The 68,304-nt window shown below is 43.0% G+C and overlaps 1 protein-coding gene across 1 annotated transcript; it reads right to left on the bottom strand.

The window, feature by feature from the left end:
- Positions 1 to 11,139: 11,139 nt before the first annotated feature.
- LOC138762361 (fibrillin-2-like) lies at positions 11,140 to 52,031 on the bottom strand. The gene is made up of 13 exons (XM_069936130.1): positions 52,008 to 52,031; positions 51,354 to 51,480; positions 48,629 to 50,747; positions 45,409 to 45,461; positions 44,977 to 45,099; positions 40,578 to 40,652; positions 39,845 to 39,946; positions 34,110 to 34,265; positions 33,670 to 33,853; positions 30,753 to 30,985; positions 19,917 to 20,226; positions 15,000 to 15,016; positions 11,140 to 14,904 (listed from the first exon to the last, which is right to left on the bottom strand). Exons 1-13 carry the CDS (start codon positions 52,029 to 52,031, stop codon positions 12,281 to 12,283), a joined length of 6,147 nt encoding a protein of 2,048 aa, XP_069792231.1. The 3' UTR covers positions 11,140 to 12,280.
- Positions 52,032 to 68,304: the final 16,273 nt, after the last annotated feature.

The following is a 68,304-nucleotide window of genomic DNA, read 5'->3' as shown; positions in this document are numbered from 1 at the left end:
TGATAGGTCTAGTAAGGATGCAGAGGTAATATATATGGATTTTCTCAGAGCTGGGGAGTTGTAGTTCTGTGGAGAGACTGACCGGAATTGGTTGTTTACTTTTGAACAGAGGAGACTGTGTATAAAATCGTAAGTGGCCTAAACAAAGTAAACAAGGAGGACGTATTTGGAAAACAAGAACAATAACAAGGATGTCATTTCAAGATTAATTAAGAAAATAATTAGAAGAGAATTGAGGGATTTTGTTTGGTCTGGAACTCAACCTGAATAATAGAAAAAAAGAGGAAGAAACACTCATCCCATTTGAAATGTTTCAACAAAGCTATAAGCAGAAAGCCAGGAAGTGACCAAAATATTTCCCTTGTATCCATGTGGATACAACAAGCTGAATCACTTCTTACTGTGTCTTAAATTTCAGTAATTCTTCATGCTTTTATCTAAAATCTAAAATAATTGATTAATGCCATCAAAATTAGTAACTAAATTTGATATATATTTTTACCTCTGTATTATTTACCAATGTATTATTGTGCTATATGGACCAAAAACATTTAAATGCAAAACAAAATGATTTACAATTCAATTTAGTGCTGGCTCCTGATTCTCCAAAAAGGAGAAATACAGAAAATGTCTTACCCATTGATAATTCTAATATAACCACATAAAAGAAAATGTTGTTTTATTTGTGTTGTTTTGAGACCCACAAAAAATATTAGGATGGAAGAAGAGAGAATGAATATTAAAAGGAAGTTTGACCATTTTAAAATTGAGAACAAGAGAAATCAAGGACCATAGTATTCAATAAGGTCCAGAGGAAAAGAAGTAGCCACAGAAAAAGATGTGAAGGGAAGAATGCTTATCAGACACTCAACTTTTCTAGATTTTATGTGGACCCAGAACTTACAGTTAACTTTGATGGATTTACTTTGGACACAAATTCTGTATTGCCATCTGCAATTTTAAAATATTTAATCATTGTTAAAACTATTTTCAATCAATGAAATCTGTGCACTTAGGTTTATTTCAGTTCCAGTAAATTTCAGAATGTTAGTGTCCTCAGCTAGCAAGCAATGCATGATAGCTTTTCAATGAGTGCAAATACTCTGTTTAAAATATTTTTAGCTTGGTTAACTTGAATTTGGGGCAGCACGGTTAGTGTAGCAGTTAGCGCAACACTGTTACAGCATCAGCGACCGGGATTAGAATCCAGGGCTGTCTGTAAGGAGTTTGCACATTCTCCCCGTGTCTGCATGGGTTTCTACTAGGTTATTCTGGTTTCCTCCCACCGTTCACAACGTACCAGGGTTGTAGGTCAATTGGGTGTATTTGGGCGGCACAGGCTCATGGATTGAAAGGGCCTGTTACCATGGTGTATGACTAAAAAAAAACTAATTTCATACTTGACCTACCTGACTGGTGTTTATTTTTTGGAAAGAAACAGGTAAGATATGCTCCCACGTCATTTTTAATATCCATCTGGGGACAAAGTTAGTGCTGATATTCTTTGCAAAATACTTGTTTACTTCTTCACTGGTTCTGTTGAAAATAATTTGAGAATAGAGATCGTTCATACTCTCATCATATACCTGAAATAGGAACAACAGACATGATTTCTGTTTCTCTCATTCAAAAGTTTTTAAATGTGTTATTTTCATATATAGAATATACTGTATTCACCCAATACCATTTAAAAATATAGGCATTGCCAGAGGGTATTTGAATAAATTAAATCATGGTGTTTTAAAGCACTGCAGATTGTATCATCCTATCAGAATCATGAAAACATGTTCATTTAAATTCATGACCAGTCTAGTTTTAAATTCATGACCAGTCTAGTTATGAAGTAAACAGGGACTTAAGTCATTCAGAATGTAATTGTTGTTTGGTCAGGGAGACTTTCGACACTACACTTGATCGTTGCCAGAAGGCCGAGAAGCAATGAAACTTTCTTAATGGAATGAAAACCTTCATGTTACTATGAGTTTAATTGCCATTGAAGCAGGAAAATGTATCCCTTTTGGGATTTATTTGTAAACAACACAGGACTTAAAATTGTTTTGCACCTATAATTTGGTGCCACATACAAGGTATGCACTGTGATATTATTATGTGCTTCCATATTTCAGTCATTTTCATTTGTGTGGGACTGTCACTGTAAGAGAACAGATTTAACAAAACCCCGCAGACTTTGGAGTGACTGTGAAACTGACTGCAGGTTGAAGACAGCATACTCCTAAATTGGATACATCTTGGAGAGAGAGGAAAACCCCAGGTGCAGAGACCATGTGATCTACAGATTCAAGTCTGAGTACACAGCTTTGCTCGGGGGCCATTTTAAGGAGACAGCACAGGAGTAAGGAGCTCGTGGAAGAAATACTGTGCTGGATTGGCCTCATGTGTGATTATAGACAATTTGTCTGATTTCCTCCTGTCTGTTATGGAGGAATACGAATACCACTCTATGACCAAAAGAGTGAAGGTCACTTTTGTTCGGCTGACCAATGGAAAGGTTCTGAAAGCAGAAGAAATGCTGCACTTGGATAGTGATGAGAGTCACTTGAGTTTGGCTGACCCATGAAAAGGGTTCTGGAAACTTTGTGAGGATCACTTGCTTTGTGTCCCCTACACCAAAGAAGAGGGGAGGTTTGGTTGGCACTCGTCTAAAAAGGCCATTTCACTGGAAGCACCTCAACAAGGGTTTTGTGAGTGATAAAACATTCTATCATCTTCAGTCTCATTAACCACTTCATGAACTGCTGATTTCATCTAAAGCCTGCAAGTCGCATCCATCTAAGTCCTGCATGTTGCATCAATTTCGAACCTATGTGTCATCACTGAATTTCTGAAACAGAACTTTGAATGGCCTTTTGGGAATTGTGCCATGAGCTGTGGTGGCTTAGGGGTATTCCACATATACCAGCATACTCGCACATAATTGGGGGTTAAGTTAGACAAGTGTAGATAAGCTTATTTCAATTTAGGTGAGTGTAAATAAACTAGACAAGGTATTATATCATTTTTAATTTGTAAAAATATTATTTTAAATATAACCCCGTCTGGGCTAATTTCTATTGCTGCTCTCTGGTATTTATGAATCGAGTTCAAAATATCAAAAATAATGCTAATATTCTTTGCAAGATACTTGTTGACAGATAATATATCTTCAATGGCTATATAACCTTTCTGCAGAGGAAAATAATCTTTAAATCATTTTGCCCTTTATTGACTTAAAATTTATTCAACAGATGTAATCTGGATCCATACCAGTTAGCCCAGAAGTTTAGGTCATTGTTTTCTGAAGTCATGAGACTGTTTTCTTCATTTACCTCATACATATATTGATTCCAACTTGATTTGATTTCAGTTGTCTGTTTCTTAAATATCAAAATAATTTCATGTCTCTGAAGAATTTCTGAGCCTAATATTTTGACATAGAGTTATGTTACCAATGGTTGGGATGTCTAGAATGAAATAAGGAATTAACCACTCAGGGCAGAGCTGAGTAGGCATTTCTTGATCCAAATGATTATGAATATTTGAAATTCTTGAGCTCAGTTTTGTTACTCAGAATTTTCAAGGCAATATTTTAGCTATTTAGAGAATCAAAGAATATGGGGTTAGTGCACGCAGATGAAGCTAAGGTATAAGGTATTGGATGCCAGGTCAGGCTTCGGGGTCTACTTAAATTTGTGTTTACATTTATTAATGTGTTTTTATTAATTATTTTAATTAGCTTCAATATCATCAAATTCACACCATCGTAGACATTTAAAAGTAGAAAAAATGCCTTTGGGTTATCAGGGCAATGCTTTGGTAGGGATCTCAAGATTATAACCTTAAGGGCTAGTTGGTACCTGTATGACCTAGATAACTTTGGAACCAAGGCCTTGAGGCCACTTAGATCGATGTGGCTGTAAAATGGTAGTATTGCTATGGGATAGAAACTGGTGGTGGAGGTGGATGATGTATGGATGATGGGTGGGGAAAATAATCTAATCCATTATATCGGGCATCGCCCTAACAATGACTTTTCTATAAGCAACATTACAAGTGCTGCATTTATACGGGTTTACTTCAAACCATAAACTTCTCATTGGTTTTCTGTAATGCATTCCATTATCTTGGGTTTATCTGAGTTACAAATGGCCTACAGCACTGATGCACATTTAAATTTCTCCCCAGCAAAATTAGTGAGATGATAAGAAGATAGATGAATATGGAAAGCAAGAAAAGCATCCACTGCATACATATGATTTTGTCATCAAGTTTCACCAGCTTGTACTTGGCACAATGTATAACCAAACTATTGCAATTCACTCCCTTGACATAAATTAGAAATGGTCATTTGATTGAGTTTTGAAATTCAATTGTGCAATGAAGTTGTGCTACAGCAAACAAAAAGTGTACCCAATCAAAAAAATATGCATGATTTAAAAGGCAAACCTGATATAATAACTTCCCATCCCTTAAGGTGAGGTCTGCATCATCCCAGAACACAGCCAACATAGGCACTGTTTCGTTGCCTTCAAATCCATTCTTAAATGGGTTTGGATATAAATACTTCTCATTTGACTGAAATTTCTGAAATTGAATCAGGCCATTATCTGAAAACTAGAAGAAAGAAAAATTACATGAAGGATTACAATATAAATATTTAGTCATATTGCTTTCCAGATTAAAGGCAATGGATGTAGCTCAACAGTAGTTTTTTACATATTGGAAATATTTAAATCAGGCTTCAGAATTTGCATAATTATCAAAACCATGAAAACCTTTACACTCTTTACATCTTTGAACTTCTGGAACATATACACTTGAGCTGCTGTAATGGCAGCACGAACAGATCTGTGGAGAGTGGGAAATGGAATCATAGTGCTCCTGCGGGGTCCAACTGTCAGTCCGACTGCCATCAGCTCTGCACAGGCTTTAAATGGCCTGAAAATGGAGCCAACGATGGTTTTATTTAAAAATACTGTAACTGCGGGGTCTGCAAACAAGATGGTGACACCTATGATTGACAGCAGCCACAAGGGGTTGCCGACTCCGGCAAAGTAGAGAACTGTCACAGGGCACCAGAAAATGGAGAGACTACCTCGCCCATCTCTCCTCCCCACCCTATTTGAGAAGGAGAAGCAGAGAAGATCCACGGGACAGTGACCATGGCGGCGGACCAGTGAGGGGCTCTGAGTCTGAAGAACGCAGACAGGTGGGGGGCTGTTGGCAACTTGAGGCGAGGAATCCATACCAGGCTGTGGACTGCTGGAGATTGCCTCATGGCCATCTGAAGGGATACCAGGTATCAGAACTGGGATGCGAGAGGGCACTGAAAGGTTCCTGATCGTGTCGGAAGTTTGGATCTGGAGCTCGGGCTGCTGATAGTTTGGATTGGACTTTGTGTGGCTGCGGGGGCTGTGGGAGCCCTGGAGGTGAATCCATAGACACAGTGTCTCTGAGGGGACTCTCTTTTCCTTCTCTTTCTCTGATTGTAAGAGATGCTTTAGGCAATTTCTGCTGATGGTGAAATCTGTCTGCCTTATGGCAGATGAAAATAAATTTCATGTAATATTGTACAGTCTTTATTACATGACATAAATTGAATCTTGATCATTAATGTATTTTCTGTAACTAAGTATAAATGATTAAAATTTAAATGTGTAGTGCAAGCTTCAATGAAGAAACACACAGCCACCATGCTGGATGTCCTCAACGACTGTTTTATTCAAATTCTGCACGCGCCCCTTTAAGGGCAGTGTGAGCTCGGACACCGCGTGCGTGGTGATGTCATAACGGCTACCCAAGGCACGCACTGGGCTGCAAGCATGAGGCAGGGAGAACCACTGACAGCGCCATTTCTCATGGCTGCCCCACCACGTGGTGGTACAAGCGGAGATGGTTCACCATGAGAGTGTGCGCTGTCACACAACCCCTCCCCAGAACTGGCTTATGCGTCCCGCTGCTTGGGCGGGTGGCCCCAGCGTTCGGGCATGGCCGTTTGTACTGGCCAGAATAGGTTCAAGTGTGCTGCCTTTAGGCGGTCCACGGTGAACAGTTCATTTCTCCCCCCATGTCCAAAGAAAAAGTCTTTCAGGACCGCTGGAGGACCTTGTACGGGCCCTTGTATGGGCACTGCAAAGGTGCAGTGTGCGGTCTGCGCTAAACAAAAACGAATTCCACCGAGTCCATCTCTTTGGGAAGATGGGTCGGTCGTGCACCATGATGTGTGGGCAGTGGGGGGGGGGGGGGGGGGACAGCGAGGAGAGCTTGCTATAGAAATACACTAACAGGTTCATGTGCTTGGACGTAGAGCTGGGTTCTGGGCCAAAGAACTCGCCAGGTAACAAAAGTTGTGCGCCGTATACCAGCTCTGCAGATGACGCCTGTAGGTTCTCCTTGGGTGCTGTTCTGATGCCAAGGAGGACCCAAAGTAGTTAGTCTGCCCAAATGGGGCCTGTGAGGTGAGCCATGAGGGCTGACTTCAGGTGGCAATGGAATCTCTCCACCAAACCATTTGCTTGTGGGTGGTAGGCTGTGGTGTCGTGGAGTTTAACCTCCAGAGGGCTTGCCAGTTGAGACCAGAGGGCGGAGGTGAACTGGGCGCCTCTGTCGTTGGTGATGTGTGCCGGAACTCCGAACCTTGCGATCCAGTGGCTGACTAAATTCCTGGCGCACGTCTCAGCAGATGTCTCCTTGATTGGAATGGCTGCTGGCTATCTCATGGACGGTCGACCACTGTGAGAGGGTAGCGTGCCTCCCTGGAGACCGGCAGAAGGCCCACGATATTGACATGGATATGTTGGAATCTCCTAACTGACATGTCGAACAGCTGGATCGGGGCCTGCGTATGCCGGTGGACCTTAGAGACCTGGCACTTGGTGCAGCTCCTCGCCATCTCGGCCACCTCCTTCTTGAGCTCATGCCATACAAACCAGTGCATCACCATATGCAACGATGTCTTCACCGAGGGGGGGGGGGCCAGGTCGTAGACTAAGCTGAAAGTGTGTGACCTCCACTGCGGCAAGACTACTGGGCGCAGTGAACCGGTGGAAACGTCGCAGAGCAGAGTGTCCAGGCTGTTCAGCAACTGAATGTGCTGGAGGTCGAGCCCCGAAATGGCAGTCCAGAGGGCCTGTGTCTCCACGTCCTCCCTCTGCGCTTGCACCAGTTGTGTGTAGTTTAGGCCAGGGGCGAGGGAGTTGATTGGGAGAGCGCGTCCGCCATGACGCTGTCTCTACCTGCTCTGTGCCAGATGTCGGTGGTGAACTCTGATACATAGGAGAGATGGCATTGCTGGTGGGCTGACCACGGATCCTTGGCCATCACGAGAGCCTGTGTGAGTGGCTTGTCATCCGTGAACACCGTGAATGGTCTGACCTCCAGGAAATACTGGAAGTGCCGAATGGCCAGATACAGTGCCAGGAGCTCCCAGTCGAAAGCGCTGTACTTGAGCTCTAGTGGGGGAAGGTGGCTGCTAAAGAAGGTCATTAACCCACTGTTCGAGTACGCCCCCTACAGCCGTGGCTGAAACATCTACTGAGAGCGCAGTGTGTGCCTCCGGGTGCAGGTGGACCAATAAGGTGGCGCTAGGTAGGGCATCTTCGTTGCTGCGAAAGCCCTCTCTAACTCCTCTGACCAGACCGGAACCTTATTTTTGACGGCGATCAAAGCAAAAAGTGGTCGCATGATGCGGGTGGCATCGGGGATGAAACGATGATAAAAATTTACCATCCCTATGAATTCCTGCAAGTCCTTGAGGGTGGTGGGTTTGGGTAACTGCTGAATGGCCGTGACTTTCAGCAGGCGTAGCTCCTGCTGCCGAGATGGTGAGTCCCAGGAACTGCAGCGTCTGTCTGCCGAATTGGCACTTGGCCACGTTGACTGTGAGGTTGAATTCTGCCAGGCAGGCAAACAGGGTGCGAAGATGGGCCTTGTGCTCCTCGAAGTTACAGCTGGTGATCAGAATATCATCGAAGTAAATAAGCACAAAGTCCAAATCCCTACCCACTGCATCCATGAGGCGCTGAAAAGTCTGGGCTGTGTTCTTGAGCCCGAAGGGCATGTGCAAGAATTCAAAGAGGCCAAAGGGGGTTATGATCGCCGTCTTACCGATGTCCTCAGGATGGACTGGGATCTGGTGATAGCCCCACACCAGGTTGACTTTCAAGAAGACCCGGGCGCCGTGGAGGTTGCCCATGAGGTCCTGAATGTGGGGAATCAAGTACTTGTCCGGCATGGTCATGTCATTCAGGCATTGGTAATCCCCGCATGTTCTCCAGCCCCCGGAGAATTTGAGGACCAAGTGCAGAGGTAATGCCCAGGGGCTGTCCGAGCGGCGGACAATACCCAACTCCTGCAGGCGAGAAAACTCCTCCTTGGCTAGTAGCAACTTTTCGAGCAGAAGTCGTCGGGCCTTGGTGTGGAGCTGGGGGCCATGCATGAAGATGTGGTGGTATACCCCGTGCTGGGGAAAGGCGGCAGTGAACTGTGGCTGCAGGATGGAGGGGAACTCATCGAGTATACTGGAATACTCATTTCTGGGAGCGGCGATGGGGGCGATTTCGGGCTTGCAGGTGTCCATGGCATCTAAGCTAACCGAGTGGAACATGCAGGCGTTGACCACCCTTTTGCCCTTCATGTCGACTAGTAGGCCGTTCGCTCTGAGGAAGTTGGGCCCCAACACCGCAGTACCCGCTGAGGCCAGCATGAACCTCCAGCGGAATTTATCTTTCCCGATCTGGATCTGCGCCCTGTGGGTGCCAAAGGTTTTGATGGTAGACCCATTAGCCGCCCACAGGGTGGGACCATGAGCTCAGGTGTGTGTCTCGAGGCCGGTTGGGGGCAGGATGCTCAGCTCTGCTCCGGTGTCCACCAGGAAACCCCGGCCGGTGGACTTATCAGTTATGTGCAGGAGGCTGTTCGCTTGGCCAGCCAACGCAGCGATCAATGGCAGCTGGCCGGGTCGTTTCCCTGGAAGTTACACGGTTGCCTGAACTTACGAGCTTGTTCCCCCCAGTGTTGATGGTAAAATCACCAGGTGGGATGGTGCTCCTTCGGTTTCGGGTTGTGCTTAGGGTGGGGGGCTGTGGCTGGCTAGTCCCTGGGTGAGTTACTTGGCTAAGGGTGACCTCGTTCTCCCTCTTGGTGCACCAGAGGGTGTCCGCTCGGGCTGCGACTCGCCGTGGGCCCGTGAAGTCCTCATCCGCCAGTAGGAGCTGAATGTCTTCTGCTCCAGGAAGGTCTGGAAGAACAAGAAGCAGGGCTTGTAATCTTCCACCAGTGCCAGCATCTCATCCATGAGGGCCGATGGCGTTCAATCTCCCAACCCATCCAGAATCAGGAGTCTGGAGGCATGCTGTTGAGGGGAGAGACAGAATGTGCCCAGGACAAGGTTCTTGAGGGCAGGGTATTTACCCTTGGCTGGTGGGTTGTGGATGAGATCGTTCACCCTGGCTGCCATTTCCTCATCCAGCACGCTCACGACGTGGTAAAACATCATGGCATCTGTGGAAATGTTCCTGAGACAAAACTGCACCTCCGCCTACTGAACCACATACGCGGACGATGGGTCCAGAAGGGGGGCAGTTTGATAGCAATGGCGTTGATCTTGGCTGGATCCATGTTGTGAGGCCAGAAAGACGTCTGGGCTCTTCAGGGTCACCAATGTAGCGGAAGGTTATGACCACGTTGGATGTCGTTAATGACTGTTTTATTCAAATCTCGCGTGCACCCCTTTAAGGGCAGTGTGAGCTTGGACACCGCGTGCGTGGTGATGTCATAATGGCTGCCCAAGGCACGCACTGGGCTGCAAGCACAAGGCAGGGAGAACCACTGACAGCGCCATTTCTCATGGCTGCCCCACCACATGGTGGTACAAGCGGGGCCGGTTCGCCAAGAGAGAGTGCGCCACCACAAATGATAACTAAAGTGGTGAAACAAATGAAACTCCTGAACAAGGGAAGTAGTTACTTTGTCAGTTGGATCTTTGTTTTACAATCCCCATTTAATTCAACTGGGTCTTGGATTCTGCAATAGGTCAGACCTTCAGCAGCATCAGGTGGAGATTTTTATGCCATGGAAATCTATTTGCAGATTAAACTAATAAATGTGTTCCTATAAAGTTGTCAATAATTCCCTAACCTGCATTTTGTCACCTGGTACAGAAGCCAGATATTTACTTTAGTTTCAGTCTTGGATGCTCCAACAGAAGTGAGCACAATACTGCTCATAAATATAATTGTTTTACATTCCTAGATCTCGATACTCCAAAATCAAAGCCATAGTGTTTGAAAAACAAGTGGTAATTTGCAGAGTAAAACCAAGACTTTTCATTTCATATACCAATGTCCTCCATTCTGTCAACAACACAGCTATTTCCATTTAACACACCAGCTGTAACATTTGAAATGTGCCAAGCTTCATGGGAGCACTATCAAGAGAAAATAGTGTTAGACAAAGCGAGAAGGTATTGAAACAGTATGGAAGAAATGAAAGGTGGTTCCAGTGAGGCCAGATTTGAAGATGGCTTGATAGAACTTGTTGAGAGAACTTCCCTTTGCTGGAGGAGTATAGAACTAGGTGGCAGTATCTCGGGATAAAGGGTGACTACATCATGCCGAGATGAGGAGGACCCTTCCTCAGTTATTAGAATGAAAAATCATGTGTTGATTATTGAATCATTGGAAATCTCCATTCCAAAGAGCTGTGGATTCCAGGACATAAATATATTCAGTGCTGAACTATTTGAACCACAGGGGGATTTGAAGAACACATGGATCAAACAATTTGAAGTATTTTTGAAAATGTGAAGATCCCTATCAACCTGTATCAAAAAACTAGGAACTGAATCACGTTACCAAATGAAAAAGATGTTCCATTTAAATACAACAGCCATTTATTTTAACTGTGGAAAAATATTTTTAGGAAAGGAGAATTTTTATTTCTACTTACATATATTCTATCCCAAACTGTATCAAGGAATGGAAATCCCATAGGAGGAACAATAAAGGGTGAGTTTACATCAGCACCTGTAGCAGATATCCTTATGTCTCCAGCAGCCTCACCATGCAGATAAAGTATGCTTTCTGTGGAAATAATTTAAATTAAGCAACAACATTGTCTCATATTAGAATAATAAGTGTTTAATGATTCATTAATGGATTCAATTATCAAATGAAATTATATGGATTACATGAAATAAGAGCAGGAGTTTTCATTCGGCCTCTTGAGTTACCTTTATAATTCAGAAGCTCATAGCTTCATAAATTCCACGTTGCCTTCAGTATCATGCAACCATTCATCTCTTTGCTTACTAAGAATCAATCTAACTCTTCCTTAAAACTATTCATAGATCGCTTCTGCAGCTCTTTGAGTAAGACTTTGCCATATTTTTAAAAAATGACTTCCAGTTGTAGATTCAGACTTAAACTTCATTGCCTCTCCAAAATACGTGTGTGCCATAAATTCCACATGACAAGAAAGCATTGCAAAGAATATTAAAGCTACCAAAATATTTTTTGCTGTGGCACAAAATGATATCCATCAGTTTTGGGGGCTTAGCATTCAAATTAAAATCAGACACTATAACAAACTTAAATTCTGTGTTAAGCAGGCATATAGCTTTATTCTTGCTGGATTACTGTTAAGCAGAGATTAAACATTTTTGAAAATTAATTTAAATTAAAAATTAAAGCCTAAAAGTAGACGATTCAGGCTTGCTTCCTAGTTTGTCCTAGAATTTTGTTGGACTCTGAGCTCTGAAACAGATTTCTGCTGCGGAAATCTATATATAGAGACATCAGGTTTTGGGTGGAGTAGGATGGGATGTGGTGTGAATAAGACTTAGCTTGGCTTTAATTATCGCAAAGATAATAGTAATGCCACCATTTTGCCACCAATAGCTAAAGGGTCCATAAGTGAGGGAATGACTGTGCCACTTTGCAAAATGAATCAGGATTATAAAGAGAGGTATTTGAAATAGAAATGATGATTCCAAAAATGGATATTTTCAATTTAAGTCATAAAACAAGAAATTAATTTAACATCATGTTATCTTTACATGACATAAAATCTTCATTTATCAACACAATCAATTTCTTTGTCATTCATTTTGCCTAAAATACAATATTTATATCCCAGTCATAGTTCTGAGAAAACTTATTTGAAACTTGCCTTTCCAGTTATCAATCAATTGGCTTATGGGCCATCAATCTTATACCACATGATTTTTATAATGGTTATGATAAACAATGTTCAACATTATTTTATTGGATAAAATAGAGCCAGGTTATAACACACCATTTGTTACTTGTAGATCGCAAGTGTCATTGGATGAGCAAATGCATTTGTGTAATTTTTCCATATATGTGCATTTTCTATTTGCTTCACAAGATCTAGACAAGGAGCATTCATTAATAGAGGTGCAAACTTGACCAGTCCCATTGAATCCTTGGTTGCATACACAATAAAAACTCCCCATGGTGTTGATACATGAAGCTTCTGGATGACATTCTTGATTGCTCAGCTGACATTCATTGATATCTGAGCATATCTGTCCATTTCCTAGATATCCTTTCTCACAAAAGCACAAGAATGAGCCGGGAGAGTTTGTACAATGTGCAAGTTGGTGACAGGCTCTTTTCATATCCAAACACTCGTTGATGTCTTTACAGTTGAATCCATCACCAACAAAACCTGATTTACAAGTGCAGGTAAACAATCCAGGTTGGTTGGAACAAAAAGCATCTGGATGGCAGAAGTTATCCATCAAGCATTCATCAATATCTACACACACAAGTCCATTATCTGAAAATCCAGTGGTACAAATGCACTGAAAAGAGCCGAGTGTGTTAATGCATATCTGATCATCCCGACAAATTATGTTATTTAAGCATTCATCATCGTCATTGCAGTTACGTCCATCTCCAATAAAACCAGAATTACAGAGACACTGAAAGGAGCCTTGCGTATTCAGGCAAGAAGAGTGGTTGTGGCACGTATCATTATTTCCACATTCATTAATGTCTAGGCACTCTGTTCCATTTCCGATAAACCCAGCCAAGCATTCACAGTAATACCAACCCAAAAAATTGATACAGTTAGCATGCGTGCTGCAGTTAGATAAATTTGCCATACATTCATCAACATCAATACATTCAAACCCATTGCTTTCAAAACCAACCTCACAATGGCATTCAAATGATCCCAATGTATTCACACAATATGAATTCAATTGGCATAGGAATAATACATTAGATTGTGTGCATTCATCTACATCTTCACAGTATAAGCCATCTCCCACAAATCCTTCATTGCATTGGCATGTAAAGGAAGCTTCTGTATTAATGCAGGTACTGTATTTGTGGCATATGGTCCGGTTTTGAATGCACTCATTAATGTCGTAGCATATAGTTCCGTTTCCTTCAAATCCTTCACGGCATTCACACCGATAAGCTCCAATAATGTTGTTGCAAATTGCCTTTTCATCACAAATTGAATGCTCTAATGCACACTCGTCAATATCAATGCATTCAATTCCGTTTCCAAAACATTCATCCTTATCTGTACAGTTCAATCCATCAGCAACAAAGCCAATGTTACAAGTACAAAAGAATGAACCAGGTTGGTTGATGCAAAGAGCATCCGGGTGACAAAGAAAGCTATTGGCCAAGCATTCATCAATATCAAGGCACTGAGCTTCACTTTCTGAAAAACCAGTGGTACAAACACACTGAAAAGACCCAGCAATATTCATGCATATTTGATCTTTCTGACAAATTGCACTGTCTGAGCATTCATCGATATCATTACAGATTTGTCCATCTCCAGTAAAACCAGAATCACAGAGACACACATAGAAACCCTCTTTATTCAGGCAAGAGGCATTGTTGTGGCATACGTTGATATCTGCATTGCATTCATTAACGTCTATGCACTCTGTTCCATTTCCAATAAATCCATCCAGGCACTGGCAATCAAACGAACCCAAAGAATTGACGCAGGTAGCATACTTGTGGCAATCAGATGGATTAGTTGTACATTCATCCACATCAGTACATTTGGTCCCATTGTTTTGAAAACCAGCCTCGCAGTGGCATTCAAATGATCCCAAAGTATTAACGCAATGTGCGTTCGGTTGACATTGGAAAGATATATTGGGCAGAAGGCATTCATTTATATCTTTGCAGTATGACTCATTCCCTACAAAACCTTCATTGCAGAGACAGGAATAAGAGGCTTCAACGTTGACACAAGTACTGTATATGTGGCATATGGTGTCATTTTTAATACACTCATTTATGTCAAAGCAGTGAGTTCCATTTCCTTCATATCCTGCCCTACATTCACAATGGTAGGTTCCAATGGTGTTGATGCAGATAGATTTTTCATGACAAATATTCAGAGCGCAATCATCAATGTCCATACAGTTTGTTCCATTTCCTGAAAAGCCAGCTTGACAATTGCAATAGAAGGAACCTTGTACATTGATGCAGTTGGCATTCTTATGACAAACTGTCTGATTATGACATTCATTGACATCCATGCACAGCCCTTCTTCATTTACAAATCCGTTTCCACAAATACATAAGAAGGATCCAAGAGTATTGTCACAATCTGCGTTTCTGTCACATGTAGAAAGCATCTGGCATTCATCAATATCCACACAACTGAATCCATCTCCACGGAAGCCTATGTGACATTCACACTGGAATGATCCCTCCGAATTCTTGCATGTGGCCGAGTCATTGCAAGAAGTGGTCATATTCCCAAGGGCACATTCATCGATATCCAGGCATTCAGTTCCATTGCCAGTGAACCCATGAAGACAGATGCAGTCGAATGATCCCGGTGCATTGTTGCACATTGCAAAGGGATGACATCCTCCATTGTGACTTTGGCATTCATCAATGTCTATAATTTATTATTGAAATGGATAGAATGAGGTACAACAAACACAAATTGGACAACAATTACTTCAAATGTTTAAAAAATCTGTAATGAGATACCATGGAAATATTTCAGACTGTAAGAAATGAAAGTATGAGAATGTCATAAATCATAACATTAATTTTAGTCTGGAAATGACTTTGAATCTGTATATGTGTAAACTGTGTGTATAATTGTTATTTAGCCCATTATTTCCTTTTTTTGAATTCGTAAATCTCTAATCCATCTGTAGTCGCCTCTCTATGTGCATAGAATTTTTCCACATGAATGATGTTCCAATGTGTATGCCAGGTGATATTTGTATAACTTTGAGTTAAATCCTTGATTGTTCATTAGCTAGACTTTGTGATATCAGCACTTATCTGACTGTTAGTGTGTTTCCCCTTTCTGAGTGATGACTTTTAAGAATTTCAGTTCATACAAGGGTGATGGGTAAACTTGAAATTGCTCACTGAAATGAAAGAGATGGCAGATGAGGATGAAACATCTGTTGACAAAAATCTAATGTTTGAATATGTATTTCACCCTTTTAATGGACAATTTGTGCAACAAGAACAATATTAGCAAGTAGTTTACTGAAATTGTAGGACCATGTAATGTCTAGGTACATGCACAATTAACCAGACGGTGTACGTCATGTTTAAGTCCAATACTCAAATGGCTTTATTTGTCATCACTGAGAATGCTGATTACATGCGATCTCAAACATAGCCTCACCTGTGTGGCCTTTAACTATTTTGCCCAAGGAGGTCAAGTTTACATTCACTTTTATTTTTGAAGTTTCATAGTTAGTCCATGATTCTGCTGCGAATCTCAAGCACATGCCTCGATTTATTGGTCACTGCTGCTTTTGAGCACACCATATTCAGAAAGAGAAGATTTCAACAACTTCTCCTTCAGCCCTCAGGAAGAGACAGAGCAGGGATGGGGGCGGGGGGTTGTTGGTGGTGGTGGGGGGGGGGGGAGGGAGCATTTGTCGGCATTATGAATGTGAGTACAGGAGTTCAAAGATTGTAGATGGCCCTACAAAGACTACTCTGGCACAATGTACCTGACACAACTGGGTGTGATTCTCCATGTCCCACCCCCATCATTCACCATTTTAAAGGAATATGCATCTTTTAGGCACAGTTCTTCACTAGTCTGTCCAGATTCTTCTGGCCATCCTATCCCATCTTGCCCCACACACTCTAATCATTGCACCATCCACTCATTCATTGACATCCTCCCCTGTGATGAAATATCCCTCTCATCCATCTGCTATGTTACTTATAATGAATGAAAGAACTTGCAAAACCTCTATGTTATTTTCAGTATTGGGAAAGGTAACAGAACTTTAGTCTGTGCACCTCATGTTTGACGTTCTCTCTTTTTGTGCAATTTTCACAAACAGCACTAGAATGCAGCAAGACCTAACAAAAATAATGCAAGGAAAAGCTATAGGACACATAGGCAGAGCCTGCCTTGACAGGTAAACTTTATGACAAATTGCTTTTGTAACAAATTCAGGCATTCAATGGATACCTGGATAGAGAATGTTTTGAGGGGCATTGACTAAATACAGACTACCAGTAGATAGACGATTTGGTCAGCATAAATGAGTTGGACTTAAGCAGACATTCTCAACAGGGGGGGGGAGGGGCCACTATGCACCCCCACCCCAACCTGAGGTCACAGAATATTTAAGTTTCATGTCATGGAACATAAATATTTTTAATGTTTTTTTTATTTAGTCAGTAGGAGAAAAGAAAGAAAGAAACCAAAACTTGCCTGCTTCACAGGGAAGAGGGCCCATAAACTTTGAGCAGAATCCTAATGGGCCCATAGCCAAAAAAGTTGAGAAGCTGGCCTGGTTCTGTGCTGTATATCTTTCTTTAAGGAGGCATTCTTGAATAACTATGCACCAGAAGTCAACAAGTGTTGAGCATAAAGGTAATTAAATGACACCATAAGGAGGTCTGTTTCCGTTTTTGCAGGATTTAGCTTAAACCCAATCTGAATAAAGATTCATTAAAAAATAAGGCCAGAATGTATGCACATAATTTTCCCTTCTCATTCTCTCTGGTTACAAGTGGAATTTTACAATATCTACAGATTAATGTATATAGTGTGGCAGAATATAGATATGTTTTTTAGGAGATAAATTGGGGCAGGTTTTGTAGTGTAGGTCTCCAAATCTTTTTCAAATGTCCTGGGGCCGATATGTCTAGCATTAGTAGAGCTCTAGTATTTAAATAAGATCTGTTTTAGAAACTTCACAAATGGATTGTTGTTTACAAAAAGGCAACAGATGAAAGAGTTTGTCAGAGCCTGTTCTAAGAGGGTCATGTGGTTTTGGAAGCAGAGAGAGTCAAACAGGATTTCTCTCTGAGAGAGAGAGAGAGACAGAGAGAGAGAGAGAGACAGAGAGAGAGAGAGAGAGAGAGAGAGAGAGAGAGAGAGAGAGAGAGAGAGATCAGTTCTACAGTTTTACAGTCAGCAGCAGCAAATGGGACTGGAACAGGACAAGCTGGCAAGCTTGTGGAAAACCCCATTTGGAAGACGGGTTGTGAGTGCTTAGTTCAGCTTGATCAAAGCCCTTGTGGTTCATGCAAGAGGAGAGGACTGGCTGTCTAATGTTTCACTTGGTATAAGAGAAACAAAAAGACACTCTGTGGTGACCTGAAAGAAAGAGGTTATTATAGAACCCTAAGGGGGCAAGTTTTTTTGGTAAGAGACTGAAGTGGCTGATTAAAAAGGAATCAGTTGTGGGAGTCAGTGTACAATGAATCTCTCTTCTGAAAACCAACAAGAACCTTCCTAAGTGGTAACCATTTACCTTTCAAGCACCAAAGCCTGGTGAACTTTATAAATGTTAAATTCTGTGCACAGTATAAGAATTGCCTGCATCCAGTGAACTTGGAGGAATGAGAAGTGAGATGGGACTTTGAATCAAAGAACTTTTCTGAACTTACACACACATTACATACACATGTGCTTAGAATTAGAAAGGGGTTAGGTTAGTTAAGTCAATAATGATAAGTTAAAGTGTGATTCTTTTTTCATGTTTAAAGCAATGTTTGTTTAAGTAACCATTTGTCTTGGTGAATACCTATTGCTGCTGGGTTTTGGGGTCCTCTGGGCTCATAACAGTAGCTTTAAAAATAATAATGAAAATAATTTTTCTGTTTCTTGATTTATACTACTTAAACTAATCCAATTCGAATAGATAGTAAGGATGTATATATTTATTGAATTTTATTGCATTGAATGCTATAATATTTCAATTGTAGGGTGTATGCCCAATTTTGTAAATGTTTGAGAGGTTACGGAGTTCTGTTCTAAAATGTATGTGTGAAGTAGATATTCCAAGCTACACTCTGTAGAATACTAGATAAGTTCATCTAAATTACTATAGTTTAATGTAAGATATATACGTGTGTATTTTCACTCACACTACAGTGGTGTTGAAATCAAATAAGGAAAGACTAAAAATATTATTTCATTACTTTTGCTAGAACCAAAAATAGTCAAATGACAGGAGGGGATGAAATGAGGTGAGTAGGTTTGTGTTAAGGATGAATTGAATGGTGGTAAATTACAATGGGTGTTTTTATGAAAATGTGTTAAAATTATGTGAGTGTGCATTGTTAGCATAGCAGTTAGTGCAAAGCCTTTACAGCGCCAGCGATCAGGACTGGGGTTCGAATCCTATGTTGTCTGTAAGGAGTATGTATGTTCTCCCAGTGTCTGTGTGGGTTTTCCCCAGGGGTTCTGGTTTTCTTCCACCGTTCAAAACATACCAGGGTTGTAGGTCAATTGAGTGTAAATTGGGCCCAAGGACTTGTTATCATGCTGTAGGACTAAATTTAATTTAATGTGTTGAATTAGTGGTTTAATTTAGTTAAATTTAGAAAAAAGAATGATTCAATTGTGGAAGGGCCACGTATCAGATGTATGAGATGTATGAGATGTTTCAGTCTCCAACCCCAGCACACACTTGTGAAATGATGAAGTGTGTTTCTGATGTTGTGTCTGTACCTTTCATACATTGTTCTCCTATCAGGGATTTATGTAGCATCGATAAGTGTGAGGCAATAAACTATGCGGCTTTGGTTGGTATTCCCTTGCCCAAGAATTTTGAACAGGTGATTTAATCTCCAGGATTTCTTTGGGTGTCTTAGCTCTCACTAACTCTATTGATGCAGCATCAATCTCGACTGTAGCATTGTGAATATTTCATCACTCATATTGGAGAGGCCATTTCTGGTGATGGGAATCCATAATGGCCTTTTTAAAGATGATAACAATGTTAGTTTGGGATAGATTTGGAGTATTACCCTGGGCCCGTATATAATATTAAATTCATTTATTATTTATAGAGGTCATTACTATGGAAAAAAAAATCCCAGGTTCTTTAAAAGTGTACAGAAACAAAATTGATCAAACTACAGAATAAGATGCAACGACAAATAAATTAGTCAAACAATTAGTCTAGGAGAAATGGCTTACATGAGTGAACGGTAGCACAGTTTAGTAAGGGAATTACAGTACTTAGCAGCTAGATAAGGAAAGGCAGCACCAGCAATGGGAAATAATTAAAATCAGTGAGACAAGGGAGAGCAGAATGGTAGAATCACAGTAACTTTAAAATATTGAAAATTGGAGAGGTGGCTATGGATTCAAAACTAACAATGTCTATTTTAAAACTCGGGATATTGCTTGAATAGGAGCCCAATGACCTTTTAATCATACTGGTGACGTGACAAGGCATTGATGAGACCACACTTAGGAGTACCATGTGCAGTTCTGGTTGCCCAGCCAAAGGGAGGATATCAGGAAGTTGGAGTGGATGTAGTGAAAATTCACAAGGGAGCTTGAGCTATCGAGAGTGGTTAAGATTGGTTGTGTCTTTATTCACTGAAGCATGGGAGGCTTAAGAGTGAATTATAGAGGTATATAAAATTATGAAGTGCGTGGATAAACTGAATGCTTACAGTCTTTTCTCCAGGGTAGATAAGTTTGTAGCTAGCGGTTTAAGGTGAGAGGGGAGAGGGCAGTCTGAAATAAGCTGCCTGAGAAAGCTATAGATGTAAGTGCAATTGCAACATTCAAAGGATATTACAAATATATATGCAGGAAAGGCATGGACAAATATGGACCAAATGCAGTCAAAATGAACCAGTACAGAATGACAACTGGGTCGGTATGAACAAGGTGGGCAGAATGGTCTGTAGGAGTTTATAACTCTACGAACAGCAAAAATGGCCAGCAAAACAGCTATATTTTGTTTGGACAGCAGTTTATCTAGAGTTAAAGATGAAAATCCAGTGATAAACACTGTACATGTTGTAACCTAATTTGAGTATATTTTAATATTTCATTATCTAATATGTGAATTGTGCCATATTATATATCTACAATCAGTGTAGTAGACTTTATATCCATTGGGCAATTTGGGCCCAAACATCTGTTTCCATTCTGTTTAACTCTATGTCACTAGATGCCCAATATCATTATCATCTCCTATCCTAAACGTGTGAGAAACCCATGTACGCTTGCGTACATTGCAAATATTTTTAATTAATACACAAACCTATGCTATCCCGGATCAGGTTCTTCCCATGTGTATGCTTACAAATTGATGGCTAGATCGTCTAACCTGACATCTGCCCACCACTCACTTTGCAGTTACGGTCCCAATGTGGAGGTCTCAGTGATTCTGAAAAACTCCAAAATGAGTTTGGCTGACTGACAGTGTGATGAATTCTGTACTGCTCTGGTTGTGTCAGTTCCAGAGGAGCTCACTCAATTGACTTTGCTGGTACTGATGATGTAACTTCATTCATTTCATAATTGATTAACCCAAATCCTTTGGTCAAGTTTCTTTTTTGAGTTGGGGTATGGTGTTGTACCATAAAACGTGATGCAACTGAAATATATCACTAGGATTTCCACCAGTCATTTGGGAAGAAGCAGGAATAAGTTTTTTTAAATTAAAAATAATTAGGGACAGGTTTCGTTTTCATTAAAAATATTTCTGGTGAATCAGCTGGTATTTTGGGCAATCACAGTGTTCACAGGAATAATTCCCGCCTCCTCTCATCCCTCACACCTCAGACTCTCAGAATGAGAGTGATTTTCCTTTTCCTTCCCACAGACTCATTTAGTATCCACTCTGCTAATTCAACCACCATCAAAGGAAAACAGAGATAAGAACTGACAGCCGCTCCCTTAACTGTCAGCTGGTATGTCAGACGATCCAGTCCAATATTGCTCAATTTCTGTGAGCATAGATTGATATCTGATCATATCTGGTGGCATCGTATTAATTTCATCTCTTGGCATCACAATCTTTGGTCCTAACTCTTCAGTGTTTTTTCAACTGTACCTCTAATAATGTAAATGCATTATCTTATAAGCGTATTTCTTAGACAGAAAACAAAATGATTGCTACCCAGAAAAATTAGACATACATACATCAGTTTTTGCTTTTGTACAGAGTACACCTGATATTGCACAATTATGATAAAGTATTGCTTGTTAGCCCTCATTTCCTTATTTACTTTGTTATTTTAATGTGCATGAATAACTACATAGTTAATCACACCACGATAAACACAAGGAACAAATTTCAGAATCAACAAGGCAAAATTAATATTTACTTCTGAGCTTGGTGAGTGGGCCTGATTAACTAAATCTAACATTGTTACTGCTTTTTGGTGGGTAATCCAGCATAATGAGCCACAATAATAAAGTCACAATGAGGCACTATGAGCCATTTAGAAGTATCCTTTTAGTATACGACTGCGCAATTTGGAAATTGCTCCACCCAAGTCTGCAAGAAACTGCAGAGAGTTGTGAATACAACTCAAGCTATCACATAAAACACCTCCTCACCTCCATTTACACTTCCCACTGCCTCAAAAAAGCAGCTAACATATTAAAGGACATGTCCTATAACTGACGACACTCTCTCTTCCTTTCTTCCATTGAAACAATGATTACGAATGTGAGATCATACACCACCAGGCTCAAGGACAGCTTCTTTCCTGATATTATCAGACATCTGAATTAACCTCATACTAGTGAAATAATGTTGCCTTTGCTCCATTCTAACTGATCTAACTCAGTAACTTGCATTCTGTACTGTTTTATTGCTGTACTGCTGGACTGCTCACAAAACAAACTTTCTCATTGTATTTCAGTACATGGACAATAAACCTGAACTTGAATGAGAAAGTATATCAAGAATGGAACTTGCTACTAGCCATGAACCTAAGTGGAGAGGCTAAAGGTCTGAATGCAAGGGGGAGACGGCGGCCCCAGCCTCGGTCGAGAGAGGCAGGCGGAGGCCCCGGTCCGGACAGGGAGTGGGAGGCGGCGGCCCCAGTCCGGGCACAGGGAGAGCAGCAGCGGCCCCGGCCCCGGTCCGGGCGAAGGGTAGACGGCGGCGGCCTCGATCCGGGCAGGAGCAAGGGGGAGACGGCGGCCCCGGCCTCGGTCGAGTGGGGCAGGCGGAGGCCCCGATCCGGGCAGAGAGTGGGAAGCGGCGGCCCCAGTCCAGGCACAGGGTGAGCTGCGGCGGCCTCGGCCCCGGTCCGGGCAGTATGGACCGACCTAGGAGGGGAGGCAGGCCCCTCCAGCCCGGGTAAGAAACCTGCATAGGAGAAGGCCACTCCGATATAAAACCTACGACCCAAGGACCTCGCTGCCACGTCCCAGCTTGCTTGGCCACGGCACACGAACCATGGGTGTAAAGGGTGGGGCCAGTACTGCGCGCACTGCACTCCACCTAAAAGCTCCTTTGCGCAGGCCCGAGGACAGGTCCACGTCCTCCCCCTCCACGTCCTCCCCCTCCACGTCCTCCCCCTCCACGTCCTCCCCCTCCACGTCCTCCCCCTCCACGTCCTCCCCCTCCACGTCCTCCCCCTCCACGTCCTCCCCCTCAAAAGATGCTCACAAACTCAAGCTAGCATGCTGGAACATCAGAACCATGCTAGACAAGGCTGACAGCCACCGACCTGAACGTCGGTCTGCCCTCATTGCACATGAACTCCTCAGACTTGACATCGACATAGCCGCTCTCAGTGAAGTCCGCCTGGCAGATGTAGGCAGCCTCCAAGAACGCGGCGCGGGCTACACACTGTACTGGTCTGGCAAGCCTTCGGATGAACGACGCCTATCTGGTGTAGGCTTCATGGTCAAGAGCTTCATTGCCTCCAAACTCGAAAACCTTCCGACAGGCCTCTCGGACCGAATCATGTCCATGCGACTCCCCCTTCAAAACAAGCGTCACATCACCCTCATCAGTGTCTATGCTCCAACCCTCCAGGCGGAACCAGCAGAAAAGGACAAGTTCTACACCGACCTGCGCAACCTCATCCAACGCACCTCTACAGCCGACAAGGTTGTCATCCTGGGCGACTTCAACGCTCGTGTCGGCAAAGACTCAGAAACCTGGCCAGGAATCCTGGGCAAGCATGGCGTCGGCAAGTGCAACGACAATGGGCGCCTCCTGTTGGAGCTCTGCGCAGAACAGCGGCTTGTCATTACAAACACCCTTTTTCAGCAGAGGGACAGCCTTAAGACCACCTGGATGCATCCCCGATCCAAACACTGGCACCTCCTGGACTACATCCTGGTGCGAGAAAGTGACAAACGAGATGTGCTCCACACCAGGGTCATGCCTAGCGCGGAATGCCACACTGACCACCGGCTGGTTCGCTGCAAGCTCAACCTTCACTTCAAGCCAAAGCCCAGGAACAATAAAGCCCCCAGAAAGAGGTTCAATGTTGGAAACCTGCAGTCAGACGAAGTGAGAGGAAACTTCCAGGCAAACCTCAAAGCAAAGCTCGACGATGCAACCCGCCTCACGGACCCATCCCCTGAAACCCTCTGGGATCAGTTGAAGACTACCATACTGCAATCCACTGAAGAGGTACTGGGCTTCTCCTCCAGGAAAAACAAGGACTGGTTTGACGAAAACAGCCAGGAAATCCAGGAGCTGCTGGCAAAGAAGCGAGCTGCCCACCAGGCTCACCTTACAAAGCCGTCCTGTCCAGAGAAGAAACAAGCCTTCCGTCGCGCATGCAGCCATCTTCAGCGCAAACTCCGGGAGATCCAAAATGAGTGGTGGACTAGCCTCGCCAAACGAACCCAGCTCAGCGCGGACATTGGCGACTTCAGGGGTTTCTACGAGGCTCTAAAGGCTGTGTATGGCCCCTCACCCCAAGTCCAAAGCCCGCTGCGCAGCTCAGACGGCAAAGTCCTCCTCAGCGACAAGATCTCCATCCTCAACCGATGGTCAGAACACTTCCAATCTCTTTTCAGTGCCAACCGCTCAGTCCAAGATTCCGCCCTGCTCCAGCTCACTCAACAGCCCCTAAGGCTAGAGCTGGATGAGGTTCCCACCCTGGATGAGACATATAAGGCAATCGAACAACTGAAAAGTGGCAAAGCAGCAGGTATGGATGGAATCCCCCCAGAAGTCTGGAAGGCTGGCGGCAAAACTCTGCATGCCAAACTGCATGAGTTTTTCAAGCTTTGTTGGGACCAAGGTAAACTGCCTCAGGATCTTCGTGATGCCACCATCATCACCCTGTACAAAAACAAAGGCGAGAAATCAGACTGCTCAAACTACAGGGGAATCACGTTGCTCTCCATTGCAGGCAAAATCTTCGCTAGGATTCTACTAAATAGAATAATACCTAGTGTCGCCGAGAATATTCTCCCAGAATCACAGTGCGGCTTTCGCGCAAACAGAGGAACTACTGACATGGTCTTTGCCCTCAGACAGCTCCAAGAAAAGTGCAGAGAACAAAACCAAGGACTCTACATCATCTTTGTTGACCTCACCAAAGCCTTCGACACCGTGAGCAGGAAAGGGCTTTGGCAAATACTAGAGCGCATCGGATGTCCCCCAAAGTTCCTCAACATGATTATCCAACTGCACGAAAACCAACAAGGTCGGGTCAGATACAGCAATGAGCTCTCTGAACCCTTCTCCATTAACAATGGCGTGAAGCAAGGCTGTGTTCTCGCACCAACCCTCTTTTCAATCTTCTTCAGCATGATGCTGAACCAAGCCATGAAAGACCCCAACAATGAAGACGCTGTTTACATCCGGTACCGCACGGATGGCAGTCTCTTCAATCTGAGGCGCCTGCAAGCTCACACCAAGACACAAGAGAAACTTGTCCGTGAACTACTCTTTGCAGACGATGCTGCTTTAGTTGCCCATTCAGAGCCAGCTCTTCAGCGCTTGACGTCCTGCTTTGCGGAAACTGCCAAAATGTTTGGCCTGGAAGTCAGCCTGAAGAAAACTGAGGTCCTCCATCAGCCAGCTCCCCACCATGATTACCAGCCCCCCCACATCTCCATCGGGCACACAAAACTCAAAACGGTCAACCAGTTTACTTATCTCGGCTGCACCATTTCATCAGATGCAAGGATCGACAATGAGATAGACAACAGACTCGCCAAGGCAAATAGCGCCTTTGGAAGACTACACAAAAGAGTCTGGAAAAACAACCAACTGCAAAACCTCACAAAGATAAGCGTATACAGAGCCGTTGTCATACCCACACTCCTGTTCGGCTCCGAATCATGGGTCCTCTACCGGCACCACCTACGGCTCCTAGAACGCTTCCACCAGCGTTGTCTCCGCTCCATCCTCAACATCCATTGGAGCGCTTACATCCCTAACGTCGAAGTACTCGAGATGGCAGAGGTCGACAGCATCGAGTCCACGCTGCTGAAGATCCAGCTGCGCTGGATGGGTCACGTCTCCAGAATGGAGGACCATCGCCTTCCCAAGATTGTGTTATATGGCGAGCTCTCCACTGGCCACCGTGACAGAGGTGCACCAAAGAAAAGGTACAAGGACTGCCTAAAGAAATCTCTTGGTGCCTGCCACATTGACCACCGCCAGTGGGCTGATAACGCCTCAAACCGTGCATCTTGGCGCCTCACAGTTTGGCGGGCAGCAACCTCCTTTGAAGAAGACCGCAGAGCCCACCTCACTGACAAAAGGCAAAGGAGGAAAAACCCAACACCCAACCCCAACCAACCAATTTTCCCCTGCAACCGCTGCAATCGTGTCTGCCTGTCCCGCATCGGACTTGTCAGCCACAAACGAGCCTGCAGCTGACGTGGACTTTTTACCCCCTCCATAAATCTTCGTCCGCGAAGCCAAGCCAAAGAATATAACACAAGTTGAGAGAAAGAAATTAAACACAATCAGCTCTACACAAAGCTCTGGAACACCTGGACAGTAAAGATGCATACATCAGGATGCTCTTTATCTTTTTTTAAATGTTTTTTATTTTTCATACTATGAACTATATTAACAAAAATACACACAAACATTTCCCTTTTCAATATACAGTGTCATTTTCTCCCCTTTTTCCCCCCTCCCTTCCCTCCCTCCTTCCCACCCCCTTCCAAACCCATTAAACATTCAACATATACAATACAATAAACCCATTAAACAATGTCATCACACAATGAAAATAAACAAGAAAATTGTGTCATCTACTTTTACACACTGGGTCAGTTCATTTCGTCTTCTTCTCATTCTATCATTTTAGGGGGTGGAGGTCCGCGGTAGGCCCTCTCTGTTGTGTTCCATGTACAGTTCCCAAATTTGTTCAAATAATGTGACTTTATTTTTTAAATTATATGTTATTATATGACAAACTAGGAAGCAGACTGAGGTTACCAAAAGGAAGCAGCTTTGAATATGTGATTACAGACACAATGATAATTTAAAAATTTATAATGAACATGTACATCAAGCTGCAAGAGAAAGAAAATGATGAAATAAGGTATAAACCCAAACAAAAGTGGGAAAAAGATCTAAACATAAATATAAAAAATGAAACATGGGAAAAGTTATGTTCTGGAACTATGAAGAATATAATAAACACAAGGTTACGCACGATACAATATAATTGGTTACACAGGTTATACATCACACCCCAAAAGTTAAAAAAAATGGGATCCAACATTATCAGATAGATGTTTTCGCTGTAAGAAGGAAATGGGAACAACGGTACATGCAATTTGGGCATGTGAGAAAGTGGAAAAGTTTTGGGAAGATCTAAACTGGGTATTAAATAAAATCACAAAAAACCACATACCTAAAAATCCAGAGATCTTTCTTCTAAGTAATATAAGAAGTAAAGATTTAGGCCTCAAACTGGATGAAGCGCAAAGAACATTTATTATGATAGCCTTGGCTGTAGCAAAAAAATGTATAATGTCAACTTGGAAAATGAAAGAGAGCCTGAGAATACAGCAATGGTACATGGAAATGAATAAATGTATTCCATTGGAAAAAAAATAACACATAATTTAAAAAATAAAATCACATATTTGAACAAATTTGGGAACCGTACATGGAACATAACAGAGAGGGCTTGACTCGGACCTCCACCCCCTAAAATGATAAGACAAAACGACTTGATTCAGTGTGTAAAAGTAGATGACACATTTTTCTTGTTTATTTTCATTGTGTGATGACATTGTTTAATGGTTTTATTGTATTGTATATGTTGAATGTTTATTGGTTTTGGAGGGGGGTGGGAAGGGGGGGAGGGAAGGTAGGTGGGAAAAAGGGGGAGAAAATGCCACTGTGTATATTTAAGAGGGAAATGTTTGTATGTATTTTGGTTGATATGGTTCACTGTGTGAAAAATAAAAAATTATTTAAAAAAACATTCTCTACTTTAGAAACTTAATGCAGATTGCGGCCCTCAATGTTGTGCTGACCCATACAGTCCTTTAAAAAAAGTACAAAACCCTCACTACCCTGTAACCCTCTTATTTTCTTCCATCCATGTACCTGTCTAAGAGTCTCTTAAATGCCCCTAATGTTTCAGCCTCACCACCATCCCTGGCAAGGCATTCCAGGCACCCACAACCCTATTTAAAAAAAAAGTACCCTGACATCTCCCCAAAACTTCCCTCCCTTCACCTTTTTACATATGTCCTCTGGTGCTTGATATTCTTGCCCTGGAATACAGACATTGGCTGTCCACCCTATCTATGGCTATCATAATCATCAAGACCTCTATTAAATATCCTCTCATCCTTTTACACTCCAAAGAGAAAAGTCCCAGCTCTGCTAACCTTGCCGCATCAGACTTACTTTCCAATCCAGGCTATATCCTGGCAAAACTTCCCTGCACCCTCTTCCACATCCTTCCTATAATGAGGTGACCAGAACTGAACGCAATACTCTCTCACCAGAGATTTGTAGAGTTGCAACTTGACCTCTCTACTCTTGAACTCAATCCCCCTATTAATGAAGCCCACCATCCCAATAGGCCTTCTTAACTATCCTATCAATCTTTATGGTGACCTTGAGGGATGCATGGATTTGGACCACGTCTCTCTGTTCATCCACACTCTTAAGTAATCGACCATTAACCCTATAGTCAGCCTTCTGGTTTGTCCTTCCAAAATGCATCACCTCCCACATATGGATTGAACTCCATCTGCCATTTCTCCAACCACATATATCCAACAACATCTTCTAGTGATTGGATAACAATGACTCCTCAGAGGAGGTCATTCATTCTAATGGTGGACTGTGACAAAACTCAAGCCAAGCAAGTACTGGCTCAGATATTCCTACTGTGGTAAGGATGGTTGAAAAAAATGAGTTGGGTTTTCAACATGTAGTTCATACGTGACAACTGAACAAAACCAATTGCTACATGAAGCTGCAACATCAATGAATAGGACTGATATTGAGCAGCAGGGAATCTGGAAGATTTTCCCAACTTCACTTTGCAAACTTGTAGGAAGTTTGGAGGTGTTGGTCCTGTGAAACTAACTGCCTGCTGTCTTTCCCAGCAATTTTAAACAGTCCTATTCCCTGCTGTTGCTCCAAAGTCCTGCATATGTTTACACTTCAGTGTTGCGTGCCTTTGCAATGAAATCTATGTCTATTGAAAGCATGCATACTTGGGCCAATGACCACTTAGTGACTCACATCTGCAGCAAACTAGTTACTAACTCAGTAGTAGTGGGGATGTTTGAGGAGTCAACAGTGTCATTAACATTATAGAATTTTTGATGATAAAGAGAGGGTCAATGAGGCAAAATCCTGTTGTTGTTAACATGAATTTTCAAAAGGACATTTGATAGACAACAGACTCGCCAAGGCAAATAGCGCCTTTGGAAGACTACACAAAAGAGTCTGGAAAAACAACCAACTGAAAAATCTCACAAAGATTAGCGTATACAGAGCCGTTGTCATACCCACACTCCTGTTCGGCTCCGAATCATGGGTCCTCTACCGGCATCACTTACGGTTCCTAGAACGCTTCCACCAGCGTTGTCTCCGCTCCATCCTCAACATTCATTGGAGCGACTTCATCTCCAACATCGAAGTACTCGAGATGGCAGAGGCCGACAGCATCGAATCCATGCTGCTGAAGATCCAACTGCGCTGGGTAGGTCACGTCTCCAGAATGGAGGACCATCGCCTTCGCAAGATCTGTTATATGGCGAGCTCGCCACTGGCCACCGTGACAGAGGTGCACCAAAGAAGAGGTACAAGGACTGCCTAAAGAAATCTCTTGGTGCCTGCCACATTGACCACTGCCAGTGGGCTGATATCGCCTCAAACCGTGCATCTTGGCGCCTCACAGTTCGGCGGGTAGCAACCTCCTTTGAAGAAGACTGCAGAGCCCACCTCACTGACAAAAGACAAAGGAGGAAAAACCCAACACCCAACCCCAACCAACCAATTTTCCCTTGCAACCGACGCAACCGTGTCTGCCTGTCCTGCATCAGACTTGTCAGCCACAAATGAGCCTGCAGCTGGCGTGGATATTACCCCTCCATAAATCTTTGTCCGCGAAGCCAAGCCAAAGAAGACAATAGACCATGAGACATTGGAGCAGAAATACATCATTCAGCCCATTGAGCCTGCCTCACCATCTAATCATGTGCTGACCCTTTTTCTCAATCAGCTCACAGCTTGGACTTCTCCCCTTAACCTTTGATTATTGGCTAATCAAGAACACCCAATGATCTGGCCTCTACAACTGCCTGTGGCAATAAATTCCTCAGACTTACCACTCTCTGGCTGAAAAAATACCTCCACATTCTGTTCTAAGTGGACACCCTTCAATTCTGAAGTTGTGCCCTCTTGTCGTAGACTCTCCCACCATGGAAAACAACCATTCTACATCTATTCTGTCCATTCATTTCAATATTTGAAATGTTTCAATGAGTTCCCCCCTCATTATCCTAAATTCCAAGGAGAATAGGCTAAGGTCTGTCAAACGCTCCTCATATGATAAATCTTTTATTACCAGAATCATCCTTGTGAATTTCCTCTGAACTCTCTTCAACATTAGCACATTTTCCTAAATGAGGAGTCAAAAACTGCTCACAATACTCCAAGTGAGGCCTACCAGTGCCTTATAAAGCCTCAACATCACATTCCTGCTTTTATATCCTATTGCTCTTGAAATTAATATCAGCAAATGCATTTGCCTTCTTCACCACTGACTAAACATACAAGTTAAACTTCAGGCTATCCCAGGCCCCTTAGCATCTGGGCATTTTAATTTTTCTCCCAATTTAAAAAAAAAAGTCTGCTCATTTTTTTCTGCCAAAGTGCATGTACTTTCTGATATTGTATTTAATTGGCCCTTTCTCCTAATCCGACTAAGTCCTTCCACAGCCTCCCTCTTTCCTCAACACTACCTGCTTCTCCACCTACCTTCGTATCATCTGAAAACTTGACCACAAAGCCATTCATTCCACAATCCCAATCATTAATGTACAAAATAAAAAGAAGCAGCTCCAACACTGAACCACGTGGAACACCACTAGCAACTGGCAGTCAGCCAGAATATGATCCCGTATTCCAACACTCTGCTTCCTACCAATCACCCAAAGCTCTACCATTGCTAATATGTTTCCTGTTAGACAAATGGCTCTTATCTTGTTAAGCAGACTCATGTGTGGCATCTTGTCAAAGGCCTTCTGAACATTCAAAAACACAACATCCACTGCATCTCCTTTATCAAGCCTCTTGTCACTTTTTCAAAGAATTCCAATAGGTTTGTAAAGAAAGATTTTCCCTTAAGAAAACAATGCTGGCTTTGGCCTATCTTGTCATGGTCTATAATTTCATTTCTGCTGCCTCCCTCCCTCCCTTCTTGAATAGTGGAGTTTCCATATTTCAGTCCTCCGACCATACCAGAATCTATTGCTTCCTGAAAGATCATTACCAATGCCTCCACAATCTCTACCATGACTTATTTCAGAACCCAAGAGAGCAATCCATCTGATCCGGGAGACTTATCCACCCTTAGACTATTCAGCTTTCTGAGCACCGACTCCCTTGAATTAGTAACTGTACTCACTTCCCTTCCCTAATATCCTTTGACATCCAGCACACTGCTAATGTCTTCCACAGTGAAGACTGATGCAAAATATTCATTTAGTTTAACGGCAGGAAAACCGGGTCCAGTGGCGGGAAGTTGGGCCTCTATAAGCAAGGGCAGGGAGAGCAATAAAGGCAGTCTCGCTACACTTCAAAAAGCTCTTTGTATCCTCTTTGATATTATTTTCTAGCCTATTTTCATATTTCATATTTTCCTCCTTTTGAGTTGCATTGTTGCCTTCTGCAAATTTTTACAAACTTTCCAATCCTCTATCTTCCCACTAATGTTTGCTCCCTTCTATGCCCTCTTTTTGCTTTTACATTGACTTCCCACATCAGCCAAGTTGTGTCAATTTTCCATTTGAATTTTTCCACTTTTTTGGTACATATTTATCCTGCACCTTCCTCATTTCTTGTAGAAACTTCATCCATTGCTGCTCTTCCAACTTCCCTATTTGTGCCCCCTTCCAATCTACTTTTGGCCAGTTCCTATCATATGTCACTCTATTTCCTAATAAATCTACTTTTGGGCAGTTCCTATCATATGTCACTCTATTGCCTATTAAATCTACTGTTGGCCAGTTGCTATTATATGTCACTTTATTTCCTATTATTCCACTGAAACACTTCTCACTTCATTTTCTCCTCATTAAGTCTCAAATTGAACTCAATTATATTTTGATCACTGCCCCCCTAATGGCTCCTTTACTCTAAGCTCTCTCATTACCTCTGGTGCATCCAGTACAGCGGATCCCTGAGTAGGCTGATCAATATTCTGCTCTAAAATGCCATCTGATAGGCTTTCTAAAAATTCTCTCTTTTGAGATTCAGTCCCAACCTGATTTCCCAATCTATTTGTATGTAACATTGTCCTCTGACATACCTTTTCTATTTGCAGTTATAATTTGTTGTCCACATCCTGGCTACTGTTTGGAGGTTTTTATATAACTGCCAACACTGTCTTTTTAGCCTTGCAATTTCTTAACTCATCTTACAATAATCCTATATCTTCTGATCCTCTGTCACTTCTTTCTAATGATTTAATGTTGTTCCTTACCAACAGAGCCATGCTACCCCTTATTCTTACCTGCCTATATTTTCGATGCACTATGTATCCCCTGAAATTAAGCTCCCAATGACATACTTCCTTTAGCAATGACTTTGTAATGGCCACCGCACCATACCTGCCAATCTGTTGCTGTACTACAAGATCATCCATTTTATTTCTTTAAACCTTTATTTGTTACTTTTGACTCTGTGTCCCTGTTGCATTGCAGTTCATCTCACTGGCTGCAATTTTGCCCTATCTGCCTGTCCTTCCACAGAAGCACCCTATCAGCTGTCCATACTTCAGCTATTAAATTTCAGATTTATTGTCAGAGTACATATATGACATCACGTACAACCCTGAGATTCTATTATCTGTAGGTGAGGCAGCCAACTGCCACTTTTTCTGCATCATTTCTACCCCATTCCTGCCTATGTCATTGGTATCAACATGTATGACGACCTCTGTCTGCTCACCACCCCACCCCACCCCCAAGAAGATTTTGCATCCACTTAGAGACATCTTGAACATGACAACCCGGAAGGCAAAACATTGGAGTTTCTTCTGCAGCCACAGATCTCCCTGTGAATCTAGTTTAACTCCCAACACCCCTCACCCCACCTCCCCATAGCATTAGTAAATCTCCTGCCAGGATATTCGTTCCCCTTGAGTTCAAGTGCAACCTGTCCCCAGAAAAGGTTCTAATGATCTGAGAACTTGAAATCATGCCCCTGCACCATCTCTTCGGCCACACATCTGTCTGTACTATCTTCCCTAGCTTGTGGCACTGGGAGTAATCTTGAGATTACCACCTTTAAGGTCCTGCTCTCAGCCTGTTTCCTAACTCCCTAAATTTACTTTGCATGACTTCTACCCATTCCTGCCTATGTCATTGGTATCAACATGTACGACAATCTCTGGCTGCTCACCAACCTCCCCCCACAATAATATTTTGCATCCATTCAGAGACATCTTGGACATGACAACCCAGGAGGCAAAACACTAGAGTTTCTTCTGTGGCCACAGATCTCCTATCTGTTCCCCTGCGACTATCACTCTACCTGACTTCACCCTTCCCTTCTGAGGCCCAAATTCAGCTACATTGCTGCTGCCTGGCCCAAATAGGTTATCCTCCTCAGTAGTATCCAAAGGGGTATACTTGTTGCTGAGGGGAATAGCCACATTGGTACTCTGCACTGCCTTCCTATTCCCTTTCCCTCTCCTGTCACCCAGTGACTTTCTTCCTGCTTCCTAGGTGTGATTGTGTTTCTGTAACTCTGTCTATCACTCCTCAGCCTCCCAAATGATCCAGAGTTTATCCAACTTCATCTCCAATTCTCTGGCATGGTCTGCTAGGAGCTGCAGTTGAATGCACTTCTGGCAGATGAAGTAATTCGAGATACTCATACTTCCTTGCCTATCCACAATCTGCAAGAGAAATATGTCCCTGCCCTGGCTGCCATTCCCACTCTCTATTGAAGAGGAAAGGATTAGAAAAACCTGTCCTTACCTTGCCTCAACTCTTACACCTCCACCTTACCTCTTAGCCTCCGTTCACTGAAGCTTTCAAACCAAAGCCTCAAATTCCCACTACTACACTGGGACACTCACACACTGGCCACTGGTGCCTGCTTTGCATTTATTTGTTCCTGCTAATGAATCATGATTCAAATGATCTGCTGAAGAGCCGAGCCCCGTGAATGCTCCTTTTTAATCTCTTCTCCTGACCTCTGTGGAACTCTCGTTCCTTGCGAATCAATTGGTCTGCTAAAGCTTGGGAGGCTTTTAATGAGAATGAGCAGGTGAGTGTGAGCCAGAGCAGTAGAGCAGTAAGTGGAGGAGTTGATGGGATGATGGGTGTTAAGGCTTCTACGTCTGAAAGGACTGGAAGAGACAGATGAATGACCTGATGGGCTGAAAAGTGTTTATTTTAATGCAAGGGGTATTATAGTTGAGGCAGATGAAGTTGAGCCTGAATCAGAACTTGAAATTATGATATTGTGGTCATGACAAAGACATGGTTACAAGAGGGACAGGACTGGCTGCTCAATGTTCCTGGGTTTCCATAAATTAACCATACTGAACCTTGTTCAGAGAAATGAGTCTGATCAGGTGATAACAGTTTCAGTGGGAAAGCATTTTGAGAATAGTTATCACAATTCCTTAAGGGTTGATATTTATAAGAATATTTATGAATCTGCAACACTATTACAATTAAAACACAAAAATATGCATACACTGTGTTGAAGTAAAACACACAAAAACTAGAGAAACTCAGCAGGTCAAAAAGTGTCCTTTCTATAGCAACAGTAAAAATGCATAACCAATGTTTCAGGCTTGAGCCCTTCATCAAGGTATGGGAAAATGTTGGTATGGATCTGAACAAAAGAGTTGGGAAGGGAATGGGTGGTCACAAGGCAGGAGGTGATAGGTGGAGAAGGGAGGGAGGGGACAGCAGAGACCAAGGGGAGGAGGGATAGCTAGGCAAAGGGAGGGAGGAGAACTGGAAAGGGGAAGGGAAAGCAGGTTAGCAGAAACTGGAAAAGCCAACGCTAATGCCATTTGGCTGGAGAGTGCCCAGACGAAAAATAAGGTGGTGTTCCTCCAATTTGCAGATGATCTTGGTGGGACAATGCATAAGGCCATGGACAGACATGTGAGTGCGGGACTGTGACATAGACTGAAATGATTGGCTACTGGGAGGGCTCTTTTATTGTTCTGCAGTGGATGGAGCGAAGGTCCTCAGCAAAGCGATCTCCCAGTCTGCACCTATTCTCCCTGAAGTAGAGAACGCCACAAATCTTCCAAAAGATTTGAATCTGGCATTGTCTGTAAGGAGTTTGTATATTCTCCCTGTGCCTATGTGAGTTTTCCCTGCCTCCATCACCCCCCGGCAAGTCATTCCAGGCCCTTACAACACTGTTTAAAAAATGTACCCTTGATGTTTCCCCTAAATTTTCCTCCTTTTATTTTGCACAGATGTCCTCTAGTGATCGCTACTTCTGCCCTGAGAAAAAGGTGCTGGCTGTCTACTTTATCCATGCCTCTCAGAACCTTTGAGAACTCTATTAAGTCACCTCTCATCTGTCTACGCTCCAAAGAGAAAACCCCTAGCTCTGCTAACCTTGCATCGTAAGATTTATTTTCCAATCCAGGCAACATCTTGGTAAATCTCCTCTGTATCCTCTCCATAGCTTCCACATCCTTATGCTCAATGCAGATATGTGGGTTGATGGGCCTGTTTCTGTGCTGTACTCTTGTCATGGAGCCAGAGAATCATATAGCAGGGAAAAGGCCATTCAGCCCAATTAATCCACAGCAACCAGTTGACATCCATCCTTATTGATCCCATATCCCATCACTTAACCCATAACCAAGGGCTAAATGATTCATCTAGACACTTCTTAAATCCTGTCAGTGTTCCAGCTTCAACTATTCTCTCAAATAGTATATTGCAGGTATTTAGCAAACTTGGTTCGGCTGGGTGTCGGAGGAGGAACTTGGAGAGAGTCGGGCTGTGAATCAGAGGAGGAGGAGCTTGCTGAAAGTGAGGAGAAGGTAAGCTATTAAAGTCGGGGGCTTACCGGGGCTTGGGCCTACTTGGTTCAGCTGTGAGTCGGAGGAGGAGCTTGGAGAGAGTCAGGCTGTGAGTCAGAGGAGGAGGAGCTTGCTGAAAGTGAGTCAGAGGAGGAGGAGCTTGCTGAAAGTGAGGAGAAGGTAAGCTATTAAAGTCGGGGGCTTACCGGGGATTGGGCCTACTTGGTTCGGCTGGGAGTTAGAGGAGTTTGGAGAGAGTCGGGCTGTGAATCAGAGGAGGAGGGGCTTGCTGAAAATGACAGGGTTAATTTGTCAAGGGGCCAATAAAAGGAGTGAAAGGGGGAGGGAGTGGCTGGTGAGGAGTGGCTCAGTGAGTGAGAGGAGCAGTGAAGGAGTGAGACTTCCTGGTTTTGGCTTATCAGGCTTCGGCGAAAGCAGCCAAGGAGAAAAGGTAAGCTGAGTTATTTGCCTTCGTATTCAGAGTCATGCCAGTAGGGTTAGTGCTCTGTACTGGGTGTCAGATGTGGGAACAATGGGTGGCCTCCACCCTCCCAAATGGCCACATCTGCACCAGGTGTACCGAGATGCAGTTACTAAGGGAGCGAATTAGGGATATGGAGTTGCAGATTGATGACCTGCGGCTTGTAAGGGAGAGTGAGGAGTTAATCGACTCAACTTTCAGGGCGATAAATACTCCAGAACCCATGTCAGGTAAGTGGGAAACCGTCAGGGGGGGAAAGAAAAAAGCGAGAAAAACAGCGAGCACACCAGTGACTATCCCACTCAGCAACAGTTATGTTGTGTTCAACAGTTCTGTTGAGGGAGATGACTAGACAGAAGATGGCCACGGGCACCAGGTCAGTGGCAATGAGCATGGCAGGGTGGTGCAAAAGAAAAGGAAAAGGAGAAATGCAGTAGTTATTGGGGACTCCATTGTCAGGGGTACAGACAGGAGGTTCTGTGAGCCAGATAAGTATATCCGCATGGTGTGCTGCCTCCCTGGTGCAAGGATACGAGATATCACAAATCGGGTCCAAAATATTCTGAGAGGAGAGGCAGAGCAGCTGATGTCTTGGTACATGTGGGTACAAACGACATTGACAAGAAAAGGGAGGAGGTAATGAAAAGGGATTACAGTGAGCTGGGACGAAAGCTGAAAGACAGGAACGCTAGGGTGGTGATCTCGCGATTACTACCTGTTCCAAATGCAAGTGATGAAAAAAATGTAAGGATAAGGAAAATGAATGTGTGGCTGAGGTGCTGGTGTACAAGGCAAGGATTTGGCTTCTTGGATCATTGGGATCTCTTTTGGGGAAGGCATGATCTTTACAAGAGGGACGGGTTGCACCTAAATCCAAAAGGTGTCAACATTTTGGCAAGTATGTTTGGTACAGCAGTGGGGCAAGGTTTAAACTAATTTGGCAGGGGTATGGGAACCAGAGTGATAGGGAAAAGGGTAGGGAAGATAAAGTAATGGCCAGGAAAAGTAAAATAGGAAAAGTAATGTTGAGAGGAGAAAGTAAAAAATCAGATGGTGCAGTGAGTTTTCGGGTCAATGATAGTCTTAAGAAAATTACAAAGAAAAATAGAGGGTAGAAAAATCAAAAGAAAAGGTTACAGAAGTCACTAGATATTAAAAAGACAAAGAGCATAAGGGCACTTCATCTGAATGCCCACAGTATTAGAAACAAGATTAGTGAACTTGAGGCGCAAATTGGTACCCATGCCTATGATTTGCTAGCCATCACGGAAACATGGCTACAAGGTGACCCTAAATGGGAATTAAACTTTCAAGGATATCAGGTGGTGCAAAGAGATAGACAGGATGGTAAGGGAGCTCTTAATCAAAGATGAGCTCCAGGAAGTAGTGAGGAATGATATAAGATCTAAAGAGCATAATGTTGAGTCCATTTGGGTAGAGATAAAGAATAACAAAGGGAAAAAATTATTGGTGGGTGTTATCTATCGCCCACCAAATAACAATAGTTTAGTGGCACAGGAAATAAATAGAGAGATAAGAGAGGCATGTAGTCATGGGGGACTTTAACTTCCACATAGATTGGGAAAATCAAGTTGGTCATGGGAGTCTGGAAGAGGACTTCATAGAATGCATCCGCGATAGCTTTCTTGAGCAGCATGTTAAGGAACCCACAAGAGAAAATGCTCTTCTGGATCTAGTGTTGTGCAATGAGATAAGTAGAGTAAATGATGTAATAGTCAGAGACCATCTGGGAAATAGCGATCATAGTATGATTGAATTTCTCATTCAGATGGAAGGGGAAATAGTTAGATTTAAAACGAATATATTATGCTTAAACGGGGGTGACTACCATTAGATGAGGGAGGAATTGGGCAGAGTGGACTGGGAGCACAGGCTAATTGATGAAACAGTTGAGGAACAGTGGAAGATTTTCAAAGAAATATTTTATAATGCTCAACAAAAATATATTCCGGTCAGGAAAAAAGGCAGCAAGGGAGGGAAAATCAATCGTGGTTAACAAAGGAAATAAAGGAGAGTATAAAATTGAAGGTGCAGGTGTACAAAGCTGCAAAGAACAGTGGGAAACTTGAAGATTGGGAAAACTTTAAGAAACAACAAGGGGGTTACAAAGTGGGTAATAAGAAATGGGAAAAAGGATTATGAAAGTAAATTGGCACAAAATACAAAAACAGAAAGCAAAAAATTTTATAGATATATAAAATGGAAGAGGGTAGCCAGAGTTAACATAGGACCCTTGGAGGATGAAAAAGGAAAACTGGTAGCAAAAAATGAGGAAATGGCCGAGGCATTAAACAAATATTTTGTGTCAGTCTTTACGGTGGAAGACACGTCCAGCATGCCCAAGTGCGGAGTTAAGGATGCGAATGTTGGGGAGGGCCTTGATAAAATAGTTGTTACAAAGGAAGTAGTGATGGAGAAACTAATGGGACTAAAGCCAGACAAATCACCTGGTCCTGATGATATGCATCCAAGGGTTCTGAAGGAAATGGCAGAAGTTATAGTTGATGGCCATAGACCAAAATTCCTTGGATTCTGGGCAAGTCCCGGCAGACTGGAAGACAGCAAATGTCACACCACTTTTTAAGAAGGGATGTAGGCAGAAGACTGGAAATTATCGGCCAATTAGCTTGACGTCTGTAGTTGAAAAAATGCTTGAAGCCGTCATTAAAGATGAAATAGTGAAACTTTTGGAACGTAAGGGTTCAATCAGGCAGAAAGGGAAGATCTTGTTTGACAAACTTGTTAGGATTCTTTGAGGATATAATGGGTGCGGTGGATAGAGGGGAACAGGTTGAAGTTGTATATTTGGATTTCCAGAAAGCGTCTGATAAGGTGCTGCACAAGAGACTTATCAGTAAGTTACAGGAAAGTGGAGTCCGGGGAAGTATATTGGCCTGGATTGAAAATTGGTTGTCTGACAGGAGGCAGAGAGTCAGGATAAATGGGAGTTTTTCATGTTGGCAGAAAGTGGTAAGTGGAGTGCCGCAGGGGTCAGTGTTAGGCCCACAACTGTTCATCATTTACATTGATGACTTGGAGGAGGGGACAAAATGTGATGTAGCCAAGTTTGCGGATGACACCAAATTGAGTGGAAGAGCAAATTGTAATGAGGATGTGGAGAGTCTGCAGAGGGATATAGTTAAGCTGGATGAGTGGGCAAAGGTCTGGCAGATGGAGTACAATGTTAGTAAGTGTGAGGTTATCCACCTTGGCTAGAAAAATAAAAGAGCTGAATATTATTTAAAGGGTGAAAAACTACAGCATGCTGTTGTGCAGAGGGACTTGGGAGTGCTTGTGCATGAATCGCAAAAAGTTAGGTTGCAGGTGCAGCAGGTTATTAAGAAGGCAAATGGAATGTTGGCCTTCATCACTAGAGGAATTGAATTCAGGAGTAGGGAGGTAATGTTGCAACTGTATAAGGTACTGGTGAGACCGCACCTGGAGTACTGTGTCCAGTTCTGGTCTCCATATTTGAGGAATGATATACTTTTGGAGACGGTCCAGAGGAGGTTTACTAGGTTGATCCCTGGGATGAAAGGGTTGACTTATGATGAAAGATTAAATCGTCTAGGATTGTATTCACTCGAGTTCAGAAGAATGAGAGGAGATCTTATAGAAACATATAAGATTCTGAAGGGTATGGATAGGATAGATGTAGGAAGGGTTTTTGAGCTGGCCGGGGAAACTAAAACGAGAGGACACAGTCTCAAGATTCGGGGGAGTAGATTTAGGACAGAGATGAGGAAAAATAGTTTTTCCCAGAGAGTAGTGAATGTTTGGAATTCTCTAACCAGGGAAGTGGTTGAGGCTGCCTCATTAAACATATTTAAAATTTGGTTAGATAAATTTTTACATGATAGAGGAATTAAGGGATATGGGGAGAAGGCAGGTAGGTGGAGTTAGGTCATAAATTAGATCAGCCATGATCATATTGAATGGTGGAGCAGGCTCAATGGGCCATTTTTGGCCTACTTCTGTTACTACTTCCTATGTTCCTATGTTCCTATCTGTGTAAAGAAAGATCCCCTATATCTCTAATGAATTTCTTGCCTCTTACTTTAAACCTATAAATTTCATCTATCTTTGATATGAAAAAATGCTTCTTGCAGTCTGTCCTATTTACACCACTCAAAATTTTGTGTACCTCAATTGTGTACCTCTAAACCTCCTCTGCTCCAAACAGTACAGATTGGGCTTCTCCAGCCTCTCTTCATATTTGAACTGATCCATCACTGGCAACACAATGGTGAAACACCAATGTCCTGAAAAACTATGTATTCAGCCCATTACAATACAGATACTCCCTAAACATCCATGACTCTAGTTAAGCACTGCTCAGTCTCCATCTATCAGTTTGTAGATGACACCTCCATCGTAACTGGAACTCAAGCAATGACGCCAAAACCTAGAAGGGAGATGAAGGGACAAGTGGCTTGATGCCAGGACAACAACCTCTCCCTCACTATGGACTTGGTCAAAGACTTCTGGAAAAGGTTGGAGCTCACTCCCCTGTCTGCCTCAATGGTGCTGAAGTGGACATAGAACACATTAAATTCCTAGGAATAAACCTCTCAAATGACCTGTCGTGGACCATCCAGATCAACACAATGGCCAAATGGCATTGGCACCACTAGCTCCTCAGAAGCCTGAGGAAATTTGACATGTCCCCGGGCATCCCTCAACAATTTTCACAAAGGCAACTTTCAGGATGCATCATGTATTACACAGAAACTGCTCCAACCAAGACTGGAAGAAGTTGTGAATGTAGCTCAGACAGTCACATAAAGCACCCCTCCCCTTAATTGACTCCATCTACACTTCCCACTGCCTTTGAAAAGCAACCAACATATTAAAAGACTCTTCCCACTCCAGCCACATCCTCTGCACATTCCTCTGTTGGGAAGAAGATTCAGAAGTGTGAATTACACACCACCAGATTCAATGCCAGTTTCATTCCCGCTATCATCAGATTCCTAAATGAATGGTCGGGAAATTGCAGAATTTCCAGAAGTCGGAACAAAGATCACTATTTTCTTAATTTATGTTTATGAGTTGGACTTGGATGTACTAAGCACATTATCAAGCTTACAGAAGACTTAAAACTTAAAGGCAGAGGCAATTTTGAAGAGGATAATAATAAACATAAAGAAAAATATGGACAGGATCACAGAATCGGTGGATGGATAACCATATAACCATCTAACAATTCCAGCATGGAAACAGGCCAGTTTGGCCCTTCTTGTCTGCACTGATCCGATTACCCTTCTATAATCCCACTTACCAGCACTCTGCCCATATCCCTCCATCCCCCTCCCATCCATATACTTATCCAACTCTTTCTTAAATTACAAAATTGACCCTGCCTCCACCGCCTTTCCCGGAAGCCCATTCCACACAGTAACCACTCTCTGAGTAAAGAAGTTCCCCCTCATGTTACTCCTAAACTTTTGCCTGTCAACTCTCAACCCATGACCTCTTGTATCCATCTCTCCTACTCTCAATGGGAAAAGCCTTTCCACATCAACTCTATTTATCTCTCTCATTATCTTAAACACCTCTATCAAATCCCCTCTCAGCCTTTTACGTTCCAAGGAATAAAGACCTACTTTGCTCAATCTCTCCTTGTATTCCAGATGCTGAAACCCAGGCAACATTTTTTGTAAATCTTCTCTGCACTCTCTGTATCTTGTTCATATCCTTCCTATAAATCGGTGACCAGAACTGCACACAGTACTCTAAATTTGGCCTCACCATTGCCTTGTACAGTTTCATCATTACTTCCCAACTCCTATATTGATTTATTTATTTAGGCAAGCATACTAAAGGCCTTCTTCACCACCCTTTCCACATGCACTCCTACCTTCAGGGAACAATGCACCGTTATTCCTAGATCTTTCTGCTCCACTGCATTCTTCAATGCCTTCCCATTTACCACATATGCCTTGCTTTGATGTTTCTTTCCAAAATGAAGCACCTCACACTTATCAGCATTAAACTCCATCTACCATCTTTCTGCCCACTCCTCTAAGCAGTTTAAATCCCTCTGCAATCTTTGAAAACCCTCTTCATCATCCACAATTCCCCCTATTTTAGTATCATCTGCATATTTACTAATCCAATTTACCGTCCCATCTTCCAGATCATTTATATATATGACCAACAGCAACGGTTCTGAACCCTGAGGTACACCACTTGTCACCGGCCTCCATCCTGACAAAAAAATTATCTACTACTACTCTCTGGCATCTTCCTTTCAACCACTGTTGAATCCATTTGACTATCTCCATATTAATACCCAAGTACTTAGCCTTCCTAGCTAACCTCCCATGCAGAACCTTATCTAAGGCCTTACTGAAGTCCATATAGACAACATCCACTGCTCTACCCTCATCAACATTCCAAGTCACCTCTTCAAAATATTCAACGATTGGTCAAACATGACCTTTCACGCACAAATCTGTGTTGAGTGTCCCTGATCAGATCCTGTCCCTCCATATACTTGTATATACTATCTCTAAGAATGCTTTCCATCAATTTACCTACCACAGATGTCAAACTTACAGGCCAATAATTGCTAGGCTTGGTCCTTGAACCCTTTTTAAACAAAGGAACCACATGTGCAACACGCCAATCCTCCGACACTATACCCGTCTCTAATGACATTTGAAAAATCACTGCCAAAGCCTCCGCTATTTCCTCACTAACTACTCTCAAGGACCTGGGGAAAATCCAGTCAGGACCTGGAGACTTATCCACCTTTATATGTTTCAAAAGCTCCAGTACTATCTCTTTCTTAATCACTATAGTCTCCATATTTACCCCCTTTGCTTCCTTTAAATGTCAGATAAAATGTAATGCTTATAAATGTGAAATTTACATTTTGTTAGAATGGATAAGTCTAGGTAATTGAGACGGAGTAATTCGGTTAAAAAAAAAAACAAAGAGATGGGAGGATACCAGGATATGTGCAAAGTTTGTTTGAAATGGCTGGGCAGGTTGAAAAGGTGGTTGAAAACATAAGACTGTCCGGGCTTAAAAAAAATGGAGGAACAAAATTCAAGAGCAAGGAAATTATGATAAACCTTTATGAAAGAATGGTTTGTTCAGATAAGCACCACTGTGACATACAAAAGGAAAAGTACAGAGGTTTTATAGAGGGTGCAGAAAGATTGACAGAAATGATTTTAGGGATAAACGACTTTAGTTTGGTAGACAATGTGGAGAAGCTCAAGTTGGAGTTGATCTTCATGGCACAGAAGAAGCTGCAGATGAAATGCTAGATCATGAATGGTGTGGATAAAGTGAATAGAGAGAAACATTGGTGAACACAAGGGAATGTATGATAAAGGTGATTTTTTAAGTTGTAGCTAATATTGTATGTTTAATATATCTATCATGATTTAATAAATAATTTTTTTAAAAAGGTGATTAGCAAAAGAAACAAAAGTAACGAAAGAACCTGTAGTGAGTTACTTGGCGCTCAATGTAAAACTGGAAGCAGATTAAATTGTAACATTTGAAACCGCTGGATAAGTATTTGAAAGGACATTACTTGCAGAGCTCTTAGTGGAGGGGGTGAATAGTGTGAGATCAGCAGAGATTGGCTGGATGTTGTTGATTTACTAGGATGTTGTCTGGAATTTAGGAACTGAGTTCGAGGGAAAGGTTAAACAGGTTAGGATTTTATCCCCTGGAGTGTAGAAGACTGAGGGGAAATTTGATAGAAGTATTTAAAATTATGAGGGGTAGAGACAGAATAAATGTAGGTGAGATACTAGCCAGAGGACATGGGTTGAGGGTGAAAGGGAAAATGTTTAGGGGGAACTTCACACATAGTGTGAAATAAGCTGCCAGCTGATGTGGTGAATGCGGGCTCAATTTTAACATTTAAGAAGAATTTGGACAGATACATAGATGGGAGGGGTATGCAGGGGGTGCAGGTCAGTGGGACAGACTAGAAGAGCCAAAGGAGTCTGTTTCAGTGCTATAATGTTCTATGGTTCTTCTCTATGGTTCTACAAAGTTGGTATTAACTTCATGCTATCATTCTATGCTGTAGTCATATTGACCCTTCTATGAAACAAGTTTGTCATGCATTCTGTGCTTGAATTTGGTGGGCAGTCCAGCAAATGTTTGTACCTGATGCCTGGTATTAAAAATTGCCTTCCGTACTGATGGAGCTCTGAGTTCCTCCAGTCCAAGAATCTTACCCAATATCTATCAATCTTCTTGGGTAAAATAGTCAGATAGTAAAGAAATCTGCACAGCACGGGATTCACAAAACTCACTGACTACAGAACTCTGCTTCTAAGTGCCTGAAAATATTTGGTCAAACAGTGGGTTGGGTAAGCCACCCCATTAAAATTAACAATCAGCCTTTGCCAAGGTCATTGCTTGTGCACTGTCATTTGATTTAATCAACAAATTCATGAATTGGAGTCATGTTCCCAAAGTGCTAATTTTACAATATTAAACCCACTTCCCATGAACCATCCATTTCAAAATGCATCATCTTTGACTAAATTAAAATTGATTTTGATAATGAAGGAAACTTACCAGAGCAGTTACTTCCATCACCGTTAAAACCACTCAAACACGCACACTGATAACTTCCAATATTGTTGATGCAATAGGCAAGCTGGTGACATTTCTGATCTGTCATGGCACATTCATCAGTATCTTTTGGTCCAAAGAAAATTTAAAAAAAACATTAATATTATGCAATATTTTGTACCAACATCCACAAATATCCCAGCAAAAACATTGCATTTTTGACATTTTAATGTGTAGCATGAAAGCAACAAATTTAAGTCTTACAAAAAGGTAGGGTTCGGTGGGGGGGGAGGGGGGGGGGGAATATATATTTATTAACTTTCCACCCCAAAATCTCAATTCCCTGTTGTTTGGGATACCCATAAACCTCATTCAGTGGCTTACATTCATTTAAAATTGGTATCAATTGTGCTGGGATCCTTTAATTTAATTTACCTGCATTCAGAATCAACAGAGACTGACAGAAGTCAAAAGCTTCTGAGCTTAGCCTATTCAGGAAATAGACTTAAGATTTCCAGGAAAGTTTTCTTCGGCTTTTGAATCATTTGGCATTAGAAATCTTAAATTTGCCTGAGAATATTTCTGTCTGGTCCCTGAGGACTAGATATAAGATACTCATCTGGCTCATAAAGCAAAGAGCACCACAGCACACTACAGGCCCTTTGGGTTGTGCCAACCCATATATTCCTTTAAAAAAGAACTAAACCTTCCCTTCCCTGTTACCCTCTATTTTGCTTCCATCCATGTGCCTGTCTAAGAGTGTTTCAAATGCCCCTAATGTTTTGGCCTCCACCACCATCCTTGGCAAGGCATTCCAAGCACCCACAACTCTCCACGTAAAAAAAACTTACCCCTAAACTTCCCTCTCTTCACTTTGTACACATGTCCTCTGGTGTTTGATATTCCTTCCTAGGAAACAGGTGCTGGCTGTACACCCTATCTATGCCTCTCCTAATCTTGTAGACTTCTATTAAGTCTCCTCTGATCTTTCTATGCTCCAAAGAGAGAAGTTCCAGCTCTACTAAACTTGCCTCATGTCATTTTCCAATCCAAGTAACATTCTGGTAAATCTCCTCCATAAATTCCACGAGGTGACCAGAACAGAACACGATACACTAAGTATGGTCACACCAGAGATTTGTAGAGTTCCAACATGACCTCTCTACTCTTGAACTCGATCCCCCTATTAATGAATCCCAGCATCCCATAGGCTTTCATAACTATCCTATCAACCTTGAGGGATTTGAGACCTCCTCATTTGTACTTGTGTTTGTTCTTCCAACTGAATGGATAAGTGTACAAAATAAGGGTATTGGCATGGTGGTAAGCAGAATTCATGTAATCATAGATAAGTTAAAGCTCTAAAAACTATGGCAAATCTGTTGGTGCTATGTGGGATGTAAATCACTTCACATTATCCTCATTTATTGCAAATTTTGAACTTCACCATATGCTGTTCATCCATTTGGACTTGTTCATAAGATGATGAGCTAGTGAATACATAATTAACTTCTGTGGTGCTGCCTGTGGTTGCGTCACTGCATTGGTAACCTTGTACTGCTGTCATAAATCTCGTTGTATAACTTGTACAATGACAATAAAAAGCTATTTGATTTGATTTTGATACGTGTAGTGTTTCAGGCAGATTATCCCTCTGCCCTTCCATAGTTATCCATTTCTTCAGTACAGGTCCTCCATATCTTTGTTTTTTCAGGAAATCTTATACAGTTGATAAGCAAATTACAAAATATTTCATGTTGACAATTCATTCTGAATGTTCCACTGACCACAACATCTCTTTTAGATAACCAATATGATCACCATTTTCTCATACTTTTAACTCTTCCCAACTAACATGTTAGTATAAAATTGAACAACAAATTCTCAAATAAATCTTGTACAAAACTAGAAACTGCAATAAACTATTCAACTGAGCATGCTGCTAATCAGGTTAACCTCAATCCCTTTTAAACTGAACTACATTGTTTGTGGCCTTGAAGTTCTATAATACCTAAAACCGGCTAAAACCAGTATGTAATGGAGGCTGAGCTCTCCTTTAAACCCTCTCCCCTTGCACTAAGATTGCCAATTTCCATCTGTAATTTCTGCTGCTGCCTTCCTTTCACTTTTCTAATTATGGGATTCTTTATCCCATTCTATCATCTATACTGTGAAGTTATTAAATATACTGTTACCTGTACCCTAAATCACATGAAGCTCCAGTTATCCAACATGTTGGTGCTCACTGACCTATTACAGGCAAATTAGCTGGTTGGAGAGTTAAATGTTAGAAAGTTGCAAAGTGTCTGCAATAGGTTAAGCAAGTTGGCAAAATTTTGGCAGATGTAGTGCGAAAAATGTGAGATTATCCAATTGTGTAAGAAGAATAGAAAAGGGGTCATGTTCCCCGTGATGAGTGGGATTGAGATAAGTTTTTGGAATGTATTTGCTGTGGTGAGTGGAGGGGATGGTTTGGGACAAATAGGGACTTTGGGATTGCATATGCACATGAATGGCTTTGTTTATTGGATTTTGTAAGTCTGTGAAAACTAAAATAAAATATTTTTTTAAAAAAGAATAGAAAAGCAGAATATTGTTCAAATAGATTAAGACTATAGAATGATGCAGTGCACAAAGGTCTGGGTGTCTTATATGAGAGTACTTAAAGTAAATCCTTTCTTTCAAAGAGGATGGAAATAAAACAAGGACATTTTGCCACAACTGCACAAGGCATTAGAGAGCCCCCACTTGGAGTTCTGCATATTTAAGTGGTGTACTTGAAATACATTAATATTATGCAATATTTTGTACCAACAACCACAAATATCCCAGCAAAAACATTGCACTTCCTTGCCATTTAAGTGATATACTTGAAGGAAGTTCTGAGGTGGATTTCTAGACAAATTCTTGGAAGGAAGAGCTCGCCTGATGATGAAGAATTGAGCTTATTGGAATGTAGTAGAATAAGAAATTATCTTATTGAACCATGTAAGGTTCTGAGCAGACTTGACAAAGATGAAGTTTCCCTTTGTGGGCAATTTTAAAATCAAGGGGCTTATTTTCAGAATAAATGATCACCCATTGAAATGATGAGCAATTTCTTCTTTCAAAGAATGGTGAAGTCAGTAAGTATCTTCAGTATAAAGATTTTTGTATTATTGATCTTCAGGGGGACTGAGAGTTAAGGGTCAGTTGAGGAAGCAATGCTGAGCCAACATCAGATCAGCCATATTCTTATTAAAAGGTAGAGCAGCCTTAAGTATCCATGTGGCCTGCTCTTATTCCAATTTCTTATGTTCTTTTTTTTTAAGCTCAGGATAAACAATCACTTCCATTAATTATGACAATCTTCCTGGATATCTCTTGCATCTAATTTTGGATTCCTGGGTATCCTAACTTGAATCCCTCCATCACTGATTGCCATCACTTCAGCTCCCTTGGTCTTAATCTTTGGAATTTCCCTCATAACCCTCTTCCGCTTTCTACATTCTTAAAGCTATTTCTCTCATGTCACAGAGCATTTTGCTTTGCGAGTTTATGTCAACATGCGTTTAGTAGCATTTTTATAAAATACCTTGGGCATTTTGCTGCAGTAAAGTGCTGCGTGAGTATATTTTTAATTTATCCCATCACAATTCCCATTCATCGAAATTACAACAACCATAAAAAAGCAAGTTGCAATAATAATTCCATACCTGTGCAGGATGATCCATTCCTCTGGAAGCCAATTTTACAGACACAACTATATGACCCAGGTATATTTATACAATCGGCGTGGTTGTCTGAGCAAATGTTTTCCTCCATACATTCATCTACATCATGACAGTTTAAATCATTGCCCTGAAAGCCAACATCACACACACATTGATGACTGCTGCCAGCAGGATGACACAGAGCCCGGTCATGGCAAGGTGGCAAACAATCAGCACTCGGTGTCATGCAAGTGCTATTGACTATGAAAGTACCATTGGAGCAAGAGCAAACATATGATCCCAGTGAATTGAGGCAAATGGTGCCTGAGGGACAAGTATTGTTCAGGCTGCATTCATTTATATCTTCACAATACTGATCAACCTCTCTGAATCCCTCTTGACATTGACAGATGTAACTTCCTGCAGTATTAGTGCACAAAGCATTTGTATGACAGATGTTCAGGGAGTTGCATTCATCCATGTCTTTGCAAATAAAGCCATTGCCTTCAAAACCCAAGATACACTCACAGATAAATGAGCCAAAAACATTTGAACACAGAGCATTTTGGTCACAAGGATTGTTGACACATTCATCAATGTCATTACAACTAATGCCATTCGTCTTTGAAAACCCAGTTTTGCACTGACAACGATAAGACCCTAAAGAATTGACACACTCCTCGTTTGATTGACATGGTGTATCGATTATATGGCATTCATCAATATCTTCACAAATAGTGTTATTTATAAGCTTAAACCCATTAGGACAGGTGCAAAAGAAAGATCCCAGTGTGTTTATACATGTTGAATTGTTCAAACAGCCACCATTATTGGCCTTGCATTCATCAATGTCTTCACACTGTAAATTTCCATGACCAGTAAAACCTCTTTTACATGTGCATGTGTAGCTTCCAATGTGATTTATACAAATGCCATTTGAGTGACACCCTCCATTGTTTAAGAGGCATTCATCAATATCCTTGCATAGAGTACCATTTCCATTATAACCCTTATTGCAACTGCAGGAAAAGGATCCTTGGACATTGTTGCAGGTGGCATGACTGTCACAGATATTTGTAGAGCATTCATCCAGATCAATGCATTCATTACCATTGAAGGTAAACCCAACACCACAATTGCAGTGATAGGAACCCTCTGTATTAATACAGGAAGATGTGGCAGGACACTTTGCAATTCCATCACATTCATCAATATCAGAACAGGAAATCCCATCTCCTCTGAAGCCCAATGTACAAATACAAACATAACTGCCTAAAAGGTTCTGACAGTTTGCTTGAGGATGGCAATTATTTGTGCCGGTACATTCATTAATATCCATACATATCAATCCATTTCCTGTAAATCCTGTCTTGCATTCACAACTGAAAGAACCCGGCTGATTGATGCAGGTAGAAAATGGGCTACAGAACTGACGAGCACATTCATCGATATCGGTGCATCTGTTATCATGTACATAAAAACCCGTGGAACAGGTGCACTGGTAGGATCCTGGTAGATTCTTACATCCTTTCCATCCTTTTGCCGGTGAACAGACACCTGGTGACTGAGAACATTCATCTATGTCCAGACACAGATATAAGCCAATTCCTTTGTATCCTGCATTACAAGTGCAGATATATGAGCCATTTGTATTGGTGCATGTTGCACTCCAGTGACAGATGCCAGGCTTTGTGCACTCATCTATGTCAATGCAAGAGAACCCATTGCCAGAGAATCCAACATTACAATGACAAGTCCGACTGCCTTCTGTATTGAAACAAGTGGCACTATGGTGACAACCTCCATTGTTTGTAAAACACTCATCCACGTCGTTGCAGTCAATACCATTTCCTGTGTACCCAGGTTTGCACAGGCAGTTATAAGAACCTACATTATTCACACAGGTTGCCTTTCTGTGGCAATCGTGTACATTTTCTGCACACTCGTCAATATCAGTGCACTGAGTACCGTTTCCAAGATAACCAGCTTTGCATACGCAGTGGTAGCTTCCATCAAATGTATTCTGGCAGTCTGCTTGCATATGGCACACAAAATCAGTGTTACCACATTTATTCACATCAGCTGAAAGATAAATAGACATATCTTTAATCAATTGTCTTCTTCTACAATGTAAAAGAGCAATATAATATTTACACACAAAAATGATATTAAGCTTTAATTTGTGCAACTGTCCTGATGGAAATAGCGTTAAACAAGAAAATCTGCAGATGCTGTGATTGTAGAGCAGTGCACAAAAGTGCTGGATGAACTCTGGAAGGAATAAACTTATTGCATACATTTGTAGGTACTAGACAAATTCAGAACGGTATGTCTGGTGATATGCAATATGTTCCAATGTACTATTTTTAAAACAGAATTAAATAATTTAAAGCATATATTGGTACATTTTTGGCACTAATAGCAATTAAAGTTTTAGAGGACCTGCACCCAAAAAGGTCCATTTTCCAGAATGAAAATTCATTTTGCTGATTAGTAACAGCAGGGTCTGTGTTTGAAAAATTACCAAGCCAAATCTTGGAATGTTTTGAATAAAAAATCCTTCCTCCTCATTTTCCGTGTCCTGTGACCCCAGTAACCTACAAAGAGTCATAATGTCATAGAATGAGACAACATACCAACAGAACTTTCAACCCGTTGAGTCCCACCCACCATCTTATACCTATTTACCCCAGTCCCAGTCTCTTATTCTTCCGACATTCTCAGAGTCATGATTTCTAATTATTCTGAATTCTTCCCTTTTTGTACATAAGCTGTGCCCAAAATCCTTTCCTTGTTCTTTTCCATCATCCCTTATCTTATTCCAGATGAGAAACTCATGAGCAGCATATAAACAGAGCGTGGAAGATAAAATAATGCAGTCCTCATTCTTATTATTACCTGTTGACACACTCTAGTGTGGGCTAAACTCACTCTGGATACCAATCTGCACACAATACTGGCATTTAAGACTAATCTGTACCTCTGAAATTAAAGGAAAAAAGAATAAAAGGATAAAGAAACAGGAGATAAAATTGGGATTAGAATCATTGTTCATTTGAGAAAAAAGTGTCTGTTATTTAGGCAAGCCAACAACTTATTTCTATGCATTCAGAATTTTTCTAAGAAAGGAATATATTCTTTAACAAAGTCATCTTTATTCAGCCTGCATAGTAACTCATACTGTCCCATTGAGCCATCATAGTCTGACATCTTGATTTTAATATTTTCATTTATTTAATCACTATATCTTGTCAACTTCCTTCAGACATACAAACCTTGGACATCTCTTTGGATTGCCAACTCTAGCCATTTAACCAGAGCTGATCTTTACTGTCACATTACTGAGGCCAAGCATTCCACTGCCATGGCTTTAACTTTGAAATGGGCTCCCCAATCAATATTCTCTGCTTCAGCACCTCATTCCTTTCAGATGATTCCTTAAACATACATCTTTGATGAAGGTTGTGATCAGCTGACCTATTGGGCTGAATTTTGTTGTGGGGTTCCGCCACCTGCACTCATCATTTGGGTTCCCTATTGGCCACACTTAGATCATTTGGAATTGTAAGGCCGAACTCTTCAGCAGTGAGTAACCTGCACACAAAATGTGATCGGGTAATATGGCAGATCAAATAAGTCTTTCCATCAAAGTCTCTGGCAGAAACAAAGCCAAGCCTGCCAAATTGTCAAAGTTTCAGAACACTTCTGAATGAATTGGACATTCAGAAGCAATAGAAACATAATAAAGAAATAGTTTTTAAAAATTCTACAAATACTTTCTCAGCCAAAGTGTCTGTCTAAACTCATTGGCCAAACTCCACCAGTCATTTCCTTGCTGTGGATGTTGTTGCTAGACTCCTATGAAGTCCAGTCAGACAGAGCAGTTTCCTTAGTTACCCATCATTTACACTGAGGAACCTGGTCTCATATCCTGTTCAAGGTTTGGCCTGATGCTGGAATCGCAAGTCTTTTGATCCGAATGGGGAATGTAGGGTTATAGAGAAAAGGTGAAAAATAAAGCAAGTTAAATTATTCTGATTATATATCTTTTGTTAAATGTCTTTATTCATTTAAAACATTCCAATATTTCAGATTATTTTATTTTTTGCAATAGGTTTTGTTCATTGTTTTTGAAAGACTGAGACAATGTAAAAAACTTTGACATTGCAAAACTGGAGATGGGCTTTGCTACTTTCAAAGGTTCCAAATCCAATACATTCATATCACCCCATTTCTATGTTTGAGGTACACAAATGATCAAAGCCTCATTCCTCATCTCGAGGGGTTGAGCTGTAAGAGTCAGCAAGATTTACGTTCTAGACTTTCAGGAATTAGGGACAATGTACAAGTTGTGGGCCCCAACTCTCGAAAATCCATTTCATGAATAAAATAAAGTAGCTCACTCTTGCTGTTTTCTTTCTTCTGTTTCCTGTGCTATCTACCCTGGTACGGGTTCCACAAGCTGATTCTTCACTGTAAGTTCTGGAAATCTCAGCAAGTTTGTGCTGACAGAACCAAAGTAATGTACTGGTTGGATTCTATTACCAGGTTCAATATATCTGTGATAAGATACACGTGCCATAACATTGAATATGCTTGTATTTACTGACATAAGTTCTGGAAAATGTAACAGAATCTCTCCTAAATTAAATCTATGTCAAATTGCATTTGTTAATGCTCCTGTGAAATGCTTTGGTATGTTTTATTATATGAAGGGTACTTTTAATTGTAAAGATTAATAAAATCTAATATAAAATCAAATTAATCCCCTACCTGCTAATAATGTGAATGTGTTCATCCAAAATAGTATTCCATGAAATATAACAGCGCTGTAAAAAAAAAACCAGATTTTAACATTGCATTTTGTTCATTCTGGAGAAATATACAGATGTTTACTCAGGAAATCAGTGATTATAAGAAAATATACTGGTTTATGACCAACAGAGGTGTATGTCACAAGATGGCCATTATATAAATTGGTTATGTTTAAAATCACATAATCTTGGATTGTTTAATGGCTTTTCTTTTCTGTTAGATGGATATTGAATGTTGTGCTGTGCACCAGAGGTGATTATATAGTTTGGAGTAAAGGGCAGTCACAATATGATTGAGTTCAATTTGAGATTTAACAAGGAGAAACTAAGGTCAGAGGAGTAAAGGTAAAAGGTAACGGTAAAGGTTCCATTATTGTCACGTAATACTACATTTAGAATGTAACATACATGAAACTCTTTAATAAAGGGAATTACTCTGCCAGAGGAACTGATGAAAGTAGATTGGAAGGGGACACTAGGAGGGAGGATGGCAGAGCAGCAATGGATGGAGTTTCTGCAAGAATTGAGGAAGGTGCAGGATAAACATATACCAAAAAAAAGATGAAATATTAAAATTGAAAAATGTCATAACTATGGCTACAAAGGCATTTGCAAAAGCAAAAGAGAGGGTACACAAAGAAACAAAAATGAGTAGTGTGCCAGATTTGAAGGGGTGTAGCGGCAGCGACACCTGCTCTGCAATAACACACACAACCAGATGGGTTGAGCTCAGTGAGCAGACTTTATTGCAGGCTGCTGGGCTGCACTTATACTCCCAGCCCAGACCTGGCTGAGAATCGCGCTAGAGGGCGCTGATGTCACCCAGACGTCACGTGGTCCCCCAGTGCGGGCTTCCGAGCCCCATGCTGGAAGGAAAGGAAAACCCCTGACGGCGCCATTTTGGCCGGCTGCCCCACCTCGTGGCTTACAAGCCGGGCTGGTTCGCCTGCCTAATGGTGAGCCGCTACACAGCCCCCACCCCCCAGTCCTTTTTTTGCCAGGCAGCCTCACTTCTTGAGCTGGGCTACGACCACGGGCTCAGTGGGATCGATGTGCGCTAGCTTCAGCCTGTCCACGGTAAACAGCTCCCACCTGTCACCAATGTCCAGCATGAACATAGAGCCAGAACGCTGTACAACCCTGTAAGGCCCCTTGTACAGTCGCTGGAGAGGTACCGCGGTCAGGCCCCGCCGAACAAAAATATACTCCGCAGAGAGCAGTTCGCCGGAAATGTGAGACGGGCGGATGCCATGCCTGGGCGGCAGTGGGGGTTCGAACGAGTCCAAGCATGCCCTGAGGTGAGGAAGTAGTTCGTGCGGGGACCGCTACGGATTGTGAGGTGCATTGACAAACTCACGAGGTAGTGCCAGCAGCCCACCATAGACCAGCTCAGCTGATTACGCCTGCAGATCTTCCTTGGGAGTGGAGCGGATGCCCAGGAGCACCCAAGGCAGTTCGTCCACCTAGTCGGTGAGGCAGGCCATGAATGCTGACTTAAGGTGGTGGTGCAGTCGTTCAACCAGTCCATTGGCCTGTGGGATGTAGGCCGTGGTGTGGTGTAGCTGGATCCCCAACCTGTTGGCAAGCTGTGCCCAGAGTGCAGATGTGAACTGGGCACCCCGATCGCTGGTGAGATGACACAAGACGTTGAACCGGGTGACCCAACCATACAACAGTGCTCGGGAGCAGGAATCGGTGGAGGCATCTGACATCAGGATCACTTCGGGCCAGCGAGTGGTGTGGTCCACCATCGTAAACAGGTAATGGTTGCCCTGGGAAACGGGTAAGGGTCCAATGATGTCTGTTCCTGGACGTGCTCAAAATCCTGTATGGACACCCTGGTGTGCCTGTGCACCTTGGATGTCTGGCAATGGGTGCATGTTCTGGCCCAGCCCCCCGATCTGCTTCCGCAGCCAGGCCATACGAACCATTCTGCCACCATCCGGACCGTGGACCTGATGGACGAAGTGAAAGGTCGTGGATGTGACGGAAAACCTGCCTGCGCCACTCCTGGGGATCCACTAGTCATGGAGTGCCCACGGAGATATCGCACAGGATGGTACTTTCGCCGCTCAGAGTTGGGAGGTCTCAGAACCGCAGGCCCGTGATGGCAGTCATGAAGGCCCTCGTCTCGTCATCAGACTTCTGGTCCCGGGCAAGCTGATTGAAGTAGAGGCCGGGCATCAACGCGCAGATGGGCGGTCGCAAGAGTGCATCGGCAACCACATTGTCCTTCCCCGCCTTGTGCCAGATGTCAGTGGTAAACTCTGACACGAAGGAGAGGTGACGCTGCTGGCGGGCCAACCAGGGATCCTTTGCCATCGCGAGCACCTGGGTGAGGGATTTGTGGTCAGTGAAGATGGTAAAAGTCCTCCCCTCCAAAAAAATAGCGGAAATGCCACACCGCCATGTACATGCTCAGTAACTCACGGTTGAAGGCACTATACTTGTGTTCCGGCGGGTGAAGCAGGTGACTGAAGAATGCCAGCTGCTTCCAATGTCCATTCACCTGCTGCTCCAGAATGGCACCGATGGCTGTGGCAGAGGCATCGACAGAGAGTGCCATATGCAGGTCAGTGTGCGGGTGGGTGAGCATGGTTGCCATCGTGAGGGTATCCTTGGTGTCCTCGAATGCGGTGCAGGCTTCTGGGTTCCAAGCGAGCGATTTGTGCTTGGCTGCGATGAGGGCGAATAGCGGCTGCATGATGCGCGCAGCTCCCGGGATGAAGCGGTTGTAAATGTTGACCATACCTGCGAATTCCTGCAGCCCCTTGAGGCTGTCCAGACATGGGAACTCCCTGATAGTGGCAACCTTCGCAGCAGCAGGCGTGACTCCTTCGGCCGTGATGGTATGGCCCAGGAACAGCATAGACACTTTCCTGAACTGGCACTTGGCCAGGTTGATGGTAAGGCCGAAATCGGCCAGCCGGAAGAAAAGGGCACGTAGGTGGGCCTTGTGTTGCGCCTGGTCCTTGCTGGCGATGAAGATGTCGTCCAAATAAATAAAGACGAAATCCAAGACCCATGAGGTGCTGGAAAGTCTAAGCAGCGTTCTTGAGCCCGAACGGCATGTGCAGGAATTCGAACAAGCCAAAGGGGGTGATGATGACCATCTTGGGTATGTCCTCAGGGTGCACCGGGATCTGGTGATATCTGCGCACCAGGTCTACCTTGGAGAAAACCCTCGCACCATGCAGGTTGGCCGTAAAGTCTTGGATGTGAGGGATGGGGTAATGGTCAGGAACTGTTGCCTCGTTGAGCCGTTGATAGTTTCCACAGGGACGCCAGCTGCCGGAGTCTTTTAGGACTAGGTGGAACAGCAAGGCCTACGGGCTGTCAGACTGCCGAATGATCCCCAGTTCCAACAGGTGCGAAAACTCCTCCTTCGCCACCTGGAGCTTGTCAGGCAGGAGCTGGCGTGCCTTCGCATGAACTGGTGGGCCTTGGGTGGGGATGTGGTGGAACACCTCGTGGCGTGGTGAGGCAGCGGAGAACTGTGGCTTGAGGAGTGTCGGGAACTCATCCAGGATTCACTGGAACTCGTCTCTGGGCATGCTGATTGTGCCCATCTGCAGTTGCTCCAAGAGGGAGACATCGAGGAGAACGGCCTGGAAGGTACAGGCGTCCACCAGGTGCCTACCTCGAATGTCCACCAGTAGTCCGTGTGTGAGGAGGAAGCCTGCACCCAGGATGGAAGTCGGGAGGGACAATAAAGTGAACTTCCACGCGAAATTTCATTGGCCGATCTGGAAGTGGACTGTCTTGTCTCCATACGTCCGGATTGCTGTTGTGTTGGCCGCACAGAGGGGAGGTCCACGAGGTCACTTCCTGGACACCACAGCCGTGGCCAGGATGACGTTGATCTTGGCTCCAGTGTCAATGAGGAACCGCCGGCCGCTGACTGAGACCCACAGGTAGAGGAGGCTATGTCCTTGGCCAGCCGCCGCAGCCATTAACAGCGGCTGGCCTGGTCATTTCCCTGGAATGAGCAGGGCTGATGACACTTCCGAGCCTTTGCTCCACAGCGCTGGTAGTAGAAGCAGAGGCCTGGAGCGGATGCTGTGGCCTTGGTTATGCTCTTGGGGGCCCCTACAGGGGCCGGATGCTCTACCGCAGCACTAGGGGTGGGCTTGGCGTGATCATGCCCGTGCCTTGTGACCTGCTGGACCACTGAGCCCTCCGGGAATCATGCGAGCCATAGCTCTTAGGCCTTCTGGATGACCTTTCTCAGGTCGGTGAAGCTCTCCTGGACCAGCAACGGCCGGATTTCCCCAGGCATATGGTCGAGGAAAATTCACTCGAAGAGTGGGCAGTTGGTGTGCTTACCCATGAGCGCGAGCATCTCATCCATCAGCTCCATCGGGTGGGGGGGGACTTGTCCCCCAGGGCATCGAGGTATAGCATCCAAGTGGCATGCTGGTGTCTGGATAGTCCGAGGGATCTGGTAAGCACTCGCTTGATGGTCTTGTATTTGTCTTCGGCGGGTGGGTGCTGAACGAGGTGCAGCACGCGTCTGGCGGTGGCCTGGTCCAGGGCAGCGACCACATGGTAGAATTTGGTTGTGTCGGACGAAATCTGGCGAAGGTGAAACTGAGCCTCCGGGTGGCCAAACCAGGTCTTCAGCTCCTGAACCCAGAATTCAGGCAGTTTCACGGCTATAGCGCTGATCCCAGGCTCGCTCATGATGGGTTCAAAGATGTTTGAACCAGTCGGGGTCACCAATTGTAGTGGCAGCTACACTGCTCCTGCAATAACACACACAACCAGACGGGTTGAGCTCAGTGAGCAGACTAGTTTATTGCAGGCTGCTGGGCTGCACTTATACTCCCAGCCCGGACCTGGCTGAGAACCGCGTTGGAGGGTGCTGATGTCACCATGGCATCATGTGGTCCCCCAGCATGGGTTTCTGAGCCCCATGCTGGAAGGAAGGGAAAACCCCCAACGGTGCCATTTTGGCCAGCTGCCCCGCCGCATGGCTTACAAGCAGGGCCGGTTCGCCTGCCTAGTGGTGAGCCGCCACAGGGGAATAGAATACAAGAACAGGGATGTGATGTTGAGGCTTTATAAGGCACTGGTGAGGCCTCACTTAGAGTACAGTGAGCTGTTTTGGGCTCCTCAATTAAGAAAAGGTTTGCTGATGTTGGAGAGGGTTCAGAGGAGATTTGCAATGATGATCTGGGAATGAAAGAGCTGTCATATGAGAAGCGTTAACAGCTCTTGGTCTGTACTCATTGGAATTTAGGAAAATGATGGGGGATCTTTTTTGAAAGTTGAAAGGCATGGACAAAGTAAATGTGGAAAGGTTGTTTCCCATGGTGGAAGAGTCAAGGACAAGAAGGCACAACTTCAGATTTTAAGGATGTCTGCTTAGAACAGAGATGTGGAGGAATTTTTTCAAACAGAGGGTGAATCTGTGGAATTTGTTGCAACAGGTCATTGTGGAGGTGTATTTAAGGCAGAAATTGACAGGTTCTTGATTAGTCAGGGCATCAAAAGCTATAGGGAGAATGCCGGGCAGCAGGGCTGAGTTGGAAAATGGATCAGATGATTAAAATGGTGGGGAAGACTCGATGGGCTAAATAGACTATATCTGCTCCAATGTCTTATGGCCAATATATCATGCCTAAAAACCCACACCTGTTCTCTGGGACTTTCTCGGAGAGAGACCAGCAGAATGACCATGAATAGAGTTTTGCTGGCAGACCCTCCCATCTTCCTCTTTACACACAATGACACTAGTTGCTCTCTTGTATGACATACGGCCAAGATCCCTTCCATTGCCTTCTCTCTCAGCTAGCTGACTTAGACCAGAGTCACGGAGTGATAGCATCCTAAGGCATAGAGCTAGGTCTTTCAATAGTACCTTGTCCATGTCAGTACCTACACTTACTTAGCTTGTGGCCTTTCATACCATAGCAATCAACTGCTCATATCAATATTTCTTAAATGTTGTGAGAATACCGACCTCTACTATCTTCTCTTACAGTGTGCTCCAGACTTCACCTACTTTCTGAGTTTAAAGAAAATCCTTCCTCAATCCCCTCTAATTTAGCCACACTTTAAACCTATGCTCTCTGGTTATAGATACCTTTGCTAATGGGAAAAGTTTTCACTTTCTAACTAACCTGTGCTCCTTGAATTTTCTATGTCTCAATCAGATTACCAGTGGGACAGTCAAAATCATTCATAAAGATCTTTATCCTCATGTAAGAAAGCAGATGGGGCCTCACACTGAAATCTCATGCAAATTTGGCACCATTGAAAATGTTACTCTTTCGGTGTTGCACTGATAAATCAATATAACTCAAAGCTAAAGATGCTACCTAATGAACAGAATATTGAGCAGTGTAGGAGTTAGTGCCAATGTGGGTTTTCCCGAGCTGCTCCAGTTTTCTTCCACCCTTCAAATTGTATGGGGATTATAGGTTAATTGAGGTATTTGGACAGGATAGGCTCTTGGTCCAGAGGGACCAGTTACTCTGCTGTATATCTAAATTTAAAAAATTTTAAAATATATATGATAAAAGGATGTTCTTTGCCTTCTGATTACAACATCTGTGACATTGCTCCATGGCCAGTTAGTGGGGTATAGAGCAGAAAGATTGTCTGCACTGAAGTTTAGACAGTCAAAAATGTTTCTTTAGATTTTATTTCTATTTGAATACTTAGTTTCATATCACATTAAATTGCTCTTTATTGACTCACCGTGTCTTGCAAATTTGGGTCTCCATCAGTTAAATGTTTTCAACACCTGTAGACACCCAACCCTAATATTTTGAAGTTTTAAATACTGGTTTCACTTATGATCGAGATAGGCCTATAACATGAGAGAATATTGGAAATCATTTATAATTAGATTAGTTTATCAACCATATGACAGAAAAGACAACAATTCCATATCTTTGGAACTTATTTTCTATTAATCCATTTTAAATTTCTAAACAGTATAATCTGACAATCCAGATTAGAACTTCTAATTATTGAAACAGAGTAAACTCACAAATGCAAGATAAAATGTTGTACTCTTAGGATCATCCTGATGTTTTAACAGTTTGTAATTAATCTCATAATTTAGCAAAATTGTCTTTTTCAGAATTTAAACATGTTTATATGTATTTGTTATTAACCCTTTGGACTCTGGCCATGTTTAACCTTTCATAATGGGTAAACTACAGAACAACACCAGTACGAACCAGCTGGTGGTTGGGTATAAAACAAGTGCTGGAATATAGAGACATGGAGTATAGGCACTTGTTGGTAGTTCCTGAAAACAGGGACACGGGGTCCAAAGGGCTAATATTCTAATCTAATACCGTAATTTAGTTTAAATTGTCTTCTTTAGAATTCAAATTCATTCAGAAATTGTGGTAAACCAGAGTTATACTATGATGGCTACTGCTGGCTGGACATGTCTCCCGAGACGGATCCTACCCATTATCCCTTGCATGCTCCTCAGTCTTCCTGCCATGATCAGTCGATGAAGTTGGTTGGAGCTCCAGTCAATAGTCAATAAAAGCCTATCTGTTTCACAGCCTTGGACTTTTGCGGTAATTGATGGTGCATCAATTTTATTGACTATAATTTTTCAAAGAAAATGGAACAATACCTGAAACCAGAGAAACTCAGCATAGACCCTTGATCGTCTAACACTCTGAACACGTTTGAACTCTGGCTACGTTGCTTTAAGGACTTCCTGATGGCAACCGCAAACATTGTTAACACGGACGAGGACAGACTGAAGCTCCTCTTCTCACGAGTCAGACCACTGATCTTCCCAATGATCAACGATGCCAAATTGTATGCGGAGGCCATGAGTACACTGAAGGTACAATATCGCAGGTGAATGAGGTCTACGTGCGACACCTCCTGGCCACCAGGAAGCAATGACCTGGTGAGTTGAATGCAGAATACCTACGGGCCCTCTGCAGGGTGAGCAACTGTAAAGCGTGACAGTCACCCAGAATGCAGAGGACCTCATCTGGAACGCCTATGTGGCCGGCATCTGGTCTGGATACATAAGACAGTGACTCCTGGAGCAGAAGGTACTTGACCTGCAAAGGGTGGTTGAATTAATAGAGACATGGAGGTGGCCCTCCAAAACTCGAACGACTATTCGGCCGCCTCTTGGCCATTGGGGGCACCGTAATTTTGGGATGGGTGACCATCTCGCAATGTGAGTGAATAGTTGCAAGCATTATCGCACTCCTCTAGCCACCTGACCTCAGCAGCTGTGGTGGGTTATTACCCCAAATGATACTTCTGCAGGTAGAGAAAGCATCCTAGGAAATGCTGCCCTGCCAAAGAGGCACTGCAATCGTGGGACAGGGGTCCATCTCATGCTGTGAGCGAATGGTCGCAGGCATCATTGCACTCCTCTAACAATCTGACTTCGGCAGCCGTGGTGAGTGATTGTCCCAAATGATACTTCTGCGGGCAGGGCAAGCACCCAAGGAAATGGTGCCCTGCCAAGAAGGCGGTATGCACTAGATGAGGGAAAAGGGGACATTACACAAAAGTCTACCAGTCTAACCCTCCTGCCACACACAGACAGCTGCCACCCCATACAGCATGATCAGCGCCATCCCCCCTGCAGACCAGTGATGCCATATGTGAGTCACGGGGGCCACCATCTTGGACCGTGCAGCTGGCTCCATTTTTTTGGGTCTACACCACAGCGGGGGAATATCAAGGGCAGCCATCTTGGGAACTCCGGCCCTCATCAGACTCAATGAGTTCAAAATGGCCTCCACCACCTTGAATCAAGAAGATCACATGAACCTGCCAGATCCATGATGGACATCCAGGTAAATGGGTACATAACAAACTGTTTGTTTGATAATGGGATTATGGAAAGCTTTATTCACCCCAATACCGCTAAGCACCTATCCCTCGATAAGATATCACTCACATTTAAATCCCATACAGCAGACATCCATGGGTCCTGTACAGTGACTTTGATTGTTAGAGGCACAGTTTACAAACACTTTAGACTCCTCGTCATGCCACAGCTCTGCACCCCCTTGCTACTGGGGCTGGGCTTCCAGTGCCAACTTAAGAGCATAACAATGGAGTTCGATGGGGCCCATTCCCTCTGCGCATGACCTGTGGGCTCTCAACTCTCAAGGCCACCTCTTACACTGCTTTTTGTAAACCTCACCCCCAAATACAAGCCGGTGGCCACCAGGAGTAGGTGATACTGCACCACAGACAGAGCATTGAAGTCAGAGGTTCAATGTTTGTTGGGCAAGGTCATCATCAATAATAGCAATAGTCCCTGGAGGGCCCAGGTGGTCGTAGTAAAGAATGAAGCAAAGTACAGCATGGCCATAGACTGGTCAGACCATCAACCAATACACGCAGCTCGATGCGTATCCTCTCCCCCACATATCTGATATGGTTAACCAGATGGCTCAATATCGGGTTATCTCCATGATCGGCCTCAAGTCAGTGTATTGTTATGAGCCCAAAGAACCACAAAACCCAGCAGCAAAAGACATTCACCAAGACAAGTAGTTACTTAAACAAAATTTGTTTTAAAATATCTTTAAACATGAAAACAGAATCAAACCTTAACTTATCTCTATTAACTTAATTAACCTTAACCCCCTTCTAATTTTAAGCGCACATGTATGATGTGTGTGTAAATTTAAGAAAAGTTCTTACTTCTCATTCTTCCAAGTTCACTGGTTGTAGGCAATTCTTATACTGTGAACAGAATTTAACATGTATAAAGTTCACCAGGCTTTGGTGCTCGAAAGGTAAATGTTTACCACTCAGGAAGGTTCTTTGGAGGTTTGCAGAGAGAGATTTGTTGTTCCAGTTGTCCACCATTGGTCACCTCAATATCTCGCTGATGAAACTTGCCCCATCAGGGTACTCCACTTTCTTCCAGGCTATCACAAAGTTCCTTTCTGTTCCATTTATTCCAAGAGAAACATCAGACAGATAGCAGTTCCAGCCATCTGCCACTCTTGTGCTTTCTGTTTCCAACCAGCTTCTCCTGACTTGCACGGTTCAGCTACTTTCAGTGTCACACACACTGCCTGAGAGAGTTTGTCTCTCCCCTCTCTCTCTCTCTCTCTCTCTCTATCTATCTTCAACTGAGACTGCTAGAAAGCTCATGTGACTCTCTCACTTGAAAAAACCCCCACCACCTTCAGCAAACCACAGGAGTTCTCCTCCTTGGTCAAGCTATTATCTTAGGTAAACAAAACCCAGGAGTGACCTTTCTGTGAGTTACAAACAGCCAGTTTGTCTCCTCCAAGACAATGGTCTATTCATTTCATGACACCCAGCACCTACTTGTGAAATGTACATAAAATTCTCCATTGTTTCTGTAAAGTTCACTGAATATGAATTCTTCAATATTTAAAATAAGATCTGTTTTAAAATGTGTGTATGTACGTAACCCACTCTAATCTTACCAAATTCTCCCAATATTGATCCATTACAGTATCACCAGCTCTTGATCCACCCTGAGGACCACCAGTATACTGCATTCGAGGCGGATGGCTGCCTCTACCACTTCCTCTGGGTCCACTTCGGCAACACCAATGGGGCCTCCGTTTTCCAGCGGGAGATGGACTGCACGGTGGACCACTATAACCTTTCCATATCTTGACATATCTATGGCCACAACCTGCAGGATCATGATGCCAACCTTCAAAAATTCCTCCAGGCCATGAAGCTCCTGAATCTTATAACAAGGATAAGTGTGTGTTCCAGACAATCCTACTAGCTGTTCTCGGCTGCGTGGTTGAAAATGGTATCATTAGTTCCGACCCTGACCCCTTGTGCTCTTATTGGAGCTACCCCTTCCCCACAGACTCAGAGCCTTGAAGAGATACTTGGGTTTCTTCTTGTACTACGCTCAATGGGTCCCCAACTATGTGGTCAAGGCTCACCCACTGGTCAATGCCACCTCTTTCTCTCTCTCGGCAGAGGCTCACATAGCCTTCGGCCGTATCAAGGACAACATCACCAAGTCAGCGATGCATGCGATAGATGAGTCCACACCTTTTGAGGTAGAGAGTGATGTTCCTGACTTCGCCCTGGATGCCACACTCAACTAAGCAGGCAGACCCATCACCTTTTTCTCATGCACCCTCCAAGGCCCTGAAATCCACCATTCCTCAGTCGAAAAGGAGGCCCAGGCCATCATGAAGGCAGAATGACACTAAAGCCACTACCTCACTAGAAAATGTTTCACCCTCCTCATGGTCGCCTTCATGTTCAACAACAAGTAGAGGGGAAAAAATGAAGAATGATAAAATCCTCAAGTGGATAATTGAAATGTCCACCTGTAACTACAATATCCTGTGTAGGCCAGGCAAGCTTAACGAGCCCTCAGAAGCACTATCTTGCGTATACTGGACAGATTGCAGACCCTCCACAACAACCTCTGCCACCCCTAAGTGACTGGATTCTTCCATTTCATTAAAGCATGGAACCTACCATGCTCCACTGAGGAAGTCAGAATAATGACCAAAAACTGCCAGGTCTGCACCCAGTGCAAACTGTACTACCATCTGGACAAAGTGCACCTGACCACAGCTATTTGCCCCTTTTAGCACCTGAGCATCGACTTCAAGGGGCCTCTCCCTTCCTTGGATCAGAACGTATACTTCCTCACCATCGATGATGAGTATTCCTGCTTCCCTTTCGCCATCTCCTGCCCGAACATGACCAAGGCAACAGTCATCAAGGCCCTCCACAATATCTTCACACTCATTGGGTACCCCTGCTTCATCCACAGGGATCGGGAGACCTCATTCATGAGTCATGAGCGGTGGGAGTACCTGCTGGCCAGGGGCATTGCCAAGAGCAGGACCACCAGCTATAATCACAGAGGGAATGGGCAGATGGGAAAGTAGAATGCCACAGTTGGAAAACCATCCTCCTAGCACTGAGGTCACAGGGCCTCCCCATCTCCCACTGACAAGAGGTGCTCCCAAATGCATTCCACACCGTACGGTCGCTCTTGTGTATGGCTACTAACAATACGCTTCATGAATGTATGTTTGCTTTCCCTAGGAAGTCTACGTCAGTGACTATGCTGCCTGTCTAGCTGACCTCCTCAGGATTGGTCCTGCTTTGGAAGCACGCCAGGCAATCTAAGACTGACTCACTGGTCGAGAGGGTCCACCTTCTCCATGCAAATCCCCAGTACCCCTACATAGCCTTCCTCGATGGGTGCAAGGACACGGTCTTCATCTAGGATTTGGCACGATTGGGCACTCCTCCAACCCCAATTGATCCACCAACAGACATTCTCCCCCACTGCCACTTGGGGGTCCCTGAGGTTGCTGCTGACCACACTCCATCCCCGGCAACTGTTGTCACCTATGATGCACCAGCACCACACTCCCTCTTCCCTTCACCTGTCCCTTCCCCCTGGCGAACGGTAACTGGTGACGACAGACCAGCCACACAAGCTGCCCAGGGTGCCATTACCAAGTCGTTTGATGCGGCAGAGGAGACCCCATGACAGACTTAACCTGTAAAATATGCATATATTTGCTTTTTTTTCTCTCTCTTCTTTCACCCCTTCTTAAAATGGAGGGGTGAATGTGGTAAACCACTGTCATACTATGATTGGCTACTGACAGCTGGACACATCTCCCGAGACCGATCCTACCCATTACCCTTGCATGCTCCCCAGACATCAGTTGATGAAGTTGGTTGCTGTTCTAGTCTGTAGTCAATAAAAGCCTATCAGTTTTACAACCTCAGCCCTTTTGTGATAATTGATGGTGCATCACAAACATTGTACACTTTTGTCAAAATCTTGCATTTAACAGATACTTGCTGTAAATGAAACACTTATCTTCCTAAAACTCTTTCACTACACCTTTATGATGGACTCAGAGTGTAATTCATTAGTGTAAAAGGTGGCTAGAAAACCAACAATAAAAATCACCACTCCAATTCTGAAAATAATAAATTGTGAAAGACCATTAAGGAAATGTCAAAAAATAGGCAAACACAAAAAATCAGAGCATAATTCCTCCAAACTATTTTGATATCACAGAATCATGGATTATTTATTTAGTAGCATTGAAGGATACAATTCAGCCTGTCAGGTCCATATTAGGCATAAACCAAATGGTTTTAGGCCTGTAAGGCTTGTGTCAGTGTAAGTAAGTTAGTGGAAAACCTTCTGAGGGACAAGATTAATCTACACTTGGAAAGGCAGGGACTATTCGAAGATAGTTAGCATGGCTTTTTTCAAGGGAAATCCAACCTAACCAATTTGATTGAATTTTTCAAGGAGGCAACAAGATATATTGAAGAAGGTCATGTGGTTGATGTTGTCAACATGGACTTCAAGCTTTTGAGGCAGTAAGGCGGAGATGTTTATGTTATTGGAAGCCTATGACCAGTGGTGTAGTGCCTGGACTCTTAATGTCAGTTATATACATTAAAAATTAATTATGAATGCAGAAGATATGATTAGTAAGTAAAAGGTAAAGGTTCCATTATTGTTAAGTAATATTACATTTAGAAGGTAACATACATGAAATTCTTTACGTTTTGTCCACCGTAAGGCAGACAGAGTCTCTCCATTTTGTCCAGCGCCCCTCACAGATTTACAGTTTACAGATGACACAAACGTTAATGGTGTTGTTGTTAATGAATAGGATATTGACACTACAGGTCACTAAAAGAGACTGTAGATGGGGGAATCTGGAACTGTCCTTATGCAGGATATCAACTCAAAACATCAAACAATTCCTTTCCCTCACCCCATTCTTTACCCCCACAAATGCTGCTTGACCCACTGAGTTCCTCCAGCAATTTGATTTTTGCTCAAGGATGATATAGGTTTCTTGATAAAATGAGTGAAGCAATAGCAGATGGAACTTATCCTGATCAATGTGAAGTGATACACTTTGGGAGGTCAGATCAGATTATGGCTTGGCTTCGCGAATGAAGATTTAGGAAGAAGGCTGTTCACAACTGCTGCAGGCTCGCTGGCGGCTGACTAGGCCAATGCAGGACAGACGTGGCTGGCTAGCGGCTGCGAGGGAAATTCTGTTCTGGGTTTGGTGCTGCTGTGTCACGGTTCTTCCTCCGTGTCCTCAAGGCCAGCCCTGTGTTAGTTTTTTGGGAGCGCTAATAAGGATAAGACCCGTACAATGAATGGTAGGGAGCAGTGAGGGACTTTAGTGTAGAACTAAACAGTTTTCAGGTTCTCCTTGTGCATTCGCCCCTTCTTCCATTACTCCAGCTTTCTTCCAAGTCCCTAAAATGTGACAGGAGAATCAGGGAAATTGAAACTATGTGAGAGAGACTAGGTTAAAAGAAAATAATGAGGGAACACTCTTTCAGAAAGGTAGTGGACAATTAGGGGAAATTAACCTGCTATAACTTAGATGGATTGAAATACTGACAATTCTAGTCTGAATAACTAGTTGATAAATCAGATTCAGAAGCTATTTGTGAAAATGTTATCATATTACACTTTTGAATTTTCAGACAATACTGCTCTTCAATATTTGATTATAAACTCGAAGTTTAACTTTACAGATCATAATTCAAACTGCCTTGCAAAACCAGACATTTTAATAATAGTGTCAAGATTGTTTTAAAAAAATAATTTTTTAAGTGTAGAAAGTTACTTTTCAGACAATTACCAACCAAATTACTGTAACACTAGAATTTGCAAGTTTAGATTTTCACATCAGTGATTCCATTTACAAATTATGCAATTGGCTGTAATTTATTTATCTACGTTAAAACACAAAATGCCGGAGAAACTCAACAAGTCTAACAGTGTCCTTTACGCAACAAAGGTAAAAATACATAACCAAAGCTTCAGGCTT

This window comes from Narcine bancroftii, chromosome 4 (genome assembly GCF_036971445.1).
Source record: "Narcine bancroftii isolate sNarBan1 chromosome 4, sNarBan1.hap1, whole genome shotgun sequence".
Lineage (NCBI taxonomy): Eukaryota > Metazoa > Chordata > Chondrichthyes > Torpediniformes > Narcinidae > Narcine > Narcine bancroftii.
Note: the sequence above shows the minus strand (reverse complement) of the source record. Positions and strands in the feature narration are given on the sequence as shown.

Excerpts from the sequence above, each read along its gene's own strand:
- LOC138762361 (XM_069936130.1), bottom strand. The coding sequence starts at position 52,031 with ATGGCAGTGGAATGCTTGGCCTCA. Across the intron at positions 39,947-40,577 it reads GGAGCAGAGGAGGTTTAGAG|GGATCAACCTAGTAAACCTC; the intron begins GTACACAATTGA and ends CTTTCATCCCAG. Across the intron at positions 30,986-33,669 it reads ATCATTTGGGAGGCTGAGGA|TGACAAGAGGCTTGATAAAG; the intron begins GTGATAGACAGA and ends TCTTTGAAAAAG.